At 45.2% G+C, this 71,194-nt stretch overlaps 2 protein-coding genes across 2 annotated transcripts; both read left to right on the top strand.

The window, feature by feature from the left end:
* The first annotated feature begins 10,794 nt into the window (after positions 1 to 10,794).
* Mtarc2 (mitochondrial amidoxime reducing component 2) lies at positions 10,795 to 24,420 on the top strand. The gene is made up of 7 exons (XM_090341165.1): positions 10,795 to 11,094; positions 15,281 to 15,454; positions 17,428 to 17,587; positions 18,495 to 18,635; positions 22,206 to 22,267; positions 22,357 to 22,428; positions 23,156 to 24,420. The coding sequence occupies exons 1-7, from the start codon at positions 10,817 to 10,819 to the stop codon at positions 23,280 to 23,282; spliced, it is 1,014 nt and encodes a 337-aa protein (XP_090197291.1). The 5' UTR covers positions 10,795 to 10,816; the 3' UTR covers positions 23,283 to 24,420.
* A 2,594-nt stretch (positions 24,421 to 27,014) lies between these two features.
* Positions 27,015 to 51,096, top strand: Mtarc1 (mitochondrial amidoxime reducing component 1). Its single transcript, XM_090341164.1, has 7 exons — positions 27,015 to 27,259; positions 33,626 to 33,799; positions 37,958 to 38,120; positions 39,411 to 39,551; positions 45,491 to 45,552; positions 45,644 to 45,715; positions 49,748 to 51,096. The coding sequence occupies exons 1-7, from the start codon at positions 27,015 to 27,017 to the stop codon at positions 49,872 to 49,874; spliced, it is 984 nt and encodes a 327-aa protein (XP_090197290.1). The 3' UTR covers positions 49,875 to 51,096.
* The last annotated feature ends 20,098 nt before the right edge of the window (positions 51,097 to 71,194 follow it).

Raw genomic sequence — 71,194 nt, 5'->3', positions numbered from 1 at the left:
ATACTGAGATAATGACTGACAGACATCACCAAGATTGTTTAACTAGGGCTGGGACTGTGGCCTAGTAGTTCAATGCCAGCCCAGGCAGGAAAGTCTGTGAGATGCTTATCTCCAATAAGCTACCGACTCAGAAAAAGCTGGAAGTGACGAGATGGCTCAGAGTCTTAGGTTCCTAGCCTTGAGCAAATGAAGTTCAGGGACAGCGTCCAGGCCCAAAGTTCAAAACCCACAAGACTGACAAAAAAAAAAAAATGCCAGAATGAAGAAGGAAAGCAAGAAAGCAAGAAAGCAAGCAAGCAAGAAAGCAAGCAAGAAAGAAAAAAAGAAAGAAAGAAAGAAAGAAAGAAAGAAAGAAAGAAAGAAAGAAAGAGGGAGGAGGGGGGAGAGAGGGAGGAAGGAAAAGTCAAACATTTGAATGTCTAGATAGATGGGAGAATGGATCTTGTGATCATCCACCGATGAGAAGCTACTTAGAGGAGTTAAATGAGGGGAGGAGGGGAGGACGGAGGAAGATGGCAGCAGGCCTTTACTTTATAGGGACTATGTGTGGAAAGGACAGCCTCAAGTGAAGATTCTCTTCCTTTCTCACATAACTACATGGACTCCTTTCCTTACTCTACACAGATGAAAACCACATCTCCCTGTTGGAGCCAAAGAAAACAGAGAGGGGGGGGGGAGGGGGAGAGCGCTTCTGGACTGGTGCGGAAGCAGAGTTCACACCCTGGCTCATAACATTCTCAGAACCAAAGCTGCAAAGCCCATGGTTGCAGAGGCTGCTGAAGGAGTCTTGGACAGTGGGGATAGGTTGGCCAGAGGTGAGAAGGCCCCCCCCCCCGCCTCTATGTTATCTGCCCAAGTGCACACTGCTTTGTGCCCAGCATGCCAGGGACACCAGTGCCCTTTCCACATACAAACAAACTCCTTGGATTCTTTTCATTTCATTTTATTGTTTTGCTATCCCTGGGGTTTGAACACTGGACCTAGGTGCTCAAGGCTAACTAACACTCTACCACTAGAGCCCCAACTCCACTTCTAGCCTTTTGTAGTCATTGGAGATAAGAGTCTTGTGAACTTTTCTGCCCCAGGTATCTCCAAACCCTGATCCTCAAATCTTAGCTAAGATAACAGGCAGGAAATACTGGGTTGTTTGTTTATTGAACACAAACTATGGACTGGTGAAGGTATGGTCTCAGACAATGGCAGGATAGCTAACAGTAAGGAAGTTCACCTTTCTAACTTCCTGGCACCTGGTCCTTTGTCTCTCTTCCTCTTCTTGCCTAGAAAGGGAAATTAGGAGAAAGTGGAGAAGGTGCCTCTCTTTGGCCGGATAAGTGCTCTTAGACACCTCAAGGAGCCCTGAGGACCTGGGCTGGTGCAGACACACAACTGTATCCTGCTTCTAACCCAGGATGGCTGTGACAACTAAATAACACCCTGTCTTTGCATTCCCTCTGCCTCTTTCAAAACACTTGGTCTGTAAGTGGCTCGTGGTCTGACTCTTCACTGAGTGAATTTGCTCCTTAGCATTGGGAGGCAGGAAGGAAAGGAGGGTTTCCTCCACTTCCCTGCAGAGCCCTGCCTCTCCACACTGCCTGATCACAGCCCGGTCTTAGCGCACCCTGGTGGAAACACCAAGCAACTGTCTGGGAAGTGTCTTGCCAGGGAAAGCACAGACCCAGAGCCCAGGTGGAGGGGAGAGGGAGGAACATGGACCCCATAGAGGGTGAAGGGGCTCTGACTAAAGAGGAAGCTGCAGTCATCTGATTGTTGACCTTCAGAATGTAGACCTTGGATTACCAGGTGTCTTTTATTTCTCAAGACAGGCTACAAACTTAGCATTTAAAATAACTACATGGGCCAAAACAATACATGCCATCAACCAGAGTGTGGGCTTGTTTTTTTATGGAGAAAAGAAATTACATGTCATTGAAGAACAACTTTGGTAACAGAAAGTGCCCCAAAACTCACCACAGTGGATGGATTTGGCAGGGAGAGGAAAAGGACATGCCTATTCACTAAAATCCATGTCTTCCTATAAGTGGTTCTTTGCTATATATTGAATTTTTCTTACTGTTTAACTGGCACAAATCAGGGTCAGTTAAAAAAGAAAAGCCTGGGAGGGAATTTGTGAGTCACATCTGTAATCCTAGCTATTCCAGGGCTGAGATCAGAGATAATCGAGGTTTGAAGCTAGCTCCAGCAGCAAAGTCCTTTTGACTCTCATCTCCCATTAACCACCAAAAAACTGGAGGTGGAGCTGTAGGGCAAGTGGTAGGGCACCAGTCTTGAGCAAAAAAGCTGAGTGGTAGTGCCTAAGCCCCAAGTTCAGGCCTCAGTGTGTGTGTGTGTGTGTGTGTGTGTGTGTGTGTGTGTAAAAACTAAATAGAAAACACAATTTTGATGGGCACTGGTGGCTCACATCTGTAATCCTAGCTACCCAGGAGGTTGAGATCTGAGGATGGCAGTTCGAAGCCAGGTTGGGCAGGAAATTCCATGAGATTCTTAACTCCAATAAACTTCTCAGAAAAAGCTAGAAGTGGCACTATGCCTCATGTGGTAGAATGCCAGGCTGGATCGCAAAGAACCTCAGCACCCAAACACAAAACACAACACACACAATTTCTAATAATTTTTCCTGTGATTTTTGAAAAAAAATATCAATTTCCCTAAAAGGAAGGCAAACTGAAACATTTTAGCCATCGGTATGCACACCTGACAACAGCATGGAAAGCCTGCATAGCTTGCTTGTGTTTAGACTTTAGTCTTTCCTGTGCTATTGGTTGTGAGGCCCCTGGCCATAAGACCAAACTCTTCTTCAAAACATCTCAGGCCTTTTCGCAAAGTGGTGATTTTCTTTAATGAGTGGCTGTGTTACAAGACCAACCATCAATGCTCAAAAAGGAGTTATTATTTTTTTTAATGTTTGGTTCCCAGGACAAGTCTTTTTAAAAAAAAAATGTTGCAGCTTACTGAGGGAATGTAACATTTTAAGCAAAGAAAACTGTGTCTGTGTGCTTTTAATCAAGCTATTCAGTAATACAGAATTTATCTCTGAATCCCTGGCTAGTCTCATGCCTCATTTTCCCTCATCTTTCCTGTCCCCCATCTTCTCATTTTCATTTTTGATGCCCTTATGCATTTCTCAAACATTTATATGTTCCCTTCCACCATCCTTTAGGCAAAGTAAGCTACTCAGCCCTCTTCAAAGCTCGAAATCCAGATTGCTAGTAAAACAGTGATCATATTGTTATGCTATAATTCTTTACACATCTGCTGACATTGGGAATCTACCCAAAGTTACTGGCCATGGATTTTTGAAAACATCTGATGGAGTAGAAGGTGGAAAGAAATATATTTGTTATCTGCTCACTCAGGGTCTAGTGACTACCAGATTCGTGGTAGATGGATACTTTTAAAAATTTTTATTTCCGAAGTTCTAGAATGACTTTCATGATTCGAAGTGCAAAAGACATAGATGTATAAACGGAGAAGTGGAAAGTCCTCACCCTTCTACATTTCTAGCCACCCAGATTCTCTTCTTCTAGGATTACAGGCATGAGCCACCAGCACCTGGCTTCTCATGAGCAAATAATGTTCCTGGTGTTTTCACCTCCTCTGGATGAAGTCCACATTCCTGTGCATGATGTAATTGTTTCTGCCCCTCCTTGTTTACCTTCCCAGTCCTCTCCTTTCTCCAGTTTTCCCTCTGCTTTCTAGCCAGTAGTGAACTAAACCCCCACCGTGCAGTCTTTGTCTAGAGAGAGGGTCTATGGCTCTCTGATCCTCCTCTCCAGCCCTCCAGCTGCTACAGTATTTACAACTTGGTACCCTTGCCATTCACTGGTTTCTTGGGATGGGGTCTTCCTGCATTACCATCAGGAAATCAGCAAGAGCACCAGCATATCCAGTGGCCCCGGGAGCTCTCTCACTTCCAAGCTGTTTGGGCCCCAAATCCCGCTTCCATAATCTCACAGTGCACTTCTTCCTCACAGCCAGGAGGGGGCCCCCCACCATCATACAAGTGAGCCCCTTGAGCTGGCTGGTCTCCCATTTCAAATCCTCAAGGGGAAGAAGAGGAAGCACTGCCCAGGCTGCCAACTGGCAGAGCTGCCTCTAGCTATGGCTTGGGTGCTTTGCTCATCTATGTCTGTGAAGCTCGTTAGCAAAGGTTAGCCTGCCAGGGCCCAGTGTCCTGCTGACTGCACGTTTAGACTAGCTGCCTTCAGAGGCTGTAAGGTAGACTGCAGATAGCGGTGAATTTGCCTGACTAACCCTCACCCCTCTCCCACAGAGTGTCTCCTAACTTCCATTCCTACTGCAGGGAATGACCAGGTGCTTTCTGTTGTAAAGACCTATAAAATACAGGGTATCATGATTATAACCATTATCAGAGCTACTTTTGTTTATGCTATTTCGATTAGCGTTTATTAGTTGCAACATTTCCAGACACACACAGAACATAAACCAATCAGCTTCATCTCCTCTATTTCTCTTCCCTACCCCAAAACAATTTCAACAGGTATACATACATACATATATACATACATACATACATACATACATACATACATACATATGTTTAGGTTCAGCTTCCACATATGAGGAAAAACTTAAAATATTTGGCATGTTAGGTTTGGTTTATCTCAACCAACACAACACTGTTTGTATATCTGTGTAATGTTTTATAGCATATGGGTATCGTATCTTCTTTATCCATTTGTCTGTTGTAGGGTACCTTGGTTGTTTCCACCATTTGGCTAGAATCACAGGTATGTATCACCACATCTGGCTTATGGGACAAGTTTGGCATTTGGAACCAAACTCAGCAAAAAAGAGATGAAAAACTTGACTCTGGGAAAGAAAAAAATGTTACTTCAGCTGGATGCCAGTGGCTCACATGTTTAATCTTAGCGACTCAGGAGGCTGAGATCTGAGGATGGTGGTTTGAAGCTAACCTGGACAGGAAAGCCGTGAGACTCTTATCTCCAATTAACTGCCAGAAAACCATGGATACATTTAAATTTCAAAGTGTAGAATGCTCACCCCCACCCCAGGCTCCCAGCTTGGGTGGTGGGATCTTCTCTCCCTCACTATCAATATTCCCTAGCTGCTACCTCTTGTCAGTTTTGTCTCCTGTCTCATCTATCCATACATCCATCTTTACCCTCTTGTTACTTAGGATCTCTTCTAATATCTTAGCTGTTCATTTTTCCAAGAGCAATGAGGGTTACACAGCTATCTGTGGTCCCCAGGCTTCTTCTCTTAGGTAGAGCCAAGATATACATTTTTGCTCCCTGCCCACCAGTGCCTCCTCAGCCACCACATCTACACCTTGATTACTGTGGGAATCTCTGGAAACGGAACTGTGAATTCTGATAGGGAAAGAGAATCAGAACACCATTCTCTAACAAGACTCTCAGAATGCTAGGGGTTGTCCTGGAAAGATCAAAGAGTCCTGGCTTCACAGAGAACCAAAAGGGGAAGGACTATTGTTCCAGTAATAATTAACTCCCCTGACCATCTTACAGGAATCCCTTAAATAAACTAAAAGGGGAAATAGATGTAGGTCACTGGACACCCCCCCCCTCAAAGAACAGATAGCAATGGCATTCTATAATTTTCTACCCACTACTTCAGCAGCAGATAAACATTGGAAGGATCTGGAAATAATCACTGTGCTCATGTCAACCGGTGCAGTGGAAGGATGATACTGATAATAACTGGAAACCTGGAACTGTCAAGGCACAAGGAACTGTGGTTATGCTTGTGTGTCCACAGGTTCTGTAGACGTCTGGCTGCCAATCTAGAAACAAACCCAGAGATGAAGAGAAAAATCATCCAACATCAAGGAACCTCTGGAGGAAAATCCTTCACAAAGAGGAGCATAAGGCTTAAAGAAAATGAGATGAACCAGAACAGCGGCCATTTCTACCTGGAGACAGACGAAGAAGCTTTCTCAAGAAGCATTGAGATGCTTAAAGGACCGTGGACAGGAAATGATGCAGTGTCTTTTGATGATAATGGTGCTATTCATACTGGTAAAGCCTCTAGCTCTGTGCTCCGCTTGGGGGTTTCTATGCTGGGTAAACCATTGTACGGTGATAGGTAATAACTTAGAAATGGGACCTGTCCTTTGGTTCAAAGATGGAGTTGGAACGTTTAGTCAGAGAAAGTTTAAGGGCCCTGGATAAACATAATCAGCCTTTCTAAGAGATATTATCCAGTTTGTTATAAACTTGACTATAAACGTATGGCCTCTCTTGAGGATGAAGACAAGTAATAATTGTTCCAAAATACAGAAAGGCTACCCACCAGACAGTGTTCTTACAGGAAATAAATATCACTGTACATTTGGCTCCTGAGTCAGAATTTACCAGTTCTTCAAACCTAAGGCTTCAATTGGCTGGTTCATACCATGAATAAAACTTCCTTTTGTATCAAGGAAGGCCCTTATGTGCAAACTACCCTATCACAGAATTTAGTTGGACTTGCTATCGGTTCAGAAGGGCACAAAAGTATAACTCCGGGTGAAATTAGTCAGCAGAAAGATGAGATATTAGAGAATGAATTAACTTTGGACCTTGACTTTATAGTCCAGCACAAGTGCTTATGTTACAGCTATGTAGATGATCTTAGTAACTGTTCTTCTGTACCAAGACTAAATTTGTCTAAAGGAAAAAGACTAGGCCTTGGCTGGTCATTCTTCTGTGCTGGAAAGGCGTATTGTGCTCTAAGGAAAAATTACTCAGGACTCTGTTATGTTGGTAGAATGGTGCCTCTCTTATTTAGTAATTTGACCCTTCAAAATAAGGGATGTATGACACGTGATCCATCTCCCCCCAAACCTTGCGTTGTTAAATATTGCTGACATGGCAGTGGCTGTGGCTTTTTTTCCTGCCCATCCTTGGCTTTGAAGTGCGTGTCCAGAAAGAACTTAATAGGCTAGCTTGTATTTTCAATAAAGTGACAAATGTTATGGCTATCATTTTGGAAGAAATAAGTCAGGAAATGGAGTTTTGTTTTTTTTTGTGTGGGTCATGGGGCTTGAACTTGGCCTGGGTGCTGTCCCTGAGCCCTTCAACTCAAAGCTACCTCCCTACCCCTTTAGCCAGAGTACTACTTCTGGATTTCTAGTAGTTAATTGGAGACAAAAGTCTCAAGGTCTTTAGGGTCTTTAGTGCCTGGGATGGCTTTGAACTGTGATCCTTAGATCTCAGCCTCTTGAGTAGGTAGGATTACAGGCGTGAGCCCATGGCCCAGTTTGAGCCTTTCTATCATCTGTATACCAAATGGTATCGCATGGTGGTGTTTGTAACTTCAAAGACATTGATCCCTTACTTTCTGCAGTACTCCCCTGTACTAAACTCAGTCAAGAACCTTGTTCATGGGACGCTGAGTATCTGAAGCTGGCAGAATGCTTCGGATCCCCTGGTCTTCCCAAGCTACAGCTCTGCGGCTGGTCTCCCGCCATTGTACTGTCCTTCCAATGGGATTTAGAACCAGCTCAAAAAGGAATGGAGCAAGATGAAAACCAATAATAGCTGGGGGCCCCCAGGATGCTTTTCCTGGCTATTGGACCATGCTGCCTCTCTCTGTGATGCTGTCACTTGGCCTGCAAGAGAGGCCTGTGTTGTGGGAGCTCTGTGAACGCCTTCCTCTAAACTTCAAGTTCTAGGGCCAATCTGAGGCATGGTCCATATGTACGCAGGGGATGGAACAGGTGATGTAAGTAAGAGCTAGGGGCTTGAGGTCGCTCATGTCCGGGGAGAGCCACAGCTCCAACAGCCGGGGTGTGAGCAGACAGTGCTTTGTCCTTCCTCAAGTTTGGAGGGGAGGAGAAAATCTTGTCCAAGTGTACACACACACACACACACACACACACACACACACACGTCATTGGTAATAACATTTTGAACAAACCAATCCATGCAGATCCTTGGAAGGTGGGCTATGGGAGAGTTGTAGTTGAGTCCAGTCTGGAGAAAAGTGAATGACGTCATGCCTTCAAATCCTAGCCAGCACAGTGGTAGCAGGTCTGTAATTCCCAGTGCCAAGGGGGGTATGGATCAGAAGGATTCCTGTCTGAGGCCAGCCTGGGTAAACTCTTGAAAAGCAAACTAAAAACAAAAGTGTGTGGGGAGGCATGGATCAAGTGGTAGAATGCAAGGCCCAGAGTTCAAACCTCACTACTAAAGCAGAACACAGAAATAAACTCAGAAGTCTTGGCTGCCAGGCCAGATAAGAACACGTGTGGGCTGCAAACGCCAATTCCGCTGGAGTGCCAGCTCTTTCTGCAGTGGAAAGGGGGCTCAGATACTATTTTATTGTTCAAATCTTACTTTCCCCAATAGTAAACAATATATAGCAACATGGCTTTTCTAGTTCCTTTTCAACCTCCAAGACTCCTCACAGGAGCAGGAAGGAAGGCTCCAGAGGGTGGCCATGCTGGACTTGGAAGGGACCTATAGGCTAGCCTCCTGAAGATGTGCTAGAAAAATATAACGGGGTTGGGGAGCATGGCCTAGTGGTAGAGTGCTTGCCTAGCATGCAGGAAGCCCTGGATTTGATTCCTCAGTACCACATACATAGAAAAAGCTGGAAGTGGTGCTGTGGCTCAAGCTGTAGAGCACTAGCCTTGAGAAAGCTCAAGGACAGTGCCCAGGCCCTGAGTTCAAGGCCCAATACCAGCACAAAGCAAAACAAACACACATAAATGTACAAGGCATAACTCCAACAGAGTAAACAAGCCAAGCTGGTGAGAGCTTGACTTCAAATTCCAGTAACTGGCAAAATAAATCTATAAATGAGTAAGCAAGTAATCTCAAACGTTAATTTATCTGAGAAAGTCATCCTTCACTAGCCTAAGCTTGCCCAAGCTTTGAAAGATAAAGCCAGACACTGGAGCATCTGGAAATGATTTTTATTTCTTAACTAGTAAGATCAGGAGCTTGTAGTTCATCTGGATTTGGGCAGAGTCCCCTGGGCTTTTTTTGGGGGGGGGAACGGGGAAGGAGAGCCTGGAAGAGGCAAAACAAGCAGGAGCTCTGGTAACACTTAGGAAGGAGGTCGTTATCAATGTCCTGTAGCCCTAGCTGCTTCTGCTAGCTTGAGATCCCAGTGGGTGAGTCTGTACTGTGCAGACTAAGAAAAGCAAGAAGATCTTTGCATTTGATCGTTACCTATTATTATTCTTATTTTTATATTATTATTTTGGTCGGTCATGGGGCTTGAACTCTGGGCCTGGGCCCTGTCCTTGAGCTCTTCAGCTCAAGGCTACAGCTCTATCATTTGAGCCTCAGCTCCACTACTAGTTTTCTAGTGGTTAATTGGAGATAAGAATTCCATAGACTTTGGTGCCTGGATGGCTTTGAAACTTGTTCCTCAGATCTCAGCCTCCTGAGTAGGTAGGATTACAGGAGTGAGCCACCAGTCCCCAGCCTTACACTTTATTTTTAAATCCACATTTAAAACAACATAATAGAGAGTGGCTTTGGAGAGAGACTTGTGAATGGCTTCCTTTGGATAAAAAGAATTTGGGAAGTAAGAATTGTCCCGAATATTTGTTTCAAAGTGAAGAAAGGGGAACATTAAACCTACCAAAGTTCTCTTAAGTATTTGTGTATGACAAGGTCTTTCAAATGGGCACTTTTAAACACCGAATGCTATTTTTCCCTGACTGTCGTGTTTCCTAAGTATATAAGCAGCCATGGATAAGGCGCTGACAAGGGTTCAATCTTAATTAGTATTTTAAAGTGTTATGTTCAATTAAAAATTAAATCATTTAATCAGTTACTGTTTCACAACTGAATAGTAGATACTTCACAACTTGGGGAGAGGTATAATGGGGAGGAAAGGTGAGAGGGGGTAACAACGTTGGACAAGAAATGCACTCATTCCCTTACTTATGTCACTCTAACCCCTCTGTACATCACCTTTACAAAAAAATAATGTTAATAATTCACATCAGTCGTACTTGAGGGTTTCACTGGAAGTATCTACACATGCATACAATGCCCCTTGAGCAGCTCCTCACTTATCTCTCACTGTATTTATTGTTAGTTTTTATTTTTGTCTCTTCTGGGCCTGATGCTCGAGGCCTGGGCACTGTATATATATTTAAAAAGGGTTTTTTTTTTTGGCTTAAGGCTACCATTTGAGGCAGAGCTGCTGTGACCCGTGGTGGTTCACGGGAGATGGGAGCCTCCAGGAATTTTCCGCCCCCTTCCTGAGCGGTGGGGAGTGGAGGCGTGAGCCGCCAGCGTGGTGGGGAATCGTTACCATATAAGGACGTGCGTCCCGCCTGGCAGTCCCGAGCCTGCCCTGGAAATGCTTCCACGTCCACGCTCCGAGGGAAGGGAGGGCCGGGGCCTACCGCCCGGACCGCCCGGGGAAACTTGTTCCCCAAACGTTCCGGGCTTTCCATCCAGCACCGAGTTTTGCAGCGCGCTCAGCCGGGCTGGGGCGTGGCCGGCAGCGGTCACGTGACAGCCCCGGGGCGGGGCTAACGGCGGTCACGTGGCACGCGCCACGCTTCCGTAGGGGAGACAAAGAAAAAGTGACCGTGGGCGCCAGGGATAAGGAGAGGGTGTGTGGGGGGGCGCTGCGGCCCCGGGAGGCGCGCGCGGGGGGCGGCTCGCTCGGCCCGCCCCACCCGGGGGCCCCGCGCCGCCCCGCTCCCGCGCCCCGCGCTTCACCCGGGCCCACGTGGGCCGCTCACGGGCTGGAGGACCAATGGCTGCGCCCCCTTGGGCTCCTCCCTCCCAGCCCGATCCTTCGCTGCCCCTCCTCGCGCCCGGGCTCTGCAGTCCTGTCCGCCATGGGCGCCGCCAGCTCCTCGACCGCGGCCGCCTTGGGCCTCCCCGCGTCCCGGCTCTCCACGCGCCTCGGCGTGGCCGCGCTGGCCCTGGCCGCGGTGGCGCTGGGGGCTGTGGCCTGGCATCGGGCGCGGCCTCGGCGCCGGCGGCGGCTGCGCCGGCAGCAGGTGGGCACGGTGGCCCAGGTCTGCATCTACCCGGTCAAGTCCTGTATGGGGGTGCAGGTGGACATGGCCGAGTGCACGACCTGGGGGCTGCGCAGCGGCAGCCTGCGGGACAGGTACGCCCAGCCCGGCGGGGGTGGGGCGGGGGTGGGTGGGGTGGGATGGGGTTTGGCCCGTTAGATTAGCGAGTAGGAGGGGGTGGGAAAGAGAGGGAGGGAGCGATAGGAAATCTTTATCAAGCCCGGCACTGTGGTTTACGCCTGTAATCAATCCTAGCTACTCTGGAGGCTGAGATCTGAGGATCGCGGTTCAAAGCCAAGCCCGGGCAGGAAAGTCCGGGAGTCTCTGATCTCCATCGAACTACTCAGAAAAGGCCAGAAGTGGCACTGTGGTTCAAGTGAGCACAAAGAGGCTCAGGGGCAGCGCTCGGGCCTACAGTTCAACCCCTAGGACTGGCGTCCCCTCTCCCACCCCCAAAGATGCCTTCTGTGGCTGGCGTGGTTTCGCTGTGTTCCTGTAATCTAAACAGAGGTGATTATTAGGTCCATCATTCAAGGAACCTTCGAGCAGAAGTCACCCAGCATTGGGTCTTCGTAACACGTGTGCATTCTCTGAAGATGGCTGCCTCACCCTTCAGCCCCCCCCTCCCCAGAAAGGGGGGGGATGGGGCTTCCGCTGCCCTGGAAAACTTATGTAGGCAGACTAAGTGCTCGTTGGGGATTTTTTCATCCCCCATCTCACCCAAGATTTCTGTTTCTGCAGCGTCTTTGTTTTAAAGAAATCATGGTTGCCTGAGATTTCAACCCCAGTCCAAATGCACAAGAATGACCAAGAATGGGGCCAGCCTTGTGCAGGTCTTTTAGTGCCCTCAGAGAGTCCCACTGCTGTAGTGGAAAGGTTTTCTTGGAGACCAGTCTGCTAAGAGCTTATTCAAGTAGGAGGTCTGGGAGAAGTCTGATTTGTGCTGGAAACATTTCAGGCTCAGGGAAGGAAGCAGAGGGTCAAAACACACATGGGAAGTGGACCTGTGGGCTTCCTTCATGCCTGAGGGTGTTCACAGGTGTCTCTGTTTGCTCTGATCACGAGAATAACTTGCCTTTCTATCCCTGGTCATCACTGCCTAGCTGGACGATTGCTACCTTTGCTTTTCTGTTGTCCTTGAGCATTATCGAATAGATAGAACTGCAGCCAGGCGAGTTCAGGCCTATAATCCCAGCTACTCAGAAGGCCTAGAGCTGCCTGTTGAGGTTTGGAGCTAGGCGGGGCAGGAAAGTTTGTGAGACTCCTATCCCATAAACGCCAGAAAAAGTTGGTACTGAGGCTCAGGCAGTAGAGTGCTAGCCTTGTGCTCAAAGAGGCTCAGGGACAGTGCTTAGGCCTTTGCTTCAAGTCCCAGGACTGGCAAGATAATACAAAAGTAATAAAGCTGTATCACTTTTGTTTTGCATAATACATTCTTGCAATGAGACTAGATGAGGTGGGACAGGATAGAAGAAAAGGCCATCAAATGAACTTTTATTCAGTGCTCACTGTACAGAGACATGGAATTAAAAAATCCTGTCCTGCAGACTTGCTGATCAAGCACCAGGAGCCTGTGGACAAGACCATCTAACCTCACTGAGCCTTGGTTTTGTCAGAGAGTGGAACCTACTGGTCTCTAAGGCCTAGTCTCACCTAGACTTTATTTACAAGGGTTAACAGATTTAGAAGCAAGCCGTGCAGGAAGAATTGAGCTCAATGAGTTTTCTGAGCTCAGGAGCACCGTAAGATGACTACAAGCATTGCCAGGAGGCAGGGAAAGGACTCTGAAATAATTACATTCTGAACCCATGCCTTTGGAACTGCTTGAAGATGAGCTGAGATTTTCCTCTCTTATATGCTCCTTGCCCTTCTTGCTTGTGGCATTTTTGTGCAAAGCCTCAGCATATTTTTGCTTGGGTTTGGCTAGGGACTTTGCCACTCAGCCTGTTGTTGGCACAGATCGATGCAGAGGCAGGACAGGCCTTCCCTGCCCTGTAAACCTCCTCCAGCAGCCATTTTCTCTGTGCATATCCTTTCTGAAGCCAGCCCTGCATTTCTTCTGCATAGACAGCAATCCCCTGGTGAAGAGTCTCCATATTTATTACAGAGGCCTGGTCCAAGCTCTCCTGATCTTCCTTGCAGCTCTTACACCTGCACAGCACACACACTCCGTGTTCACTTAGATCTGAGTTCAAATCCTACCTATACATCTTGGTTTTGTGATCCTGGGTGAGAAACTCAGCATGTCATTTCTCACCCTGTTCCTCTTTGCCTTTTCCCTTTCTCTTGCTGTGGTGGAGTTCCTGCCTCCCCTCCACTTCCAGGCTCAGTCCCTTCTGCTCAGGCCAATTTAACAAGCAAAGGAGGTTCGCTCATGGCCTCTGCCTCAGTCTCCCCATGGCCAGTGTTCCCTAAGGGCATGGTGGCCCTTTGGGGGTGGATCTGAGCTCCATCCCGATTCTGTTTCCACATGCTCATGTTTCATGTGTAAAATCACCATGCTCACCTGCTAGATCTTGAGAAACTCACCTGCCAGATTCACCCTTTCTTTCACATCTGCTAGAAGAGTTCTTTGTTCTTCCAGAGGGCGTTATCTGGGCACAGGGAAAGGGAAGTATCTTTGTAGAGTTGACAAGATAAGCAGGTAGCTGGCATATGTTACAGAGGACGGCCATTTATTTATCTCTTAGGGCTTGTGGTTTTTGTGTTGTCCCGGGTTGGAGCTCCCTGCCATTCTGGCCTTTGTCAGCCTCAGCACATGGTCGCTGAAGGCTGGGGCTTCCAGCCACTGGCAGGGATTACTGCTGGAGTAGTGAGAGTTGAGAACACACCGAGGTCACAGATCAGGTACAAAGTCACTGTTCTCTGTCACCTTTGTGGTTGAGCACGGATGGAAGGAGTGGCACTGGGAGGGAAGGAAAGAGCATGTCAGAAGTGAACAGTGTGGCCTTGGGTGAGATCAACCAAAGTCTTTTTGCTATACAGTAGCAGAAATCTCTGTGATCAGGCAAATTAATAATTAAACAGGGTGTTTATTTAGCCCAGGGTTGTAAAAGATGGAAAGTCCCAGAACATGCTACTGGTCTGGTCTGGTTGTTGCATCATAGCATGGCATAGGGTACCCCGTGCATGCCAGGGAGAAAGCTGGCTTTTAAGGTGAAGCCGCTGGCTAGAGTAACACGTGGAGTCATGGCTGGATTAATCCATTCATGAGGGCAATCCCTCCTCAAAGGTCTCCAAATGCCATTCTATCAACTTGGCGTTTCCACATGTGAACACAGACGGAGATTCAGCTAGGGCTCCAGGATGAGGCTGGAAGCTGGGCATGGCCCCAGCCCTGTGGCCAGGACTTGAAGCAATGAGGAATTCCCCGCCTTGCCCACTCTAGGCCAGGGGTGAGCAGATCAGAGAATCCTGGAAATCAAAAAGTCCTACAAAGAAAAAGGCAGCTTCCCTTGAGGGGAGGCCTGTTGCCACCCACCCTTGCCAGCTTTGGGGAAGATAGAAACAAAAAGGAAGGAAAGGAAGAAGGGAGGGATAGGAAAGGAAAAGAAAGAAAGCAGGGAAGAAAGAATAACTTCATAAAAGTATTTCATCAGGGAAAAAAAAAAAGACAGGAAAGACGTTTTTAGTTTTAAAAGAAGCTGGCTGTTGCTGCCAGGCAGGGGAGGCTCAGCTCTGCAGTCCTGCCTGCTGAGGAGGGGAGGGTCATGAGGGTGAACGTGTGAGGCTAGCTGGGGCAAGAAAGCTCAAGAGATGCAATCTCAACTAATAGCTGAGCACAGTAATGCATGCCTATAGTAAGAAACATAAAAATGAGGATGGTAGTCTGGGCTCTCTAGGGAAAAAGTGACACTTTATCTTAAAAAAAAAAAACCCAAAACATACACACACACAATCAGCAAAAAGGGCCAGAGATATGACTCCAAAGGTAAGCGTGCCAGTGCCAGTGTTGCAAGCATAACACCTGAGTTTAAATAATATCATGGAAAGAAAGAAGGGAAAGGAGGGGCTGGGAGTTTGGCCTAGTGGTTAAAGTGCTTGCCTAGCATGCACAAAGACCCGGGTTTGATTCCTTGGTACCACATACATAGAAAAAAGCCGGAAGTGGTGCTGCGGCTCAAGTGGTAGAGCTCTAGCCTTGAGAAAGTCCAAGGACAGTGCTCAGGCCCTGAGCTCAAGCCCAGGACTGGCAAAAAAAAAAAAAAGGGAAAGGAGAGGGAAGCTCTTGAGAGGAAGGAGAGGGGTATTCTGAGTGTGTACTCGCGTGCTTCCCTGCAGGTTTTGGTTGGTGATTAAGGAGGATGGACATATGGTGACCGCCCGGCAGGAGCCTCGCCTGGTGCTGGTCTCCCTCACCTATGAGAATGACTGCCTGATCTTCAAGGCTCCAGACATGGAGCAGCTGGTTTTGCCTACCACGCCGTCTTCCTCCAGCAGGGTCCGTGACTGCAGGTGCTGTTCTGCAGGTGCCCCGGCATCCTCCCCACATGAGCCATGGTTTTGTACAGTATATGCTGAAATGGGCCAAGGAAATAAGGGACTCCAGTCTGGGTTTGGATTAGTCTCAGGTGCTGTAAAATGTTGCTTTAAGTGCACCTAGGACTATTTTTGTTGTTGCTGGTTCTGGGGTTTGAACTCGGGGCCTGGGTACTGTCCCTGAGCTTTTCTGCACAAGGCTAGCACTCTACCACTTTGGGCCACAGCTCCACTTCTGGTTTTTTTGGTGGTTAATTTGAGATAAGAGTCTTTTGGACTTTCCTGCCCAGCCTGGGGCTTTGAATCATGATCCTCAGATGTCAGCCTCCTGTGTAGCCAGTATTACAGACATGAGCCACTAGCACCCAGCTCCGGAATAGTTTTCATCAGGTATGGTAAGATTCACATAAGGACATTTCCTATAGAAAGAAATCAGTTCACGTACAGATCCTTTAGAAACAGCAGGTGCATCCACAGCCCGGAAACCGCTGCTGTGTGGGCTATGTTTCTGACTGGCGAGTTTTAAGTTGAGGTTCCCACAGTTCTCCTTGAATTTCATTCGTCTGCCCAAGTGGCCCACAAAAGGAAACTTAGGAAGACACAGGTACCAGTTTTATTTTGTTTGTTTGCTCCTTTGTGTTTTGTCAATTGTGGTGCCTGGATGCTGTGTCTGAGCTCTTCAGCTCAAGGCTACTGCCTTACTCCTTGAGCCACAGCGCCACTTCCAGTTTTCTGGTGATTAATTAGAGATAAGAGTCTCTGACTTTTTAGTGCCAGGGCTGGCTTTGAACAGCGATCCTCAGAACTCAGTCTCCTGAGTAGCTAGGATTATAGGTGTGAGTCATTGCGTTTGGCTACAGTGTTTTTGTTTGTTTTTTTTTTTTTTTTTTTTTTGTAAAGAACATTCCAAGACAAGTGCTTGGAATTGAAGTCCATGTCTGTAATCTGAAGGCAGTTGAGATCTGAAGATCTTGGTTCAAAGCCAGCCTAGGCAGAAAAAGCCTGAGACACTAAGCTACAATGAACTAGCAAAAGGCCAGAGGTGGAGATATGGCTGAATTTATGGAACACCAGCTTTGAGTGGAAGAAGCCAAGGGAGAGCATGAGGCCCTGAGTTCCAGCCCCAGTGCTCAACTCCAAAAGAAAGAATGTCTCCAAGGCTAGGGGTGAAGAGTCAGCTGGCAGGGGCGGGGAGCCAACCAAGACAGGGGCCAAGACTGGGAAGGGGGTGGAGCTCCCGTGGCCTGTACTGCTTGGAACCTTCCACACACTTCCCTGTTCCCAACAACCTAGATCCCAGTCCTTTGGGATTTTATGGACCCCTACCTAATGTTACCTGTCTCCCCCCTTTTGTAGTTGGTAGGTATTCTAAGATTATTTCCAATTTATACCCCAAAACTGAAAGTCAGAGTTGATGAATGACTTGCTGAAGGTTACAGAATTATTAGGGAGTGACTGAGTTCCAATTTGGACCAGGCCCTTGTTTTTCAAGCTCAGTGATCATCCCTCCCTCCAAAAGTCCAAGAAGCCCAGGCATCTGGAAGCTTGTTAAGAATGCCCAGCTGGGTGACACTGTCCAAAATAAATGGACTGGTGACCTGACTGTACATCACCCTTATAATAATAATGAATAACAAATTAAGACAAACAAACAATGAATGCCCATCCCCTGTCCCCAGGGCTGTAACTTAGGCCCGTAGATCAGGGTCTGCATTTGAACATAACTTCTCAGATGACCTGCGGCACCTTAGGGTTTGGGGAGCTCTTGTTCCCCTTACCAGTGTGTGTTCCACCCCCTGCTTCATCCACTGTCACCCAGCTTTGGCTCAAGGACCATGTGTTTTCCCTCTGGGATGGTCAGCTGCTGGTGATCTAAGCTGTTCCATTTTTTGACGCCATCATTCGGTGTGATGACGTCAGTAACCCGGTGCTGTCTTTATCTCCTGCAGGCTCTTCGGCCTTGACATTCAGGGTCGAGACTGTGGGGATGAGGTAGCCCAGTGGTTCACCAGGTTCTTGAAATCAGAAGCATACAGGTTAGTTCAGTTTGAAACCAAAATGAAGGGAAGATTATCAAAGAAGATTCTGCCTACAGTGGAGAACTACCAGGTGAGCTTACAGAGGGCCTGTACCTCTGAATCATCCGGGACCTCCTGTCTTCCTTTTGAGCATGCAGGAGATTCTCAGGGAACCCCAATTAGAAAAGCGTGGTCCTGGCTCAGGTGGGTGGTTCCATGGGCATGATCTGGGCAGACCCCAAGAATGGAGAGGAGGGTGGGGGGAGGGTTGTCTCAACATGGGCACCTCTCAGGGTTCTGAAGGATGGGTTTGGTTGATAGTGTAGGGGAAGGGGAGAGTAGCTGGAAAAGCCAAAATGAGAAGTCTGGGACTCAATCTTATTTCCTGATTTCTCTTCCTTCCTCACCTCAGTTTGGGTGGTGTTTTAATTTCAGGGGTTAGGAAGGCATTTCTTCCCAACAAAATTGTCTCCATGGCCCAAAGACAGCAGCCTTTGTTTCTTCTATGACCCAGAGTTCAAAATGCAAGGATTTTAGGAAGAGTCTCTCCCCCCATAACCCCTGAAGTAGAAGCTCCTTGAAGGCAGAGGTTCTTATGTGCTGTTTCTTACCTGGAATAGTACCTGGTGCCTGTAGATTATCAGTAAATAGTTGATGAATGAATTTGGAGGGGGGGGTTGTTGGACCAAATTCTTACTAGGGGTAGCTGGCTGGCAGCAGAGCCTTTTTCTCTTTGTGACAAGGAAATAGAGGGCTGTTGCTACGGGCAGGAATGAGGAGCAAGTGTGTGTGTTGGTGGGGCGGGGAAAGGTGAGCGGGCAAGTAACATTAGGTAAGAGACTGTCTAGGCTGTGGTCCTGTGGACAGGGGCCATGTCCCAGCGTGGACATCTCTGTGTCTGGAACACTCCTCACCTCTGTGTACTTAGGTGGTGTTGTAGTCTGGCTCAGCCATTTCGGAGGGTTCTGAAGCTTGGCTGTGCTGTGTTCTCTGCGCAGGTGGCTTATCCAGACGCCAGCCCTGTTCACATCCTCTCCTATGCCTCCCTGGAAGATCTAAACACCAGGCTGCAGAAGAAAGCCAAAATGGAGCACTTCAGACCCAACATTGTAGTGACAGGCTGTGGGCCTTTTGAGGAGGTAAGAGGGGGACTGCCAAGCTGTGTGTTGTGGCCAGACCTCCTCTCAGTGGCACCCAAAGGCTGACAGCAACAAGCCAGCTCCTCTAATGCTGGCTGTGGGAGGACACCTCCTTGAAAGATTCATCTTCACTTGGGGTTGTTTCTGTTACTGCCGCCATCACCTCAATGGCCACACGGGGGCGCTGTTCACCCTTTCATGTTCTGGCCCTGAACCATAGCCAGTCTGAGACATGGAATGTATGTGTAATCATAGTTCAGGAATAACAACAGGGAAGACTTGGAATGTATGTGTGATCATAGTTCAGGAATAACAACAGGGAACATGAAGAAAAGAGACAGCCATTTCCCTCTTTCTTGCACCACCAAGGAGACTTGTTAAAAGTTGGAACCAGGCCCAAAGGTGGAATCTACCATGATAACAGAAAGTCAGTTGTGAACAGGGCCCTGAGTGCCATTCTTTGCTGTGACCTGAGTTTTCTCCATGATGTCCAGTGTGACTGACAGTAGGAAGTCTCATCCACTTCACCCTTGTGGCCTTAAAAGCCAATCTTGTCCTCTGCCTATGCCGCCCGGGTAGCTAAGTGTGTTTTGGTCATCAGAATTATCAGCGATGGTACTGAGCATTGGGGGAAAGGCGGGGGAACTCTCTGATTCCAGGAGTAGCACCAGGTACCATTGGGGGCGAGGCTCTGATTTTAGGTTTTCTGATGAACCCCCCCCCCCACCTTTTGCCGTGATATAGATTATTGTCTTCTTATAAGGGGGCAGAGGCTGAGATCTGAGAAATGTGGTTCAAAGCCAGCCTGGGCAGTCACATTCAGGAAATGTCCTTATATCCAGTAGCCAGTAAAAAGCTTGAAGTGGAGGTGTGCCATCCTTGAGTGAAAAGCCAGGTAGGCGCTTGAGGCCCTGAGTTCAGGCCCCAGTACTGGTGGAAAAGAAGGCAGGCAGGCAGGCAAGCAGGTGGGTGACCTATACTAGGCATACGTTAAGTTTCATACATGCTTGCTAAGCCCCTGTAAGGATTCTGATGAAAGTCTTGCCGTCCATTATGTATGTTCTTCAGCACCTATGTGTCCCCTGCCTTCCCTCAGGCCCTTACTTCTTTTTCTGATTGTGATACTGGTTGTGCTCGAAAACCTCGTGTCCTCTTAGCATTTATAAGAAGTGTACAAATTGACAGAAGATAGGATGAATTCCAGAGTGGAGCCCAGTCATTTCCTTCTCCTTTTCTTTTCTTCCATCTCAAAAACTTCACAGAAGACAGTCTTCATGGTGCATTGTGCCTGTGGCCACAGTGCCCTCGTGTGGTCAGAGGCCGCCAGTGATTTATATTATTTATTGTTTGGCCTCTGATCTAAGGCATCTGATCAGCCTTCGTTTCCCTGGTCTGGAAGTTCACAGTCACCAGGAAGTTTGCGCCACAGGCTGCAGTTTGAGCAGTGATTGTCCTTGTTCTTGGGATATAGAGATTCCATTTGTCACGGGCCATGCTGTGGGACATTTACAAAGCCAACATAGTTCTTCAGCCAACTGGCTCTTGAGTGCGAAATTTGTTCCACCCCCAGTTTCCTGTTGGGAATTGAGAGACCTCTGTATCTTACTCTCTAGCTGTAGTCCTACTGTATGAGAGGTTCTTGAGTTTGGAAGACCCAGTGGGTACTGTGGTGCTTTTTTTTTTTTGCCAGTCCTGGGTCTTGAACTCAGGGCCTGAGCACTGTTCATGGGCTTTCTCCAAGCTAGAACTCTAGAGATTTACAATAGAGCAAAACCTAGATACATACGGCCATATAGTATGACACTAAATGAAAGGACCTCCAGGATATAGAAACAAAAGCCATATAATGAGTGATTGTTGTCCTTAATGTACTGTTGTTATCTCTCATCTCTTTTGTTGTCCCTTGGTTATCTCATATTGTTACAGCATTTTACCTGGTTATCTGAGATATATATATATATATATATATATATATATATATATATATATATTTTTTTTTTTTTTTTTTTTTTTTTTTTTTTTTTTGCCAGTCCTTGGCTTGAGCTCAGGGCCTGAGCACTGTCCTTGGACTTTCTCAAGGCTAGAACTCTACCACTTGAGCCTCAGCACCACTTCTGGCTTTTTCTATATATGTGGTACCAAGGAATCGAACCCGGGTCTTCGTGCATGCTAGGCAAGCACTTTAACCACTAGGCCAAACTCCCGGCCCAATATCTGATATATTTTATATATGCGTATTTGGTTATTTAAAGACGGATAGGGAAGGGAGGAAAACAAGGTGAGGGGCAGGGGTGGGGGGAGGGAAATGGGGACCAAGATATGAGAAAGGCTATCAATGTATGTGAAGTGATGCATCTTCTATCTGGTGAATATAATGTAACCCTTCTATTAATTACAATAAAAAATATATGGGGAAAAAAAAAGCTAGAGCTCTACTACTTGAGCCACAGCACCATTTCTGGCTTTTTCTATGTCTGTGGTACTGAGGAATGGAACTCCGGTCTTCATGCCTGCTTGCTAGGCAAGCACTCTGGCCAAACTCCCAGATCTTGTAGTGCTTTTTGTGTGGTGTTAAATATCCCTTCTAGGCCCTGTAGGTTTTGATATCTGAAGTAGGTCTTGGAAGCAATCCCCCTTGGATACTGAGAGACAACCACATATACATGAGTGTGTACTTATCCAAGTAAATCATGTCATGTGTGCATATGTGCCATAACCAGAATGTTTCATCTGTTGTGGGTATATGTTTATGCATATCTGTGCATACGTGCTTGTATACAGGTATGTAAATACGTGTTTGTGCCTACATTTATGCATGTGTGTGTGTTTATAGGTATCTGTGTTTTCATGTATGTGCACGAGTGTGTGTCTGTGCATGTTTGTGTGGGTATGTGCACATCTTTTGGTGGAGTAAAAGCTGGTTGGTTCAGAGTCTTGCATTTAGCATCAGGAAGATTTTGCCATCCTTTGAGTGTGTTTCCTGGGGTGGGATGGAGGTCAGAGTAGTAGCATTCAAGTTATAAGGATGAACTGTGGTCAGGGTTCGGGGCGGGGGGGTAGGTCCCAGTCTGTGCCCATAGAATGCCAGGCTGCCCCTGTGGGGATGGCTCTGCCAGTGTGCACATCCCCAGTCCCCCTGGGTGAAGTGTTACTCATCGAAGAACCTTCAGGTTTTATTTAGTCATTTTTGCCAATCCCGGGGCTTGAACTCAGGGCCTAGGTGCTGTCCCCGAGCCTCTTTGTGCTCAGGGTTAGCACTCTACCACTTGAGCCACAGCACCACTTCTGGTTTTTGAGCAGCTCATTGGAGACAAGAGTCTTGCAGGGGATTTTTCTGCCCAGGTTGATTTCGAATCACACTCTTCAGATCTCAGCCTTCTGAGTAGCTAGGATTACAGGTGTGAGCCACGTACCCAGCTTGAGCCTTCAGATTTTTAAGTTGGCCTAAGGAGAGTGGCTTGTCTCTTACTGTCTGATGATGGATCTTCTAGTTTATAGTGAAGCTCGTCGCACTCTGTGATGAACCAACCAAAGCTGGCTTCTGAAAGGTCCTGTTCCTTTTTCTCCTAGGATACCTGGGAAGAGCTGGTGATTGGTGAGGTGGAGCTGAAGAAGGTTCTGTGTTGCTCTAGGTAAGGATGGCAGTGCCAGCCGGCCTGGCTGTGTGGGGTGCCTGCGGGCACGGCGCCAGCCTTTCTGATCCTGGGTTGTTGTGTGACAGGTGCATCATGACCACAGTGGACCCTGATACTGGAGTCATAGACCGGAAGGAACCTCTGGACACCCTGAAAAGGTAGAACAGCCCTGTGCCTGCCTTTGCTCGTGTCCTCCTCATCCATTCCATTTTCACAGTGTGCTACTTCATGGGAATACTCATAGCTCTCTTCCTGCTCCCCATGGGGGGAGCTGTTGATAATTGTTGTTGTTGTGATATTGGGGAGCTTGTTTAGATTCTTAGGTTCCATCTAGAAAATCCAGAATTGCTTGCAATTTGATTATTTACAGAGTTCTCTGGCAAACTTTTTTCTTAAGAATTTATTAACATTGATTTTTATATTATATTTCAAATGATGTGTTTAACAAACAAGTATTCAAGAAGGGAATTTCTATATACAATCACTGGCACTTAGTTTTTAGAGCATAATCAAATTAGGCTAAGGGTTTGTATATCATAGATACATATTAATCAATGTAATAAAACATTATGTCTATGGAGTCATAAGTTTTTATGTCTATGTAGTTGTGTTTATATTTCCAGTACCATGTCCATAGCATTGGGTCTGCAAATATTGAGTCCTTGCTCTTATACTGTTTGGATCTAATAGCCACATATTAAGGATACCATGTGCCTTTTGTTCCTTTGTTCTTGACTTATCTCATTCAACATGATTTACTCTAGATCTGACAAACGTTTTTAGAGATGTTTGCTGTTGATTGATCACCAAGCTGGGAAAGAAACTAAGTTCTGTGGCCTTCAGTTGTTATTTTGAGTCTGATGATGAATTTGTTCCTGCTTTCAGCTATCGCCTGTGCGATCCTTCCGAGAAGCACCTGTACAAGTCCTCCCCTCTTTTTGGGGTCTATTATTCTGTGACAAAAGTTGGAAACCTGCGAGTTGGCGACCCCGTGTATCGGCTGGTGGAGTGAGGGAGCCAGCAGGTTGCCTGGTAAAAGCTCAGCTTTGTGTCTACATCTCCGTGTCTCAAAGCCATCTCTTCATTTGCTTGTGTTAAGATGGTTTTTACATTATGCTACTTTGCTTCTTTGGAAAATGAACCGCTGGTAAAGTGGAAAATGCCCTTGTATTCTGATCCCTTCAGTAATCTGTGTGCTTTTACCCAGCCTTCTCCTGTCCTCTTTCCTATTTGAATATATAATGTGCTGCTGGAGTCTAGCAGAGAGCTGTATGTGTGTGTCTTGAAGTTAAGACATGAGTGCTGTCCCTGAGCTTTTGTGCTCAAGGCTAGTGCTCTACCACTTGAGTCATAGTTTTACTTCTAGCTTTTTGGTGGTTAATTGGAGATATGAGTCTCATGGACATTCCTGTCCAGGCTGGCTTTGAACTGGGATCCTTAGTTCTTAGCCTTTTGAGTAGCTAGGATTACAGGTGTGATCCACCAGCACCTGGTTCATTGTTTTCTATTTCTTCTTTTTTCCTCCAGTCTGAGGCTTCAACTTGGGGCCTGGGTGCTGTCTCTGAGCTCTTCAGCTCAAGGCTACCACCCTACCCTTGGGCCTGGGTGTTGTCCCTGAGCTCTTCAGCTCAAGGCTACTGCCTTACTCCTTGAGCCACAGTGCCACTTCCAGTTTTCTAGTAATTAATTGGAGATAAGAGTCTCTTGGACTTTAGTGCCTGGACTGGCTTTGAACCATGATCTTCAGATCTCACCCTCCTGAGTAGCTAGGATTACAGGCGTGAGACACCGCACCCTGCTTTCATTGATTGCTTTTAACCTCAAAAAAAATAACTGTTCTGTGAGTGTTTGGATTGTGATCCATGGCCTAAATGGCTAACTGACAAGAAATGTTTATTCAGCTTTTAGCCACCAGGAATATTCTGGTTTGTTTTTTTTTTAAACCAGGAACACCAACAATATTTTAGCAAATCTCTCCCCATCCAGCCTTAGCCTATCTTTCCCTGAAAACCAACCTCTAATTTTGATTTCCCCAGGGCTCTGGATGCCCCCAAATGAATGCAAGAAACATGATCAAAAATGGTTTGGCAAAATGAGGGTGTATTAATTTTAGGTAATGAAAGCTTTTTAAATAAACAACTTTGTATGATGATTTTGGATGTTACCACAGTGGTTTCTTTTTGGTCCCTCCCTTTAATATGGATGAACAGAGATGGTGTCAAGGGTGAAAAGAATTTTACTACCTATCATTCTTTGTGTTAGGAGAAAAGGGAAAGAATGGCCTGAAGGACAGTCTCACTTATATTTGATGATGACTTTATTAAGTCCTAAGAAATTCATTTCTTTGTAACGAGAGCACCTTCAAATGCAATTCCAAGTAAAATGAAGGGAGAGTGGAATTGAAAACAGAATCTTGAGAAGTAGGAATGGGAGAAAGCATAAACACATTTAAAGTACATAGCTTTTTGATAACAGAGACATGAATGAGTTTGATATCCATCATTATAGAAATGCTTAAAAATTTAGGGGTTTCTTTATTGCTAATAAATGAACATCTCTCAATCCTACTTTGTCTTTGGTGTTTCTGATGAGTCTGCTTTTGGCTGTTCCTCATTTTATAGGAGAACGTCAGTCAGTCACTGTCCTTTATTCGGTGCCTTTCCTGATTGATTCCAGAGACAGTCAGATTCACAAACATTTCTCTTGTCCCAGAGACAGAAGGCATGAAGCATGGCAGCTAGACTAAGAAAGAGACTTCCTAGCCCTCAAGAGGGAACACCTGTTTCTTCTTTGTTTTCTTTCACTGGTTCTGGGACTAGATTTCATTTTGTTGACTTTTCTTCCAGGCTTGGGCACTGTCCCTGAACTTTTGTGCTCCAGGTCAGCACTCTCACCTGAGCCTCAGCTCCATTTCCAGCTTTTTGGTGGCTCATTGGTGGAAACAAGAGTCTCATGGACTTTCTTGCTCAGGCTGGCTTTAAACCACAACCCGCATGTCTCATCCTCTTGAGTAGCTAGGATTAGAGGTGTAAGGCACAAACATCTGGCTTTATTGTTTAGTTCATTTATTTTGGCATACTGGGGTTTGAACTCAGGGCCTACACTTGCCAGGCAGCCCCATACCACTTGAGCCATATTCCCAGCCTCCTGGGACAGAATTGAACCCCAAACCCACCACCTTCTGAGGTAAAAAGTGTTAAATGTTCTGTATTCCCAAGTATATTTTGGAAATATACATGGGATAATACCATGCTAGTTAAAGCCAACCATTATATAGAGAGGTTATTTTTTTCTTTTCAATTTCCAAAGAGGATAAACAAAAGCAAGCCATGTTGGTGCCTCTGTGATGGGTCATGCATTACCAGCAGTCCCTCTTCCTCCCACAGTGACCTCTGCCCTCCCAACACAGCTTCCCCAATTTCTTAGGAGTGGGGTGAGGAAGAGGGGACAGAAAAGACAGGATCTCCCCAGATCTACACATGTATTTTGAAGCACAGCATTTTAGAAAGACAGATCGCAAGTGCTGAAGGGTCCAGGCAGACTCAGTCCCCTGTGAGGACTGTCCTTCCTCTATTCCAAGACATCCGGGATAGCTCTTAACCTCAGAGACTCAGGAAGACCAAATCCACAGGATAGAGTCCAATTGTGGGCAGGATCCTTCCAAGTCAATTCAAAGAACTCCCTCAGGTGTTGGCCCTGGGGGGTTTGCTCTACTTGATCATGGCCCGCCCGCCTTGTAAATTACTGTCACTAACCCCTCACCCCTGGGAGCAGTCATGAGCTCCCCAGCCCCGTTCTCTTTTGCTCAAGGCTAGCACTCTACTACTTGAGCCACAGCTCTCCTTGGTTCTACTGGCCTCTGAGTGGTTAAATGGAGAAAAGACTTTCCTGTTTTGGCTGACTTTACAATCTCTGGATCCCAGCCTCCTAAGTAGCTAGGATTACAGGCGGGCCACCAGCTGGCACACAGCAAGCAAACCAGCAAGCCTAAGCTTCCAAACGGCTTTGCTCGCAGTGGCTCTTGTCTGCTTTGGTAAGATACATTTTAATAAAAAAATTAATTTTACCATACAAAACGTTAAGTGAAAAGAAAACATCTTAGCCGTGGAGAAAGTACCCTAGGGAAGAAACGGAGAAATTACCAGGAGGAGGAGGAGTGGGGAGAGGGGTGGCCTTGCTGCTCCGGAGATGACACCATCCCGGAAGGGACAGGCCCGGCCCGCTCTCCCCCGAGGAGGCCTCAGCAGCCCGGACCCCAGGGCCTCCAGCCGGGGAAGCGGGGTCGGCGGGCCCCGGGGCGGGGGCACCCCTTCAACTCAGGTCTTAGGCCCGCCCTCGCTGCGGGCTCCCGGGCTCTGAGCTGGCCCATGGGAGGAGGGCCGAGGACAGCTGGGCTCTCCAAGTGACCTCCGGGGGAGTCCCGCCAGCGAGGGGGGCGGGGGAAGGAGACGGCGGGCGGGCCCGTCCCTCCCCGGCTCCTCCAGTGTCCCGCCCGCCCACCCGGTCCGAGCGCCCCGCCCCTGAAGTTCCGCCCCTCGTGCTCCAGCCCCACCCCCCGTGCTCAGGCTCCGCCCCCAGGCCCTCCTCCACATTCAAGCCGCTCAGCCACTTCGGCCCCGCCCCCGGGCGCTCCTCCCGCCTCTCGCTCCAGCCCCGCCTCTAGAAGCTCCGCCCCGCACACTCCAGCCCCGCCCCCAAGCGCTCCTGCAGGCGCGCTCGCTGCTTCAGTCCCCCGGAGCTGACCATGGGCCCCGGCCGCTTCTCGGTCGCCTCCCGCCTCAGCCTCCTAGCCTCGTGGCTCCCCGCGCTGGCCCTGGCCGCGGTGGCGCTGGGGGCTGTGGCCTGGCATTGGGCGCGGCCCCGGCGCCGGCAGCAGGTGGGCACCGTGGCCCAGCTCTGCATCTACCCGGTCAAGTCCGGCATGGGGGTGCAGGTGGACGCGGCGGAGTGCACGGCCATGGGGCTGCGGCGAGGCAGCCTGCGGGACAGGTACGCGCAGCCCCGCGGGGCGGGGGCGGGGGCTGGGGGGGGAGAGGGAGGCGAGGGGGAGGGAGCGAGGAACAGTGCTCAGGCCTGTAATCCTACTCAGGAGTCTGAGAGCGCAGGATGCGGGTTTGTAGCCACCCCGGGCAGGAAAGCAGACCATGGCACTCTTCGTTTCCAGCTAATCAGCAAAAAAGAAAACAAGCTGGAAGTGGAAGTGTGGCTCCAACCTTGAGTGGACAAAGCCTAGAGCCCAGGACCTGAGTTCAAGCCGCACACACTTGAAATGTTTGCAGCAAGCAAGGGAATGGTGACTCTGTACACAAAGAAAGCGAGGGACTTTTTCTGAAAGGAAACATTTGCTTTAGGGAGGTCTCCTAATCTGCAGAAGGGAGCCTATTTGTGAGCGTGCTCCAGTACAAGTCATACTTGGTGCTGAAGAGTGGAGGTGGGGTGGCCCTCTGGGCAGATTGTTTACAATATTACAAGCCAGGTTTATTCGAGACCAGTTGCCAAGCCTGTGTGAAGGTGACCTGGTTTCACCTGCCTACACTTAGGTACACAGGCTGCTCCTACAGGTGCGTGCCCAGAGGTACATTAGGAGAGCAGAGGGTTGCCACCTGCCTTCTCTGAGTTGCGGGGCCTTAGTTTGATCTTTTAGTGGATGTCTGAAGTTTGGGGAAGGCGACCAGGGACCAGCCTCTACCTCTCTGGATGAGCATTTATTCTCTTTGGAGCACGGTCTGGTTATCACCAAGCCTTCTCCTACCTGCCATGCTTGTGATGGTGGAATGGTATCAGAAAAATAATATTTAGTCTACGCTGCAGAGGAGCAGAGCCGCCCATTTCTCCAGTTCTGGGGGCCATGCTTGGCCCTTTTAATGAGCAGTGGCCCAAGTAGAGTCTTTTGCTGGGAAGAGGAGGTAAGCAGGCAGTTTCTGTGGCTGATACATAACCATAATTGAGTTTAGGTTTATTTAGCAATAATGAGGCACTATATCCAGGGACCTGCACATGCTAGACTCTCCAAAATAGTTTTATTTTGATGCAGAATAGCTTTGCAAATTGACCACACAAGGTCAGCAAGACGGCCCAGAGTTTTTTGGGGTGTTTTTTTTTTTTTGGCTAATGTATAGAGGGGTTATAGTTACATTCATCAAGGAGCATTACTTCTCCCACACTGATAATCCCTTCTCATGTTTTTTGTCCCTTTACCCCCCACCCCCGCACCCCTCCCAATCATCTTGTTTTCCCCACTTCCCTATTTCAAATAAACAAACAAATATATATGCAATATATGAGGTAACAAAGTCAGCTACAGTAACAACATGAGATTAACCATAAGTGCAAAAAAGGAGAGAAATAACATAGTACATTAAGAACAACAATCCTTGTTTCCTTATCAGTTTTGCAAAGGAAAGTGGGTTTTCTTTTCAGCAAGCCCAGGTGTGAATTTGTGAAGCTCATTGCAGTTCAAAACAGGTCACTTGAACATTTCTTAGACCGTTTCCACAACTTGTTAGACACTGAAAAATTGTTTTCCCTGGCAGAACCTGTTTTCATCATGATGTTGCATAGCTTTCTTCTGCCCTCAACTCTCTGAGGCTTTCCTGTGACCTTCCATTCCACAGCCATGTTGATTTTAATGTCATCAAAGGGATAATATTGTGTGACCTCCCAGAGGATTGGGTCCTCAGTGGAGAAGTTTGGGTTTCCACCTCCTTCAGTGCTGGTACACAGCAATTTCATTCTGAGGATTAGATGCCTTCTGTGGCCTAGTGCTTGTGGCTCAGGCCTATAATCCTAGATGCTCAGGAGGCTCACATCTGAAGATCACAGTTCGAAGCCAGCCAGGACAGGAAAGTCCATGAGACTCTTTTCTCCAGTAAACTACTCAGCAAAAGCACCGTGGCTTAAGTGGTACAGTCCTAGTTTTGAGCACAACGAGGCTCAGAGACAATGCTCAGGCCTTTGGTTCAACTCCCAGGACCAGAAAAATAAGTAATAGAATAAAATGATCAGTTTTGTTTTGCATAATAAATTCTTGCAGTGAGTGAGACTAGATGAGGTGGAACAGGGTATAAGAGAAGGACATCAACTGAACTTTTATTCAGTGCTGTCCTGTACATTTGCTGATCAAGCTCCATAACCATCTCATGGGCTAGAATTAACTCCATCTTGCTAATGGGGAGATGGTGTCAGATGACATGAATATCTTAGCTCGGATCACAAACCAATGTGTGCTGGAGGGATTTGAACTGAGGTATGGATGACCACAGCACTCCCTCCTGCTCCTTCTGCTAAGGCAGTGGGTGGTGTATGAGTGGAAGAGTTTCCTGGAGGACCAGGAGCCTGTGGGCAAGGTCATCTAACCTCATTGAGCCTTGGTTTTGTCAGAGTAGAACCTACTGGTCTCTAAGGCTTAGTCTCACCTAGACTTTATTTAGTCAAGGGTAACAGATTTAGAAGCAAGCAGGGCAGGAAGAATTGAACTCAATGAGTTTTCTGAGCTCAGGAGCACAGTAAGATGACTGCAAGCATTGCCAGGAGGCAGGGAAAGGACTCTCTGGAATAATTACATTCTGAACCTGTAGAATTGTTTGAAGAAGCTGAGATTTTTCCTTTCAACATGCTCCTTGCCCTCTGTTACTTGTGACATTTTTTTTCTGAAAATTTGTTTATTCGGTCTAAAGACAAAATTATTTTTACTTAAGCATAATTCCTATCTAAGTGGTTCTTTATCACAGAGAGTAGAATCAAGAAGAGTGATATATTTTCATGATATCTCTAACAAATTAATACAGCTTTCTCATTGTGTTCCTCAGCAATGCATTGAAATGCTGCTAATAGTGCAAAAGAAGAGGAGAGATTCATTTTCAAAGTTGTGAGTCATAGATGCTGTGCCTTTCAGGTTTTCTATCCTCAGCCGTATTTTCAGTTTTTAGTTGCTGTTAATATCATCACATGGTTTCTGGATAGGATCGACAATAATCTCTGTAATCTCAGTGAGTGGCTGTGCTGGTATCCAGATGAATTTGGTAGGATCATGTGTCTGCTTTGTTCTTCCACATCCTAGCACCTCTCCACTTTCATATGTCCTCACTCATTTCTACTTCTTCATCTTCTTTCCTATGTTTGAACTTTTCTCATTAAAATAGAAATGTCAAATACCATGTCCATAGCATTGGGTATGCAGTTATTGGGTCCTCACTCTTGTACTCTTTGGATTTAATAGCCACATATTAAGGATACCATGCGTCTTTTGTTCCTTAGGTCTTGACTTGTCTCACTCAACATGATTCGCTCTAGATTCATCCACTTCCCTGCGAATACCATTATTTTATCTTGTCTGTTGGCTATGTAGAACTCCATTGTGTATATATACCACATTTTCTGTATCCATTCATCTGCAGTAGGGCATCTGGATTGTTTCCATTGCCTGGCTATTGTGAATAGTGCAGAGATGATCAGTGGAACACAGTAGAAGACCCAGAAATAGAACCACATACCTATAGGCAACTTGTATTTGACAAGGGAGCTAAAGATATACAGTGGAACAAACACTCATAGGCACAGGCAAAAGAATCCTGAACAGAATCCCAGGGTCACAACAGATTGGAGAGACTCGATAAATGGGACTACTTAAAAATAAAAAGTTTCCATACAGATAAAAACATAGTCTCAAAAGTAGAGAGACAGCCAGCCAACTGGGAAAAGATATTCACCAACAATGCATCTGACAAATGCTTAATATCCAGTATCTACAGGGAACTCAAGAAACTAATCCTCCCCAAACCCAATAAACCATTCACTAAATGGGCAAGGGAACTAAAGAGAGACTTATCAGAAGAAGAGATTAAAATGGCAGAAAAGCATATGAGAAAATGTTCATCATCTATGGTCATAAAGGAAATGCAAATAAAAACAACCCTAAGATACCACCTTACCCCAACAAGAATGGCCAAGATTTTGAACTCAGACAATGACAGTTGCTGGCGGGGTTGTGGAGAAAAAGAAACCCTAGTACACAGCTGGTGGGAATGTAAACTAGTTCAGCCACTCTGGAAAGCAGTGTGGATGTTTCTTAAAGAACTGAAAATAGACCTTCCCTACGATCCCACCATACCACTTCTGGGCATCTATCCTGAACATCATGACCCCAAGATATTATAAGGACACCTGCTCAGCTATGTTCATCTCTACTTGTGGCATTTTTGTGCAAAGCCTCAGCATATTTGTGCTTGGGTTTAGCTAGGGACTCTGAACCTGGGGGCGTGGAAAAAACATGCTAAGTTAAATACACAGGTTGCAGAAGGCCAACTATTTCATGATCCACTTGTTTGAAATCTCTGGAATAGACAAATAGAGATAGCAAATGAATTAGAGGTTATGGGGGAGAGGAACTGATGCAAGGGGAAATTTTATTTTATTTATTTATTTATTGCCAGTCCTGGGCTTGAGCTCAGGGCCTGAGCAATGTCCTTGGACTTTCTCAAGGCTAGAGCTCTACCACTTGAGCCTCAGCACCACTTCCGGCTTTTTTCTATGTATGTGGTACCAAGGAATCGAACCCGGGTCTTCATGCATGCTAGGCAAGCACTTTAACCAGTAGGCCAAACTCCTGGCCCCGGGGAATTTTTGCTTAGAAGAATGACAAAGTTCTGGAAACAGACTGGTTAAAAATAATACCCAGTCTGTCAGTGGATGTGATGCTTGGGTTGTTTGCACATTGTACATTATGAATAATGCTGAATGGCCATCACAGAGAAAGTGTCTAAGTATCTAAGGCATTTAAATATATATGATATATACTATATATCTACAATTAAAATATATATATATATATATATATATATATTTAAAACACTGGCTGTGTGAAATTGTGGAGAGGTAGAAATGTCTGGGAAGCAGCCAGATTATAAAAGCCTTTGAAATCCACTTAGAATTTTGAGCCAGGAACTGGTGGCTTACACCTATGTTCTAGCCACTCAGAAGGCTGACACCTGAGGATTGAGGTTTAAAGTCAGTCTGGTAGGAAGTCTGTGAGACTCATCTCTAATTCAGCAAAAAAAAGCCAGACGTGTAGATGTAGTAGCTCAACTGATACAGTGCCAGCCTTGAATGAAAAAGCCAATGGAAATCATGAGGCCACACACACACAGTTGGGATTTTACCCTGGAAACAGGAATCGTGGGAGGAGTTTTGAATGAGGGGGATACCAAGGTCAAATTTGCATTTTAGAAACATCAAATGATGGCTATTACTGAGAATTATTAGAAAGAATACTCATGCTGCTATCAAGGATTTGAGGGTGGGGGAGCACTGACAGGACAGTTAGGCAAAGGACTTAGATTAACTGTATTTCCTAGTGTAGCTGGGTAACTCCTCCACCATGATAATTTTCTGGGGACACGGCAAGAAATAGCTATTACATTTTGGCTGGGTGAGGGCTCAAGTGGTAGAGTGCTTGCTTAGCAAGCAGGAGGCACTGAGTTTAAATCCAAGTACCACCAAAATCCCCAAACTGTCTGTCCCTTCTACTGTATGCCAAGCATTTATTTCCTTGTGCCTTTACAGTCTTTCTGTGAAATGAATTCTTATCTCCTTGAAGAATGTTTAATGAAAGAGGACAGGCTTTCTACAACCTGAAATGAAAATATAATTGGCATTGTTAATTCTGTGCTCTCAGGGAACTGAGGTGTATTGCTTGCCATATCCCAGCTACTTGAGTGGTTATTCATCACTTTGAAATTAATCAACAGGCTGGGTGCTGGGGCTTTATATCTGTAATCCTCTGTAATCCTACCTCCTCAGCCAAGGCAGATTTTGTTTTTTGTTTTTTTGTTTTTAAATTTTGCTCGTCCTGGGCCTTACACACAGGGCCTGAGCAATGTACGTGGCCTTTTCCCCCCCTCGAGGCTAGTAGCCTGCCATTTGAGCCACAGCACCACTTCCCACTTTTTTCTAAGTATGAGGAATCGAACCCAGGTCTTCCTGCATGCTGGGTGAGCACTCTACGACTAGGCCAAACTCCCAGCCCCTGAAGGCTGATTCTTATTTCCAATTAACTAATTAAAACAACCAGAAGTAGAGATGTGGTTCAACTGATAAGGTGCTAGCCTTGAGTGAAAAAGTTAAATGAGGCCCAAAGACCCTGAGTTTAAGCTCCAGTATCAGTATATACACACATGCAAAATAGTCAACAGCCTCTGTCTTGTTTGTTGTTAAGTTTATGTTTAGGACAGACAGACAGACAGACAGACACACACACACACACGTACATGTACACGTACATGTACACGTGCGTTCGTGCGTGCACAGGGGCTGCCTTCCATAATGGTTCACATCCGCCCTGTGTTTTGAAACTGTCAGGTTTTGGCTTGTGATCAATGAAGAAGGCAACATGGTCACTGCTCGCCAGGAGCCACGCCTGGTCCTGATTTCCCCCACCTGTGATGGAGACACCCTGACTCTCAGAGCTGAACACATGGAGGACCTGCTGCTGCCCATTAGAACACCTGCCACAAATGCACTGCGAGAGTGCAGGTGAGGAAGGGGCGGGTGGAGCCTGGGAGAAGTATTGCTGAGATTGTGAAAACCTGGGGGCGAAGGAGGCCTGGCCCATGAATGTCCAGAGCACTATTGATCCAGAGACCCCTCGGCAGGGCCACGTTCCCCTCTTGGTGGATCTGACGGGAGAAGCCAGGAAGCAGCTGCCTGGTTCTGACATTCCCGTCCTATGCAGAGAACAATGACCACGACAAAAGCATTTTGACATGTCATTATGAGAAAGATCACATTGCCAAAGGGTCAAGGATAGTATTTGAGGTGGTAGCCGTGGGGGAAAGGGGGCTGAATAGGGAAGGTTAAATGGAGGCATTATTGCAAGACATTCCCCGCTTTGCCTGGAAAGACTGGATACCCTACAAATGGGAGTCCCGAGTAGCTGTGGGAACATGATAACTATAACGGTGCTAGGTTGCTTGGTTGATTATGCAAGGGACATCTTAAACCTGAGGACTTGCCCAGTGCCAGAGGAAGGGGGCACAGCTCAGCAGCACACTGTCCAGGGATCCTTTCATTACACTAGGGAGACTGCAAGAGGGACATTTTTCTATGTCTCTAGGAAACTATATCTATGGATGCTTTTTCATCCCAGGATGAGAAAATCAGGCTTGTTTGTTTTAATATGGTGGTTTCCTGATTATAACAGTAATGTGTATTTTGTTATGGAAAAGTTGGAAAACCTCCCTCTTCACAAAGGCAACAAACAAAGGCATTTGGAATAATCATAATTACTACTTTGTCATATCTTTTTTTTTATTTTTTATTTTTTTGCCAGGGCCTGAGCCTTGAGTTCTTAGGCTCCTTCCTCAAGGCTAGTGCTCTGCCACTTGAGCCACAGCACCACTTCCAGCTTTTGTATGCATGTGGTACCGAGGAATTGAACCCAGACCTTTGTGCATGCTAGACAAGCACTGTACTACTAGACCAAACTTCCGGCCCCTGCATATCTTCTTATTGGATGCTATGGTGACTAATTTTAAAACCAAATTGAATGACTGGGCTTGGTGGGCATGGCTGTAAACTCAGTAATTTGGAGGAGAAGGATCATGAATGGGAGACCAGGCTGGGCTGCATTACAGCAGATCATATCTCAAAAAAGAAAAGAAAGAAGAAAAAGAGGAGCTAAGTAAGGCAAGGGAGGAAGAAAGGAAGGAATGGGGAAAGAAAGATCCAAATTAGAATAATAATAGAAATAAAAATGCCAAAGACTTGAATATGGTTTGTATGGAATTGATATGGTGTTTTTGATATTTAAAAAAAATCTTCAAAAATGCCATTTTTTAAATTCTGTAATTAAAGCTTTGTATTGTTTTCAGGGTTTTTCCAGGTGTGAAGAAAAATGTAATGAATGTCTTGACACAAGTAGTTTCCTATCTCTTATTTCCTCTGGCTGAGGATGCTAACACCAGTTTTGTTTCTTACAAGTATAGGTCACATAGAGTTTAGTTGCTAATGGATTTATAGAATTTTTTTGCCACCCTACTCAGCTATAAGTTTATGAGCATATCTAATTGCACTCTGACCATCATGTTCAAAACTGTTATGCTATATTTACTAGCAAAGAGGTAACTTCCTGCTAATTTGCCATTTTGATTGTCAAAGATAAACTTCTGAGCGATGTCAGAATTTGCATCTTCCGTTCCTCCCTATCTGACTTGCTTGTCATGATTAGGTATTTACCTACACTTTCCCCTAAATAAGTATTTGGGGGTGGTGGGGATGTGGCTCGGTGGTAGCATGTTTGCCTTGAGTGTACAAGGCCTTGGATTTGATCCTCAAGCACTGTAAACACATATGTATACAACACTCTTTTCCATTTTATTTAAATTGCTTTGGAGTTGCAGGAAATTTTTTCCACAGGTCTGCAGAGGCCTTGTCAAGGCCTCTTGCCACAACTTACAAAACTTGGGCAGACTTAGTGAGCACCGCTAGAACAAAGATCTCAAGAACCACTGAGCTCTGGTTAGCTTGGGTCACTCTTGTGTGACAGAGTTGGAATCCCAGCCCATTTCTCAAAGATTCCTAATGAGCTTTTGGGGCCTTGGGTTCACTTAGCACTGTCCTCATACCATGCCTGCATACTCTGTCAGAGGTCAGGCGAGCATTCAGATTGTTTGGTTTTTGATTAAACTCTTTGGAACAATGTTCAAGTAAAAATACTGGACCCAACAACCAGTAAAAAGGCTGTCTCTATACTTACTTACTTATTTATTTCTTGCTAGTCCTGTGGCTTGAACATAGGGTCTGGGCACTGTCCTTGGACTCTTTTCTGCTCAAGGCTAGAGCTCTGCCACTTGAGCCATAGCGTCATTTCTGGCCTTTTCTGTATATGTGGTACTGAGGAATCTATCCTAGGGCTTCGTGCATGCTAGGCAAGCACTCTACCACTAGGCTATGCTCCCGACCATAAACATATTTTAATAATAGTGGCATTGTTCAAGATGCTTTTGAAATTCACTCTCTAGTCATTAAATGAGAGAGAGTGAGAGATGATGGGAAAGAAGGGGAGGGAGGCAGAAGAGGGAGGGGGAAGATAGAGAGAAAAGGAAAAGGAGGAGAGCAAAGAGAGGGAGGGGGAGAAGGAGAGGAAGGTAGAGGAGGGAGGAGGGAAAGGGGAAATCTTCCCCTCTTTTTTTTTTTTTTTTGCCAGTCCTGGGCTTGAGCTCAGGGCCTGAGCACTGTCCTTGGACTTTCTCAAGGCTAGAGCTCTGCCACTTGAGCCTCAGCACCACTTCTGGCTTTTTTCTATGTATGTGGTACCGAGGAATCGAACCCGGGTCTTCATGCATGCTAGGCAAGCAGTTTAACCACTAGGCCAAACTCCCGGCCCAAATCTTCCCCTCTTAATGGCTAATTTGGTTTTTCTCAAAAAAGCAAGTCCTGCAGAGTTAAGTTATATAGCTATAGATGTGATAAACCTATGTAGGATCATTGTTTTGATTTAAAAGATGAAATTAGATTTGGAAGTAATTTTTTAAGTTAGAATTTTATTGCTACTGGGTCCAGGAGCATGGCCTAGTGGTAGAGTGCTTGTCTAGCATGCATGAAGCCCTGGGTTCGATTTTTCCTGTACATATACGCAGAGAAAGCCAGAAGTGGTGCTGTGTCTTTTAAATGATTGAGCCCTAACCTTGAGAAAACCCAAGGACAGTACTCAGGCTTTGAGTTCAAACCCCACGACTGGCAAAAAAAAAAAAAAGAGAATTTTTACTGCTACTTCCTAAGATGATCTCTTTGAAAGGTGTATGAGTTTTCATGTGTTTGTTTTTTTTTGTTTGTTTGTTTGTTTTGCCAGTCCTGGGCTTGAGCTCAGGCCCTGAGCACTGTCCTTGGACTTTCTCAAGGCTAGAGCTCTACCACTTGAGCCTCAGCACCACTTCCGGCTTTTTTCTATGTATGTGGTACCAAGGAATCGTACCCGGGCCTTCGTGCATGCTAGGCAAGCACTTTAACCACTAGGCCAAACTCCCGGCCCATGTGTTTGTTTTATATTGGTATTTTTTCTTCATCTTGATCCAGGAAGACAAAGACTCCTGGTTGTTTGGTGATGAGATTTTATCATTATTCTCTAGACATGGCCATGTTAAGTTCAAACCACAAACTCTCTGTACTTCTCCTTAATGCTTTTCTTAGTATTGATTCCACTTTTTCCAAGTATGCTTCAATCAGAGCTAGTGTTTGAAATAACAAGCAGGTGCTGTACTGCTTGGTCCATACCACACCAAGCCCTCTTGTCCTCTATTTTTGAGGTAGCATCTCTTATTTTTGTTCAGGATCTGCAGTCCTGTTACTTGCTTGGAACCACTAGCCTGTGACCCTACACTTGGTGTATTGATTGATGTGGGGGGGGTCCTAACTACTTTTTTCCCCTAGCTGCTCCCAAGCCCCACCTGCAGAGTGGTTGGGATTTGAGGTGAGCCTTCATGCTCAGTCACACTGTACGTGACGTTCAGTCACACTGTACGATGGCAGCCGTACTGCTTAAAGCTGGCTTTCCTTTCATTTGAATTTAAACAGGCGGGATGAATATTATTATAGCTAAGATGTCAGTGCTTTTCTGAATCATCTGGAGCATGTGGGATGAGGGTGCAGAGTCCTCAAAGCTGTGCTTGACCTTTGCCCTGCCACCTCCCACAGGGTACATGGCCTGGATATACAGGGCAGAGACTGTGGAGAGGCGGCTGCAAGGTGGATAACGAGCTTCTTAAAGACTAAGCCCTACCGCCTGGTGCACTTTGAGCCCCATATGAGACCACGAAGTTCTCATCGAATGAGGGATTTGTTCCGGCCCACAGACCAGGTGAGAGGTGTGGCTTGCTGGGGTGGGGGTGGGGAGAGAGGAAGGGCAGTCTCTCTCAGCAATTCAGACATAAGCAGTATCTCCTGAGCTCAGAGCTGTGGATTTTCCCTGGTCACGGAGACCAAGGACAGGCAAGAAGAAACCCTTATGCGTGTGCAGTATTGGTGCTGCTTTCCTGGGAGACCCTGGCATTTTTACTCTGTGATGCATGTAAGCACTCATTCTGATGGCCCTGGAGGTTAAACGGCGTTTTACATCAGTATGTAAAACAGATTCATTTCAGTGGATTACAGAATTACAATAGATTCTGTAACTGTGCAGGGGGCCCAGAGTTTTTCATTTGTTTCCACCACATGTCAGATCACAGCTGTGCAAGCTGGAGTGGGTGTGGGGAGGACCAGAGACCTCAAGAGGTTACGCAGGTCTTCAAAGAATTCAGGTTTAGTTAAGATGTACTTTGGTGGCAAAATGTTTGCGTAGCAAGTGCAATGCCCTGGGTTCAATACCCCCTGCCCCGCCCCAGATAACACAAAGAAAATATAGTTAAAACAAGCAACAAACAAATAAGAACCAGGCTTTGCCAGGTACCGATGGCTCATACTAGTAATCCTAACTACTCAGGAGGCTGAGATCTGAGAATCATGGTTTAAAGCCAGCCTGGGTAGAAAAGTTGGTGAGACTCTTATCTCCAGTTAACCACTAAAAAGTTGGAAGTGGAGCTGGTAGAAGTTCAACTGGTAGAGCACCAGCCTTGAGTGAGAAAGCCATGAGACAGTGCTCAAGCACACAACATGTTAACACACACACACCTTTTCTTCAACTACAGGGGCACTGTACCACTTGTACTATTACGAAACTTAGAGGATCATCTAAAGTACTGCATCATAACTTTCAGGGTCCATCAAAGATCTATTCCCGTATAGTGAATGAATATTTTAATCCAGTATAATGAGGCCATCGTACTTGGCCACTTTATTAAACACTGGAGAAAATGGAGGCTTAGAAAGGTGAAGTGATGTCCCAAGACCCATGCCCAGGAACAGCTAAAGCACTCCAAGGCCATGTTCCTTTCATGCGGTAGTGCAGTTCTGAGAGGCTGCGAATGCAGGCTTTGAGCTGTAACTTTCCTATGGACAGAAGCATGTGTGTGTGTGTCTGTCTGTCTGTCGGGGGGTGGAGTGGGTGGGGGAAGGTGGAGAGAAGGAGAGAGAGAGAGAGTGTGTGTGTAGGGAGAGTGGTTTCCAGCAATGAGGCCCATGGACCCTGTACGAGGTATTTGTGTTTTCTTAGGTTGCCTACTCAGATGCCAGCCCCTTCTTGGTACTCTCTGAGGCATCACTGGCAGATCTCAACTCCAGATTGGAGAAGAAAGTGAAGGCGTCTAACTTCCGGCCCAATATTGTAATTACGGGGTGTGATGTGTTTGCAGAGGTAATGCTGTACCTTCTTTGCTTCTTTTCCTTTTTCGTTTTTTTTTTTTTTTTTTTTTTTTTTTTAGCATGCAAGAGTCTTGGATGTCAGATTAAATTCTTTCCAAGGGTGGCATGCATATTGACTGTGCTGTGTGATGATTAACTTGTAAAATCATCACGAGGAGGCAGATTCATCTTGGAGCCAAATTCTCTCGGTCTGCTGTTCATCATCTGAGTCACCCGTGGAACCAAGCGCGTGTGTACTGGGTCTTGTTAAACATAGGCTTCCTGTTTAGTTGTTGCTCTTTTGAGGAAGAGGAGCATGGTGGAACATGGCTGCTGTGTGTGGAGGGGTGAAGGGATGTCTGGAGGTATTGATGCTCCCTTAGCTTCGTGGGCCTATCCTAAAACATTCCCAGTGCTTCCTTCCATCAGCCCCCATGAGATTCTGCTTGAATCCCAGAAGAACCAGGTATCTAGCGGTCATTGTGATCTGGCCACAGGCTTACCATTGCAATGTTCTTGATATGATCTGTCTTTAATCTGAAGGCAGCAGTTGGCCAGCTGGGGGTGCAGTGTGGAGGGGTGCTGGGAACACTCAGCAGTGACTTGGTGCTCAGAGAGGAACAGAGGAGCCCTGAGTTTGTATATGGAGCAGGAGAGACAGACTACAAATCCATCCTTATACTTCTGCTCCCATTTCCTTGGGGCCCAGGAAAATACAGAATACAGATTTTTTTTTTTTGTGGGTCGTGGGGCTTAAATTCTTGGCCTGGGTGCTGTCCCTGAGCTCTTCAGCTCAAGGCTACTGCTCTACTCCTGAGCCACAGCCCCACTTCTTGGAAAACACTGAATTCTTATAGTGAAGGAATGAATTTCCCCCTCTCAGCTTGGCTGTGGTGCTAGGGATACAATCTGAGAATTTGATCCTTACAGTGAAACTGGGCAACTCAGAGTCCACGTTCCACTCCTCACTGACGTTTGCCTTCCTCCTGTACCTCACCTTGCCTGAGAATGGGGGTGATCGTGTCTGCCTAAGATTACTGTATGAAGGGCTAAAGTGGTCAAGCACTAGTCTTGAGCAGAAAAGCTCAAGGACATAGTCTAAGGTCAGAGTTCAAGCTCCAGAACCAGCACCACCAAAACCTGCCCAAACAAGCAAAAACCTCTCCCAGCTTTTCAACCATATCGTTTCTTCTAGGGAGGTCAGAGAAGTTTCTGATGTGAAGTGTATAATTGCATTAGCAACCCGAGACCTAGGGTCAAGCGATGCCTTGGGGTTTCTCTGTGAACAAGGATGATGTCTGTCCTTGCTCATCTCTGCCCTGGGTCAGCACTGCTTAGGCAGATGAAAGGATGAGCAACTTGTTGAGATTCCTCTTGCATGGCTGTCACTAGGAGACCTGTTCCTTCTGAGGCTTTTCTGGTCCAGGAAAAAGAGAAAAGAGTTGGCAAGGGTCTCCTGGAGGCTTGTGTTCCTCACAGTAGCTCCACAGGCTGAAAGGAAGTTTTCCTATTGAGCAGGCGCAGTAGGAGGCATATGGGAAGGTCAGATGCCTTGGTAGGGGCATCGCACCACAGGGAGAAATGAATGAGCTGGCTTCTGAACCTTGGTTATACAGTAGGCCAGTGAAACCCTGAGGAGCCGAAGGCCTACATGAAGTCAGGGCACCTAGACCTTCACCTACCTGTTTCAGGAAGTGGATATCCAACCAGACCTGCAAAAGTTCTGGGAGGGAACAGTGCCTGTCAGGTGGAGAGCAGTTTAGGAACAGCTCCAAGACATAAAGTAGACTATAGAGGTCAGCCATGGTATCAGTGCAGCCCTGTAATCCGAGTAAGGTGCTTGGCTCAGACCACAGCTTTCCTCCAGGCCACAGCCATTCACCGCAAGCATTCTTAACCCGCTCTGGTCCTACCCAGGGGATGGCATGCTTTCCATTCAGGCAGCAGGGTCATGTTGAAGTATTTTTTTTTTTTTGCCAGTCCTGGGTTTGAGCTCAGGGTCTGAGCACTGTCCTTGGACTTTCTCAAGGCTAGAGCTCTATCACTTGAGCCTCAGCACCACTTCTGGCTTTTTTTTCTATATATGTGGTACCAAGGAATTGAACCCGGGTCTTTGTGCATGCTAGGCAAGCACTCTACCACTAGGCCAAACTCCCGGCCCATGTTGAGAGGGGTGCAGAGGCAAGGGCTCAGTATGGCTTTTGATCTAGATTTTTTTGGGTTGGACCTAATTCTGTAGCCCCCTGTATCTTTCTGTATCTGTGTGTTTCCTAATTGAGAATACCTTCTCTCTGACTGTGGCTGCTGATACCACACCATGGCTGAGCTGGCCTGATTCGTGTTAATACCCCCTTCACCTAGTGGTTTACAGCCTCTCTGTTCCAGACACTGGGAATTGTGTACAGGACACACACACACACACACACACACACACACACACACACACACACACACACACACACACACACACACACACACACACACACACACACACACACACACACACACACACACACACACACACACACACACACACACACACACACACACACACACACACACACACACACACACACACACACACACACACACACACACACACACACACACACACACACACACACACACACACACACACACACACACACACACACACACACCCCCACTGCTGTTTCCACAGTAGCTAATGTCCAATTCCATGAGTCTTAGGTGGAGGTGAAAAGCCATCCATTCACTATTCTTAATTGCATCAGGGCCGAGGGAGTGAGCTCTAGGCTGAGCCAAATGCCCCAGCACCTCTGTCTACATGCCTGCTTCTGGTCTATGGTTTCCCAAAACCTTTGCACCAAGGACCTCTAACTCTCTGTCTTCTCTGTGTCTCCTCTTGGATGTCCAGAATTGAGGGTGGAATCTCCGTTGCAGCACATGACAGTGTAAATTTCCAGGTGCTCAAGCTGAGACCTCTAAACCAGCCTCCTTTCCCCAGGGTCCAATGTGCCTGCCATAATTCCCTTCCACTTCACCACCATTGTGGCAGTGGCTTCTTCCTTCCCTCTGTTTCTACCCTCAGCCCGGTTCTACTTTATCTCTTGCGGGCACTGCCTGTCCTAGCTCATTGTTCAAGGCAGGGGCTCCCCAAAATTCTGTGGACCTCTTCCCTTTCTACCTTTCCTGTATCACATTGACTCCTGCAGTGTCACTGGAGGAGTCCCTCTGGAGACCTGGGCTCTGTTGAGGAAGCCATGCCCTCTCCAGGATACCCAGACTCCTCCATTTCATTTTACAAAGTCCACCAAGGACACTTCATTTTTTAAGCCAGCCCGGCTTAGCGCTTGAGAGCTGCCTTTGGTTCCCCTCTCTGCCCTGTCCCTCCCAGGCCATAGCTGCTGCTCTCTCTGCTCTTGGCCACCCACCGAGAGTACAAGTGGAAGCGCTTCCATTCAGCACTGTGACTCACAAGTCTTCAGTGGCTCCCCGTCTCCCAGAAAGTCTGAACTTACAATTGTTCAACTTCCTCTATACCTTGCTACTTTGTCAGTCTTTATTTTCTTTTTTTTTTTTCTATGTATGTGTTATCGAGGAGTCGAACCCAGATCTTCATGCATACTAGGCAAGCACTTTAACCTCTAGGCCAAACTCCCGGCCCTCAGTCTTTATTTTCAATAAAAAGTCCAAGCTCCAACAGAGCTTTGGACCAAAAATACAATTTCTCCTGCTCCCTGGCCACCTGAATTCATCTCTATCCCCTTCAAAGCCTCTGGCCTTCTTTCAGAGTCTAGCCTGAAAGCCTCCTCCCATGAGATTTGGCTGGTGGGCAGAGTCAAGCCGCTCAGTACTCTGCCCACACCTACCCCCCACCCCCTCACCCCCGCCCCAACCATACGGTCAAATCCCTTTTCAATCCACCTCCTCCAGTCTGAGTCCTAGCAGGAATTCCATAGGTGTGACATGACCCCTTTCTTCCCCTTCTCCATGGGATTTTTACCCCAATTTTCTATGACTTATTTGCCAATAGTTTTTAATTTTCTATAAAAGGGTCTCTAATTCATAAAAAAAAAAAAATTCCCTAAGAGAAACTTTCATGACTCTACTTTTGTACTTTTTATGACCACAGTGCCCCCTGGTGAAGAAATGTTCATAGAACAGTCTGGCTGCTCTGACCTGTTCTGGATTTAAAAAAAATAGTTAAGCAACTGATACCCTAGCAAAGGGAAGAAAGTGTACATAACACCCAATCTGGAGGAAATGGTTTTATTGTAAATGTTCAAAGAGTTAAACCTTTAATTCTATATAAGACTAGAGGTTGTATATTTTAACATAATTTTGTAGACTAGAACGGTGATGCTTAGTATTATAAAAGTAAAAAAGTGACTGTGGGAAATGGCGCTGTGACTCCCGGAGTAGTGTGGTAGCCTTGAGCTGAAGAGCTCAGGGACAGCGCCCAGACCCAGAGTTCAAGCCCCACACAACCGACCGAAAAAAACAGTGATCATGATGTTAGTTAAGTATAACTATGCCACAGTACTGTAAACATATCTGTAACTACTTAAATTTAATAAAAAATACACAGTTAAGGGACCCAATTTGTGTTTTAAATAAAAACAAAGCCTAAATCTCTCTCTATATATACATCATTATGATTTTTAGCTCATGATATATATCTATATCTATATCGATATATATCATGAGTAGCATGCATTGTAGGGACCAAAATCCTGCGACTGCAGCTGTCTCTAAGCCTATGGTGTACAAAAGACAGGGCAGTTCTGTGTCACCCTCTAGGGCTTTGCTTTTAGCCTTCAGGAGATTGTGCTTCTCCCTGACGGGTGACAGAGTCCTTAAGGGTCCATCCAAGCTGTAGTGATATGTCCTTTATTTCTTCAGTGTCCATCCTTCCATTTTTCTCTGGCACTGGGGTTGACATTCTGAGCTTATAGTTTTCTAGTGAGCCAGGCCTCTGCCTTGCCCTTGTGCTCACTTCTGCCTTCCCTAGCTGGACTCTTCACTTCCAATCTCTCTTTATCCATAAAACTCCTTTCCCTAGAGACCAGTCTGCATGGGTTCCTCTGAATTCCCACAGTAATTATTGCCTGCAGTTAATCCCCACCTTCCCAACACACCACACTGCCTTCTGATGCCTTTTCTCATGTTTTCTAGAATTCATAGAATATTTCGTACTAGCCTATTAATTCATGAGTTTATAAAGAATGGGTTTCTCATGACATTTTCATACATCAATATAACATTTGATTATATTTAGGCCCCTTCTATCCTCTCTCTAGCTTCCTGGATGAGTTTTCACACATTAATATCTTGAATCTTAAGTTCGGTCTAAGCAATTGAATGCACTGACTTGATTTGTAAACTCATAGACAAGTGTTTGGAGAGAGACTTTATGTGGAGTGATAGAAGCCCCTGTAAATATTTTACTCACTGAAAAATCAATTTCTTTTCTTGGTTTGTTCTTATCTGGCCAGTGGATTTTATCGGGGCGTTTCTTTATAGGCCAGGCTGACTTCAAACTCAAGGTCCTCCTGCCTTAGCTTTCTGAGTGCTAAGATTATAGATAGATATGTGCCATCATGCCTGGCTGATGTAAGATTCTTAAGCTACATAACTTCAGGCTTGCACTAAAGTTGCGATGCACTCTAGAATGATCAGCAATCCCCTCATTGGGGTCCATAGCCCCCCTTTTAGCTCCCCAGGGATGTGCTTCGTTGCCTCTTGAGATGTGTTTCCATGCTAGTTGTGCAAGTGGTGTAGAGACATTGCATCCCGGGTGGCATGACATGAGGGAATGTGGGCATCCATTGACCTCTAGGGACTGAGCTGGGCCTCCCCATCTTTGACATGTGTGATAGCCTTACGTGTGACTCTTGAGAAGTCCCTTGCACAAGCGCATTATGGCTAGGGCCCAGAGGTGTTCATGCGGATTTGTGCTTTTGCTCTCAGGATTCTTGGAACGAGGTTCTGATTGGGGACGTGGAGTTGAAGAGGGTGATGGCTTGCACCAGGTAAGGTTGTGCCCTGCCCCTGCTGAGGTGGGGGAGGGCAGGAAAGCCCCAAGGCCGTGTCCACTCTGTGATGCTCTGCGTGTGTGTCCAGGTGCATTCTCACCACGGTGGACCCAGACACGGGTGTCATGACCAGCAAGGAGCCCCTGGAGACCTTGAGGAGGTAAAACTGCATGCTGGGGGCTTCTCACAGCTGCGTGTACTGCTTGGGACAGCAGTGGTATTTATTGCTCATTATTTATAAGTAGAAACAGTGAATGAGTGATGCTTCTTATGCTGCATATAGAGTGTCACATCTCGTCTTTACAGACTCTAAGACCTTCAGGCTTTGGGCCTGACTTGGCATCTGTGGGTGTCAGTTGTTGTGGGAAGCATGGGGCACGCAGGGTTTACTCTGAGCAAGGCCTAACAGCTCCTTAGCAGAGGACATTTCCTGGAATATGGGTCCTCCTGTCTCCTCTTCCTCCCTGCACCCAACTCACTGCTGCCTCTCACAGGCCAACAGTTTAATTTCCTCTGGTCAGTACTCCTCCCCCTTTGCTCATTCTTTGCATAAGCTACTATCTGGCCCTTGCCCTGGACAAGCTGAAGCTCTGGCTCAAGTGCTACCACCCTGGCGGGCATGTCACCCCTGAGCTTGAGGGCTGGGCCTAGCCTCTCTGGCCAGCACCTGTCGTCCATATGATGTGTCCTGAGGGGAGGGCTCAGTGACAGCCAGGTAAGCCAATGGCCACTGGACTCAAGCTAACTGGCTCAGAAAGGGAAGGCAGAGTGGACTTAGACAAGGCAGTATGCAGGGAGTTAAGTCTAAAGGCAGGGATAGGGATGAGGAATTATTGAGCTAAATATTAGACAGCTGCTTTTACCTGATTGATTGTCCTAGCATTAGCCACAAGTTCATAGGGACCTTGAAAGGAGGGCATATGAATCAACCTAAGGAACCACATTGTTGGCTTTCCCCCTCCTTGTGGTGTAAGGCCCTGGATTTGATCCTCAGCATCCCCCAACAAATAAGTCATTAAATAAAGTTCGGTACTTGCACCAGTTCCACATGTCCACTGAGGATCTTGGGGCTGGGAATGGAGGGCCACTGTGAAACACAGGGGCACTGCCTGGCAGGTTGTTGTAAGAGGGGACGGGTTGTGAGAAACATCGATGCCACACTATAGGTATTGCTAGAGATGTACTCTCTCAGTGTCAGGCCAAACCAGAATCCCAGCTTCCTGGCTTCCATGGTAACAGAAGAGGTCTAGGGAGGACCAAGTTGGGCAGCGAGTGAAAGGAACTCTGATGTATGATATTGCAGGGATATTGCAGCCATCCTCAAATCCCCTTCAGTTAAGTTCTGTATAGGGCAAGGTAGACAAGGTAGAGCTCAATGGTCGTGTGTGCAGATCAAAAGTGCTTTGGAGAACTGGTGGCCATTCCTGTTTATCATGTTCTCCCCTCCTCCAACACCATCTCAGACTCAGAAATCATCTCCTGGTGGATTTAGAAAGTTTATATCCTTCCAGGACATACCACCCCACTCTCTGAGTTTTTAGCGCTCTCTCTTCCACTAGGATGCTGTGTTTATAGAAGGAGAGGAACTGACCCCAAACACAGAGCCAGGGCAGAGAGGTGGGGCGGGGGGTGGGGGGGGAAGAGGGTCACACCGTGCCCCGCACCCCTGAGAGCTTCTGCAGGCTTTATGCAGCTCAACAGTCCCAGCCTTAATTGCTTGTAATACCCAAGGAGACAGCACAGCCGGCTTAGGTGTCTTCTATCTCTTACCAAGATTTAAATTGCCATGGGCACAGTAATTTATGCTCCTCCCAGGACAGGTGGTCATAAATTGGGGAGAGAAAGGTCCCACTGTGTCACATAAATCACAGGAAGGGAGCACACAGTGGCACTCACACGGCCTCTCAGCCTCACTGTCCGTACCATGGCGTCCAGGAGCTGGTGCTGTAAGTGTCGGTGGGCTCCTGCCCAGCTCCCTCCTTGCCAAGGATGTCAGTCAGAGCCTGGCTTTGTGCGTGCTGGGCAAGTGTTGTAACTCTGAGCTGCAGGCTGGCCCTTGGAGACTTCTAGACATGTTTTAGGTTTCCTGTTCTGTTTTGGGGGAAGTGGGGAGGAGCAAGACTGGGATTTAAACTCTTCATCTGATTGATACTTTCTTTCTGGCTCATGCTCTATCACCTGACCCATGCCTCCAACCCTAAAAACATTGCATGATCTCATTTATTTGTGTGTGTTGTGTGTACATGTGTGTGTTTGTATGTTCCTGTCCTGGAGCTTAAACTCCTATTCTGGGTGCTGTCCCTGAGCTTTGTGCACAGGGCAAACACTTGACCACTTTGAGCCACAGTGTCATTTCTGGCTTTTGGGTGGTTAACCGGAAATAAGTGTCTCATGGACTTTTCCTGCTCGGGCTGGAATCATGATCCTCAGATCTCAGCCTCCTGGCAAGCCTGGATGGGTATAGGCATGAGCCACCAGTGCCTGGCTCTTCCTGCCCTGTTAGGGTAATTATATGTCTTTATATTAATTGAAAGAATACACAAAGAAGATTCTCTTAAGTGATTTTATAATTTGCTAATTCCAACAGAAACATGATATGCATGCAGTTTTTTAGACATACAAGATGCATGTATGAGAAAGTACTATGATTCCAACTTGTTGAAAAAAAAATCTAGATAGAATTGCTTGCAATACTTAAAATATCCCACAAGAGGCCGATAGCACCCACGTTTGTTTTTCTTGCACCTTGGCAGAGCACTTTAGCTGATGGCTGCCCAAGGTGAGAGAGGGAAAACTCTGTGGCCCCTACTTTCCACGTGGGGGTGGGGAGGGCATGTCCTCATGCTCAGATGTGGCTTAGCCTGTGGGTAGCGGAGGCCTGTGGGGTGGGTGTTCAGGAGGAATGTGTGTGGCCAAGGGCTATACCCTGTGGAAGGCTCTTGCCCTAGCCTGGCTTTTTAGATCTGGGATCTTAAGTAAGGAATTACAAGGGTAACCCCCTTGGAAACATTCAAACCTATTGCTTTTCTTGAAGTTTAAACTTAGATTTACCCAATTGCCTTTTTGTTTCAAGTATAAATTTATCCATTGTTTTATACAGCATGCTGACAATTTAACCTTGAACACGTTCACTCACTCATTCACACACATTCATACTCAAAGATCTTAAAGCGCGCAAAATTAATATCAGCCGTTCATTTTCCGGAGGTTTGTGTCAAGAGAGCTTTGCCAATTTTACTCTTGCAGGTGAGAACCAGGTTCAAAACAAAACTTTTCACAAGGCAACTTAGCTGGAATTTATTTTTCCAGGGCTTGTTACAACTGTAGGCATGCGGGAGTGGCCATACCAGGCCCAGAAATGTTCAAATAAATAACAAAGATATACACACACACAAAAATCACAAGGATCCATATTTAAGACTGGTACCAATTTTGAAAACAAAACCAGACAAGATAAAATACACCAGACAAGATAAAATACACCTAACAAGACAGAAGCAGAGACCTTTAAGTACCCCAAATTAGTCTATGCAGGCAGGCTGCAGACCATAACATGGGGTTACAGGCATGAGCCACTGGCATTGGGTTGAACTGTGATTCTTTAGGTACCACTATTCTTTAGGGTGCCATGAAGGTTTCAGAATCTAGGAAGGACAAGATTGGAACAAAATACACAACCATATAGTGTACTGTCAATGACTAATGGAAATAGGAGTGGAGTGGTTGGCTAGAAGCTGTTACATTTCCTCTAAAGTAGGCTGAGTATGACCAGAAACCAAGAAAAAGCCATAAAGATAGCATTGTTCTGGGAGAATCTCAGGACTGAGCAGTTATAGACAGGAGGAGAAGGATGAAGGATGGACTTCAGGGCAGCATCCCCGAGGGTGTGGCCGGACCATCATTCAGGTGACAGGTGTGGAGGAATAGGGAGGGGGGTGCCAAAACACATCTAGACATGCTGTGTCTAATCTCTTAATGCAGAAAAGGAGACCTAGTGTGGGGAAAAGCTGTGGGTTGTGGCCACTACCCTCCTGTAGCTGGGCCTGGGGCAGGATGACTGCTGGCCTAATGCAGGGCACTGTTCTGTTAGGATAGGAATGGAGTCTGTGTGGGGAGGGCACTTGCCTTAGCTCAGACTAGCCAGGAGCTTCCTGCTTGGCTGTCACTCATTGCCTTCTCTCTTGTGTTACAGTTACCGCCAGTGTGACCCTTCGCAAGTAAAGTTATATGGAAAGTTGCCTCTCTTTGGACAGTATTATGTTCTAGAGAAGCCAGGGACAATCAAAGTGGGAGACCCCGTGTTCCTGCTGGGCTCGTAGGGAGCCATTCTGGAGTTCAGATGCCTTTCACAGTTATCCTCTAAAATGGCATACGAAGCATGGTGTTTCTGAACTGACTGCATCATATTTTCTGCAGATCTATGATGCAAGTTTTTCATCTTCTGGATTTGGATTTGAATCAACACTTCCTGGGTCCCACGGATCAAATGAGTCTTGTTAATTTCAAGTAGGATTCTATTAAGTTAGTTAAATGAAAAACACCCCGTTTAATTGTAATTATGGAATTCTTCCTCCTGGGAAGAGCAATAGAACATCATTCTCATTTTTTCTACTCATCTTTCAGAAAAACAATAAGAGCAGGTGAGCCAGGAGTTTGAGCAGGTTTTGTGATTGTGTGCATGAGATGTAATGAAAATTAGATTTCTTCCCAAATTAGGCTGGAGTATCAATTCACATTTCTCTTCACTTCTGGATTAGCTTTTTGTAAAGCCCTAAAACAAGACAAAAGTAGTTTTGCTTGCTTTTACTGTTTTCTTTTTCCTACCATGAGACAAAATGTCAAATACTTCCTACTAATGACTTAAAAACACTTTCCACCATGAACAAGTGAACAGTGGCACAAGAGACAGAAGGATCTTGCTTAAGGAAGGATGGTGCATTTTTTTTTTTTTTTGTCAGTCATGGAACTTGAACTCAGGGTCTGGGTGCTGTTCCAGAGCTCTTTTGCCCAATGCTAGGCTAGCACTCTATCACTTTCAGCCGTGACTCCTCTCCTGTTTTGAGTGGTTAATTGGAGATAAGAGTCTCATGGGAACTTTTCTGCCTCAGCTGGCTTTGAACTGCAATTCTCAGATCTCCTGAATAGGTAGGATTATGCTGGCAATGGTGCCTTCTTAATGAACAAAATGAAATAGACCAAAAAGAACACAGTGCCATCTAGTGGTGATAAATGGCAGCTCAGCTCACTTTGTGGAAGTATTAAAATAACCATCTTTATAGTTTTGTAGAAAAACTCTCTAAAGGGAGAAGGTAGACCCCAGCCATTTCTTTACACCTTTGCTGTAGGAGATTTATTCCCTAAGCCGCACTGGCTCTGTGGCTCCAGAAGCCTTTTCTACCTTTGCGCATGAGTAAGTGCTCCTTTTAAATTGAAGGTGGAAAAAATGCTGATGTCTTCGAAGGGAAAGAAAAGTGGCCTTTTGTTGAAGCCCAGTTTTTCTACTGATCTAATTTTTCAATTCTATACATCTTATAGGGTATAGTTTTCCTCTCTCTCTCTCTCTCCGTCTTCGTCTCCGTGTCTCTCTCTCTCTCTCTCTCTCTCTCTCTCTCCCTCCCTCCCTCCCTCCCTCCCTCCCTCCCTCCCTCCCCCCCCCCTCCCTCCCTCCCTCCCTCCCCCCCCCCCCTCTCTCTCTCTCTCTCTCTCTCTCTCTCTCTCTCTCTCTCTCTCTCTCTCTCTCTCTCTCTCTCTTTTCCAGTCCTGGGATATGAACTCAGGACCTGAACACTGTCCTGGGGCTTTCCTCAAGCTAGTACTCTACCACTTGAGTTGTAGGGTATATTTTTTGATGTCCTTTAGTCTTTTCCTTGCAGTAAAGAAGTTGACTAAATCATGAAAAATGTCCCCCAAACTATAAATAAATGGAAACTTCCCGACTGAAGTCTGATCTTACTCGTTTCTTGCTCTGAAATTGGGCTGTGGAAGCAGGTTGAGGGCTGGGGACATGGTTCAAGTAGTAGAGTTCTACCTCGCAAGCAAGGAACCCTAAGTTCAAACTCCAATATCACCAAAACAAATAAATAAACAACACAACAAAATCCCATGGGCGTCAGCAAAGCCAACACCTGTAACACACGTTATAAAATCTGAGTCCCCTCCAGGAAGACTGAATTCACACTTAGCCCCTAGGCACATGCCTGTGCCTGAGGGGTGGTTGAGCCAACCTGAGTTTTACCAATAGCTCTGCTGTTGAGTTTTGTGGAAGTGCTCAGTAATTGCTGTGTCTAGCTGAACTCTGGGGTGAAGTTATAAGTTAAGAGATATATGCCTTTTTTTTTTTTTCAAATTGGAACATGGTTGCTTTGGTTTTTTGCACGCTTGAAGTAAAAATTAAAACAACTGTCCAAAGAATCTGGACCAACACTGCTCACAGCAAACCTTCTTTCTGCTGAAACTAAGGTAAGTTGGGAGAAAAGAGACCAGAAAGTAGTATAACTAATGGGCCCCGGAGAATGTAATGTTGGCATACTGCACACAGGATTCTGAAACTGAGTAAAAGCTGAACCCACCTTGTGTTTAGTACTCTACCATTGGAACTACACTCTTAGCCCTTTTGGTTTTACTTTGTTTTTGAAACTGGGTCTCACACTATAACTGCTCAAACTGGCCTCAACCTTGATCCTCCTGCCTCTTCCCTAGTAGCTGGGAATACAAGCGTTCCTGACTCTTTACAGCTTAAATGTTGGCTTCCTGTTGGTCAGTAGGCTAGGGACCATTTCATATCTGAAGTCTAGTGGTTGTTGATAGATACTTATATTCAGTTGCAAATGGAACACTTCAGACCTGAGCTCTAACAGCTTGTTAAGCTCTAACAGTGGAGCATGCCTTTCCACATGCCTGAAGGCTCCAGGAAGACAGACCCTGTTGTCTCTGGATAGGGCTCTGTGTAGGGTAGTTGGCACTTCAGAAAAACCCTCAAATGGAGGAGGGTACTTGAACATCTGTCTTACTTTGTGAGAGTTTCCTTTTGCCCCTTGAAGGAAAACAGTTTAAAGAGAAGCTCCCGAAGTCCCCAGAAGCTCAGTGAAACCGAAAAATCCATTTACTTGGCTTTATTTGATATTAATGCCAAATGCAAAACTGATGTCCTATTTATTTTGGATTTGGCACATTATCACACAAAGCCTCAGGGAGGACTTAGGACCGTGGGCAAGGAACACTTAGGCCCACCCTCTGTGGACGTGTCATGGTAACTTCATGGGGCGATCCCAGGAGAGTTTCACACTCATGGCTTGGGAGCTTATACAGGCCTATGTGGGAGATACAGGGTGGGCAGCCGTGAAGGCTTGTGCTTGTGGTAACAGCATTAGCAGAGACTACAAACAAGGGGAGAGAGGAATCACAGGGGCCCAAAGGAAATCCAGCCATTTACTGATATGTGGGAAACCTTTCCCTCCTTCAGCTCTTCCTGAATATGCAGCCTGCGGAGTGCATGCCAGGAAGGCTGCCACTGTGACACAAGTGTGGATGCAGGTGAGGGAACCACACTGTCTGGATTATGGCTTTGGTGAACCATTTGTGAGGTGGTCAATGGCAGTGGTGGCAGGGTGGAGTGTCACACAGGTGTCCCCCCCCAAACCATGAGAAGATGAAAGCCACCTGTGATAGCATACGGTGATGTATCTCAACTTACGATGGAACTCTGGACAAACCCATTGTAACTCAAACGTGTGGAATACACACATGGTACCTTGTGGAGTGCTATGTTGCCCCTCGAAGCACAGCAAGGAGGAAAGCAGGGTGGGGGGTCACCAGGTTCCATGCTCTGTATCCTACTTCCGAGACGTACCTTATTCCCATCATTAGTCTTGTGGGACAGCTTGTGGGTTTAATAAAGAGGTTGAGAAGTAACTTCCTATTTAACTTCTCCCTTGTTGGATGGACACTCTTGGCTCTTGACCAATCTTACTCATTTAGTTTTGCTGGTCCTCTAGTCATCTTCTTTACCTTCAGTGAACATTCTAGACTGCTCTTTTTCTTATCTCTCTCAAGGAACTCACAACCCTGGCCTCTTTCCGTTCATTCTTTTCTTTGTACTCTTTTTTTTTCAGAGCCTGACCTGAGGGTTCAATAGTTCTGTCCTTAGTGGAGGAGAATGTAGTCACATCTAACCTTTCTCCATCTCCTTAGGGCGTTTGTGAGAATACTGTTCATAAAGTCCTGTCAGGATTGTTTCTAATGAATATTTTTGCACCTAATGAAATCTCAGAGAGGATGAGTTTCCCTGGGTTAGGGAGGGGGGACCTTCCAGAGGACTTGTCCAGGCAATTAGAGCAGCTTGTTCTTTAGCTGAAGGCCCAGGGTGGCGGAGGACAGCTGGAGGGGTCTTCTTTGCAAGCAGCTCTGGTTCACATCAACCAGGAAAGCTCTTTGTAAACACATGAATAATTGATTGTCCAGAGCTCACATAGCTACCGAGGATCTGAGCCCATGTGACTCATTTGCGAGCCATTCCTGTCGTCCGGACGCCATAACATTGGACGAATGATGAGCCTTTCTTGGAGGTTTTTCTGTGGCTGGAGTTGCCAAGACAAGACTGTAATGGTTTGTTATGATGACCTTTGTTATTCCATTAGGCTCAATTGCTTTAAAAAATGATGTGTGCATACTTGAGGAACGTTTTTACCCTTTACGTTGACCTGACATCATAGTTTATATTACCAAATGTATTAATGACAGTGGAGTGTTTTCATGTCCCAAGGACAAGTTTTAACAACTATAATCTGCCCTGAGTCATCATAAATATAAATGTATTGGTCAAACAGATCTCGTTAATGTGGCCAAGATAAATGTGAGTCTATATTTTAAGGCGGTTGAAGCCTTAGAAAATATATTTGGAGCTTTTGGTGCAGTAAAAAGATCTTGTATACGTGCTATCAAAAGACTGGGAGAACGAATGTGCCCCCCTCTGGGTTTGCTGTGGACAGATATAAATGTCTTGAGGATGTTGAGTGAGATTGTGCGCATAGTTTCTGGACACCATTAATGCCTGCTGGGGTGAATCTTAGTTCTTAAAGCTGTATTCTACTCATTATGTGCCTGGGGCTTTTGGAAAGAAAAGAAAAGGAAAGGAAAAAAAGCTTTCAGGTCTTTACAATGTTTTTTTTTTTTTTTTTCTAGCCAACATGTTTCTATATTATACCATGTCTTGAGAGATTAGTTATAATATATCCTCTCTGCTCCTTCATCACTGTGGAACCAGTTCCTTCCCCAGGGAAGTGTGGGTGGTATTGTCACTGGAAAGGTGCATGGCAGCCTGCAGTGCTCTGGGCACAGTTTATAGGGCAGATGAACAGTTTGCCTCTTTGCTAAGAAGCTACCCTCAGAAGTGTTGGGGTTTGTTAGTGGTGTCTACATTTTAAGCTTCTTAGGCAGAAAATAAATAGTGTGTGTGTGTACACACTAGGGCTTAAACTCACACTTTCCACTCAAGGATACCGTTCTACCACTTGAGTCACTGCTCCACTTCTGGTTTTTGGTGATAAATGGAAGATAAGAGTCTCACTTTTCTGCCTAGGCTGTCTTCCAGTCTCCGTCTTCAGATCTCAGCCTTCTGAGTTGCTAGAGTTATAGGTGTGAGTCTCTGTTCGAGTAGGACTCTTCCATTCAGAGATATAGTTCACTGGGCACAGGATCCTGGTTTTGGCAGGATAAGTTCTGTGGGAGAGGACACTGGAATCCTGTATTGGTTGGCATTGTCTTGTTGTGATACCTTTATGATTCCATTTCATTTGACCGGATAACTTGTAATAAGTCGCACTGGTACTGTGGCAGGAAATAATTTGAGATGGAAAGCAGAAGATGTTCTGCATTTTCCATCTTGACTGTCTGAAGACCTCAAGGAACACAGTGTACTGAGCTGTCTTAGAACGTCAGGGGCCAGGCCCCTCTGCCTGCCAAGCTACTTCAGAGCAACCACTGGTGTTGGGCTGGGAATTGACTCCTGCCCTGAGAGCGCTTGCCCTCCTTTGGGTGGACCATACACATAAAGGCTAGATGTCCTGAATTTTTAAAATGGAGTAATTTTGGAGGAGAGATGATAAAGTCTCGGAAGTCCTTCCATCTGAGTGTGGGGGTGGGCTGGAGGAGGTGGGGTGCTGTATTTTAGAGCTCTGTGCTATGCTTCACTATCACAATCCTACTTGATCCCGATGTGTCCGAATGAAGAGGCATTACTTAATCTTGGTCCCTCTTCTTGGGGAAGAATGGGGAAAGGGATGACACCGGTCAAGATGCATTGTGGTCACAAACAGGTATGTTGGATTGAAACCCCTTTGAACAACTACTTAAAGATAATGATATAATAAGAATAATGTAAAAATCAGTGATAGTTTTTAATGAATCGACAAATAAGAAGGTTCCAAATACAGTACTGGCAATTAAAAAAGCATAGCCAATGGCAGGGTCTTTTTTTCCCCCACTTTGTTTCTTTTTCTCAAAGAGAAGGCAAAGCTTAAGAATGCCAAGGAACGATTGTCACATCCCCTCGCACTCAGGGAGGGCGCGAATGTCACCTGGTTTTCCTCTCTCTGCCTCCCAGCCAAGCTTGGGGGCTTCTCATGTGAACTGGAAAAGATGAATTTCAAGCTTCACGGAGAGATTTAAAACCTTAAATCCTTCCTGAAAATAACCTGCCTCTCAGGAATCTGAGGTCCCAAAGTATTATAAAGCTTTTCCTTGGGCTGAGGAATGGCTACATTATTAACTGTGATTACTTAAGTCTCCGAGCAGAAGGATGTAATAAATCTGAAAGTATTTGTTCTGGTTTGTGACTAAGCAAAACTATTATATTAAATCAGATGTTGTTATAAACATATGAAATGACACATCGTCCCCTCCCCTCCCCCAACTTAGGGAGGGCATTGTTGCATGGAGATTGTTGAAGTGTTTTTACATTCTTGGATTCTAATGTGGCTTCTGCAAGCTTTTCTTTCTTCTGAGCATAAACATTAAATAAAAGGGCTTCTGTTCTATGTTTTCCCAGAGGGGTAGGAAAGCTGAGTATGGGAGTTGTAAGCCAGTGCACACTCTTCTGTGGGAGTGGAACAGGAGATGTAGGTCGTGTGTGTGTGTGTGTGTGTGTGTGTTTCTGTCTGTCTGTCTGTCTCTCTGTCTGTGTCTGTGTCTGCGTGTGTCTGCATAAAGGAGGGATGAATGAATGGCATTCTGGCACCATGGAATGTTTGAGTTGGGAAAGATCTTAGACACAGGGTAGTTAACCAACCTGATGACCGAGGCAGTGTTTTTGTTTTGACTCCATTGTGTCGTCTTCTACAGTTAGGGTCGTGAATGTCCTCAAAGGCCCATGTGTTAAAGGTTTGGCCTTAGCACCTGGTGCTTTGGGAAGATGTTGGAACTTCTAGCAGGTGGGGCTTAGCAGAAGGAAGGTCGTTGCAGAGTGTCCTTGAGGAGGAAGTTGACTGGATACTTCCTTTTCTCTTTCTCCGTGCTTGTGGGGGCCCTGCAGAAGCAGTTTCCTACACATGCGCTCCCATTTCAATATGTTTCCTTATTATATTCCCCCCAGTGAAGTATGAAGTAAATCTTGCAAAACTATGAGCCAAATCCTAGCTATTCAGTAGGCTGAGATCTGGAAGATTGTGGTTCAATGCCAAGCCAAGGCAGAAATGTTCACTAGACGCCATTTCCAAAATAGCCAGGAAAAAAACAAGTAGGACTGGAGATGTCTATGAAATGCACTAGCCTAAGAAGAGTGAGAATCCCAGTAGAGGTGAACAGAAACATTACAAACAAACAAACAAACAGTCTTGCAAGCCAAGACAAACCTTTCTTCTTTATAAGGTTATTTCTGGCAGGTGTTTTTGTCACAGTGATGGCAAGCTGACAAATACAGATCTTGAGACTGGGGAAAGGTATGAAAAAATAAATTCATTCCATGGCTTCTTTTCCTCTCTAAGTCCTGAAGGCAAATGGACACTTCCTTTTCTTTACAAGACTCTCAGAGAAAAGAGCTTCTGTGGACACCTGCCATGAGCACCCCAGGAGCAGAAGGGAAAATATGCTTCTCTTCGTCCACAGAAGAGGAATGACAGTGCAAAGGAGCAATGCTTGACCCATCTGGGTTCATCGTCTGCAGGCACTGGTTCCATGGGCCACAAAGAAAGCACTGAAGATCTCTAAAGCTGCAAGAACTGTCTCCTATCATTCCAAACAGTAACCCCACATAGACCAAGTCCAAGTCTCTGCGACTTCCTACTTGGAAAGAAAATTGCGGATAGGACAGGAAAGATGTCAGATTATATCACAAACCTGCAACTGTCTTTAGTGATCTCCTTTCCATGGCTGTGTGTGTGTGTGTGTGTGTGTGTGTGTGTGTGCGTGCTGTCTTTAGTGATCTCCTTTCCATGGCTGTGTGTGTGTGTGTGTGTGTGTGTGAGAGAGAGAGAGAGAGAGACAGAGAGAGAGAGAGAGAGAGAGAGAGAGAGAGAGAGAGAGAGAGAGAGAGAGAGAGAGAGAGAGGATTATAGGCATCGACACATAATTATGACCATTTAGAAAACTTGTGTTTACAGTGGTTAGTGGCCCCAAACACATGGTAGAACCACTCGATGATGTACACAAAGGACAAAGAAAGAAACCCTGAGAAAGTTGAAACACACGCCAATACTAAAAAGAATTATGGGTTTCTTATGCTGGGGTTCAGGCAGAATTTTTATGTCTGTTGTTTCCAAATATATCTTGTAATTAAAAAATACATGTACTCTAAAATAAATGATAGCCTTAAAAATCATTCTACAGGATGATTTTAGGACACTGATGGTCCCTTAGGGTCACTCAGTCAACCTCACGGCCCTTTGTCAGGATGGAGTGCTTGAAGTGTGGCTGGTATCCATTACTATCTGATGGAGGTGTAAAATCCACAGGAGATTTCAGAGTAGTAGTAGTAAGAATGAAAGAGTATACGGTATCTTGGTTGCCATGTTAAATAATTACCATTTAAGAGATAGTAATTTCATCAGGCTCTGATGGCTTACATCTGTAATCCTGGAGACTCAGGAGGCTGATATTTGAAGAATCATGGTTGGAAGCTATCCCCAAGCAGACAAGTTTGCTAGATTCTGTCTCCAGCAAAAAGCCAGACTAGAGGCATGGCTTAAGTGGTAGAGTGCCAGCTTGGCAAGCACAAGCGCCTGTGTTCAAACCCTTCTGCTGCCAAAAAAGGTAATCATTTAGATATGCTGGATTAAATGAACTATTAAAATTAATTCTATTTGATTATCATCATCCACTTCTATTTTTTCTAATAATGTGGTCATTATTAGGAAAAAGTTAAGCTATGTGAATGAGTGTTGAGATCTTAGCTAGCCCTTCTTGAAATAGGGTGGAAGAAGCCCCTAGTCTTGTATGAAGCATCTGTAGGCAAGGCTGTGCCATCTCATCTAATCTTGGGTTTGGAAACGGAAGAATTGGAACTGTTTTGAACCTAGGTAGTAGCTGATGTTGGTTCCACAATACTATGAATGTACAAATGACCACTAGTCGTGAATGAAATCCATGTTGTGGGTATTTTTGCCATAATAAAAGAAATACGTCTGTGTCTCCTCATATTTTGCTTTGGTCATGCAAAGCTTGTTAATGTGAAGAGATTGAGGGTGTGATTTGCCTTAAAATGACAGGAGGTTGGGGTTGAAAAGAGAAAAGGCTGGTCTGAAGACTGCTGGAAATGGAGCTCTTTCTGTCTTTCCTTTTAGAAAACGTATTACCCTGTGTTTGAGTTTCCCGCCATCTTTGCCATCAATTCTGGAGGTTCCAGACTCTGAGGTCTTTGCTTCTTCCTTGGTCCTTGCTCCCTTCTGTTTATCTCACTTCACTTTCCCTCTCTCTTACCATTCTTCCCACTGCTATGGTTTTATTTTTTTTCCACTCAGATAATTGTCTCCTCAAAATTCCCCTTGTGATGTTAGGGAGTTAGTGATCTTGGTAGTTGGAAAAAAAAACCCCAACAAACAAACTTAAGGCACCTCAGTGAAGCAACTACCCTCCCCTACTGTTGCTTGAGAAAAAGTTCTTTCTGTGAAAATCTGGAATCTAAATTCTTACCTGCAAACCCCATGAGCTAGGAGTTGAAGCCAATTATTGCCCCAGGGAAGGGCAGAGGTGGGGAGTACCAGGCTGGGGTAGAAGAGGTCTTCTGTGAGTTACTAGGTGCTGGCTTAGCTGAGAGTTTCCCCTTGAGCTTGTGAGCTCTGTTCTTTCCTGAATGTATGTTACATACCAGTACCAAGTTTTTTTTTAAATCAGTCATGAAGAATCCCTTGCCCTGTGAGTTCTTTTTTGTTTTTGGAATGAAGAACCCCAGAGTAAATCAATATGGTGGGATGGGTACATGTTGTATGAGAACGGCCATTAGGGGGCGCGGGAGCTCCTTCTTATGGGGCTGTGGGTTGACAAGGGCTGTCCAGGAGTCCTAAATGCCAGCATGGCAGATAGCGATCCCTTCCCAAAATACTCAGGCAAGAAAGTTGTGCACAGTAATTTGGACATTTCACCTCAATACCTCTTATATTTCCATCCGAGGAGCTAGAGAAGGAGAGGACAGACCACATTTTTACTTTAAAATTTACTTCACTAGTGGCTCATACCTGTAACTCCAGCTACTCAAGAAGTTGAGATCTAAGGATCATGAATTGAAGCCAGCCTGGGCAGAAAGATGTTTCTGTGAGGTTCTTATCTCCAATAAACTACTCAGAAAAAGCTGGAAGTGGCGCTGTGGCATAAGTGGTAGAGCAAAAAGATGCTCAGGGACAGCACCCAGGCCTCGAGTTCAAGCCCCAGGTCTGACCAGACAACAACAAAGATTCCCTCTGAGAATAAATCAGTATACAAGAAGGATACCTGCATGCCTATGCTTACTGCAGCTATGTTCACCACAGCTAAGCAATGGAATCAGCACAGGTGCTCAACAACCACTGGATGAACAAACGTGGTACCTACATCCATGGAATATTACTCAGCTATAAAGAAAAATGAAAATTTGCCATGTACAGGAAAATGAGTGGGACAGAAGGTCATCATGTAAAGCAAGAGAAGCCAAGCTCAAAAGCAACATAGCTCATGTTTTCACTCATCTGTGAGGTTCTAGGCCTAAAAAAAAAAAAAGTATATCCACATATATCTATGTAGTCTACACATAATCCATGTGTGCACATATACATATATATCACACACCCATAACAGCATTGTAACTTGAGGGATGGAGAGGGGGAGTACTGACTGTTATACATTATATGGATGCATGGAAATATCACCACGTACCTGTGTACAGCCACTATATGCTAATCACAGGTGTTGCTTTAAAAAAGAAAATGAACGGTGAGGTCTCCATCCTCAATTGTTCAGGGATAGGACAAGGATGAGCAAGTGAAGCTGCCATGGCTGCTGGGTGGAGGAATGACACTTCAGGAATGCCGTGATCCTGGAAGAGATATAAAGGGACCCTCCCCACCCCCAGCAGGAGAGGAGAGGAGGGATGGCTTGTTACCACCTGCGGAAATCCTCTGTGGTGGTAAATACAGCCCCCAACAGCTGAGCCTGGAGAAGAGATTACTGGGAACAGAGTGGAGCTGAGAATGCTAATGGAGGAGGTTGTTGGCCAGATAGTGGCCAGGAAACCAGAAACCAGGGGGAGCAGGGTTGAAGGAGCATAGAGGAAATGGGAGAGGAAAAGTAAATAAATGAGATAAGCAACTTCATTGGCTTCCTCCCTGATTATCCTTTTGTTTTGTGTCCAGGACTCTCATTTCCCCTGAGATCTCCTCTTCTGGGGACCACAGCCTGCAAGGCTGACTTCAAAGTCAGCCTTCAAAGTCAACCAAGTGTGGGCTCCCACCTCCCACCTGGGGCTGCATCCCAGGTCAGTGGACTTCCAAAATCTAGCTCCAGGTAGGCTTCCCACAAGCCCTGTTCCCACCTCTTCTAGTGCAAAGACTCAGAGGCTTCCAGCCTGGCCGCCCCCTGTAAGTGCATACTCATCACAGGCACTGGATGTTGGCTCACTGCGGGGGAAGTTAGTCAAACATTCTTAATAACCATCTGCTTGGAGGACTGGGATTGCACAATCTTAGCGGAAGGCTAGGGTTGTAGTCAGAAGTAAAGGGAACATGGAGCAGGCTTTAGGCAGGGATTCCATCCTTAGCACTAAAAAATAACAATCAACAGGGGCCAGGAGTTTGGCCTAGTGGTAGAGTGCTTGCCTACCATGCACGAAGACCCGGGTTTGATTCCTCGGTACCACATACATAGAAAAAAATCTGGAAATGGTGCTGAGGCTCAAGGGTAGAGCTCTAGCCTTGAGAAAGTCCAAGGATAGGGCACAGGCCCTGAGCTCAAACCCAGGACTGGCAAAAAAAAATAACAATAAACAACAGTAATAAAAATAACACTGGTAAGTGGAGAGTTTATCCTCTTCTTGGATCACAGCAGGACAGGGTAATATGGCTCCCTCTGCTGTGTTGATGCCCAGGCTGGCCTGAGCCAAAGGCAATGCCCCAGGCTCCGGCATCCACAGACTGGAAAATCTTTGGGTCTTATGAAACAGGCAAGAGAGACTGACAGGTGGCAGAGAGAGGTGTCCTGGCTGGAACTGAAATCCATGAATGACTTCATGGATTTTATTTTTGGCAGTACTAGGGATTGAATTCAGCACTTCCTGCTTGCTAGGATGGTGCTGTACCATTTGAACCATGCCCCCAGCCCTCTGGAAATCTTAAAATTGGATGACAATACCTACCTATGTTGTCATGGCACCTAAGAACATAAGTTAAGCACTTTAGAGTGCCTAAGTATTAGTCATTTAGCCAGGTTGTGCTTTGAGTAAGATGTTACCATGAACTCAAAACACACATATTTGCAAATACCTTACTTTGAGACTTTTTTAGGAAGAACTGTTACCCTAATTAGATCAGTGAACCCCTGCATTGTCTGGATCCCATGCTATAGAGTTATCTAATCGGGAAAATAATGCAAGGAAAAAGAAGCAATACAGTTTGGAGCACCTGTCTTTGTGGTGTCATGGTAAGGCTCCACTCTGAAATCTCTGGACCACTCATGTGCCATTTCTATCCTGCTTGTCCATGTGTTTACACCAGTGCCCTGGACTCGTGTCTTCCAAGCAGTGCTTTGGGAAGAAGAGTCTAGACAGCTTGCTTACACCCAGGCTTGAATCTCCTTTCTGGTAGACCAGTCTCTTCGACACAATTCTCAGTAGGAAGATTTAGTCTTCCAAGGTAGTATGTGCAGGGTGAAAAAGCCAGAAGTAGTTTTGTTGGAAGCCTCTTGACTTTCTCTGCCCTGTGACCAGTCTCCACAAAGACTGTGGGGTATTAGACATAGAGATGATACCTGTAAGCCAGGCACTATGCACTGACCATCTCCTATGCTCCAGACCCTGTGGTGGGAATACACAAAGCCGACACAGGCAGTACTGTCATGAATGGGGCCTGCCATGCAGGAGGGATGCTCGTGCTAAGCAATACATTACACAGAGCACGAATTACCAGTGTGATCATGTACAAGGTGCTAAGGGAGCATTTTATCAGAGCCCCGCAGAAGAGATGCCTTAGCCTGGCCAGGTGTGGTGGTGATGAGGTTAAAGGCGAGGTAAAGTAGCTGGCTCTTGTGGTGCGTGCTTGTAACCCCTGTTACTTGGGAGTTAGAAGCAGGAAAATTAAGAGTTCCAGATCAGGACAAAGTAAGACCCTAGCTCAAAATGAAAAATAGGGGTATGTGGGGGGACAGGGGGACATGGCTCAAGTGCTAGAGTACTTGCCTAGCATCAGCAAGGCCTTAGATCCAATTTCTAATTCCACCAAAGAGAATGTGGAGCTCGCTGTTCCAAGGGAAAGGAGCATGATAGACATGCATGTACCCTGCCTGGGTAGCAGACACAGTGCCACCTGTAGTCTATTTACACACCCCCAATCCTGTCCCCCATCTGAACACCTTCTTCACTGGACCTATCTTCACTGGACTCACCGTCCAGAGGGAATCAGGCCATGCTTAATAACAAAGCCATCCCAATCCATACTCTTTATTATTGTACTTAGAAAACTTGATGTGTGCCTTGTGTGGTGGCTCACACCTGTAATCTTAGCTACTCAGGAGACTGAGATCTGAGGATTGTGAGTCAAAGCCAACCCAGGCACTGAAGACCAGGAGACTCTTATCTCTAATTAACCACTAGAAAACTGGAAGTGGCACTTGGCTCAAGGGGTAAGGTGGTAGCCTTAAGCTGAAAAACTCAGGGTCAACTCCCAGGCCCAGAGGTAGGGCGGTAGCCTTGAGCTGAAGAGCTCAGGGACAGTGCCCAGGCCCAGACTTCAAGCCCCACGACAGACAAAAAAAATACATTTTCCTCCTTAAAAGAAGAAACTTTCTGACTCAAAGTTTGGCTAATTCTAAAAGCAAAGCACTCATCTCATAGTCTCCCAGTGCCTCCCTGCACCGACCTCTTCTCTTTGGTCCTCTTTTCCTTTATTTCTTGGGTGAAGTCAGGCCAAATAGAGAATAAATTGGTTTTAGTCTTGCCTCTTGACCTGGCTGTGTGATCCTAGTGAAGACACTTCTCATCTCTCAGACTCAGTTTCTTCAGATGCAGCAGGAGAGATTGAATCAAAGGCAGGGGCTTCTCAGAGGCTCTAACTTGCATGGTTCTCATGAGTGAATCTCAAGGAAGTGATTATTTGGCCAGTAGTTTAAAGTTCCTTAAAAGAGGCCAGAGTCTTTCTCAGAAGAGAAAGTGGAGGCAAAGCCTTCCTCATCCTCAAAGACCACATTGACAGAGCCAATATAGATACCAAAGGTTGTCTTCTCTTCTGGGTTAGTGTTTCTGCTTTCCAGAAATATTTCACCCTGTCTGTACCTATATGTCACTTCTCTAGACCACCAGAGCTCCAGGAATTTTTCCCTGGCTTTCTCAGCTCTGCCTTCTCTTCTTAACAGAAGTATCTCCTGTAAATGCCTAGACCAAGGAGATTTTCTCTGGGAATCAGCTTAGCCAGTTTGGAGGCTGAGAAGGCCAAATAGTTGCTGTGTGCAAGCTGAAAAATTTGGGAAGCCAGTGGCTTTAAATCAGTCTGAGCGTGAAGGCTTGGGAAGCAAGATAAAGTGTGTGACAGGGGAAAATGGTTGTTCCAAGATCAAGAAAGAAAGGAACCACAGACCCAAAGCAAACAACAGGTACAAAATACAAAAAGGTCTATGGCTACCTGCGAGTCCAGGAAGTATTTGGTCCTTTGCACACTGTATTTACAAAACTGTCATGCTTAGCTTTGTGTTTATCTATTACTCATTATTCCTACTTTACCATGGCTTGGAATTGCTTTGGAAGTGGGGAAAATAAGTAAGACCTAACATATTTATATATATAAAAAAATGGCCATGTGACATAATGGATGCCTGCTGGACAAATGAAAGTATATTGGAAACACAAAGAGAGAATAAATTGAATTTGAGCCAAGTGGAGACACTGGATGTGAGAAATATTATATTGAAATAATCAGCTAGAAGTTTCTCATGATTTCTTTAAAATAAGTAATCATTTGAAGCAAAAATTGGAGTATTGTCTTTGGTACTTATAATGATATCTGTCACATATATATATATATATCACATATATAACAATAACACAAAGGCTGAAGTGGATAAATGAAACTATAGTGCTCTACTGTTCTTATGTTTCATGTAATATAAATCCAAGTGGATTCTAAACTATGCAATCCCTAGAATAGCTACTAAAATGCAAAGAAATGAAACCTAAAAGCTAGTAGAGAAGGTAAAATAGAATTTAAAAAAATTCAATGTGAAAGAAAAAAGAAAGAACAGGAGAAAAAGCAAATGAGAAAATAAAAGGCAAAGAGCAAATATTAACCAGGTTCCAGCAGAGTTACTGCTAATTGTATTAAATGTTAATAGATAAATAAATCAATAGGCCAAAGTAAACTATCTGACATTTTCTGATCTAAGAACACAAATAGAAAGTAAAGGATGGACAATTATGTAAAATGTAAGCAGCAACATAAGAAATCTATGTAAATTACCATTATTGTGCTAATATTTAGCAGAATACACTTCAAAGCAAGACATCATGCCAGAGAAAAAAGACTAACTTCAGTGAGCATTCAGTAGGAAATGAACAGCTCTACATGCTATGTGTATGATAACAGAATTCCCAAAATACATAAAACAAAATGGACAGACCTAGTGGGAAGAATAAATAATTCCACAATCATAACTGGAGTTATTTTTTAAACTCAGAAATGAGTAAAATGACTAGACAAAAACCAAAATTAAGTCATAAAAATATAGATGATCTGCTAAATGCTATTTGACAAACATTATATCGAACCTCTATAGATCAGACATTGCGTTTGGAATACTTACTAAGATAGACTATGCTGGAATTAAACTTTTTACTACAACATAGAATTAGATCAGATGTCATTAACAATAAATTTCATAGTGATATGAATACAGTTACACAAGGAGATAGCCAAAGGTATATATAATCTTAATGGGGAAAGAGCTAATAGAAAATCTAAATCTCTACTTTATGAAACCTGACAAAGAAGAGCAATTAAATTCATAGTAAGTATTAGGAGAGAAATAATAAAGATAAGGAGTCATCAATGACATAGAAAAGAAAAACAATAGAGGTGATTAACAAAACAATAAAAGGTTCATTTAATGAAAGGAAACATATGTGCACTCAAAGGCGTTTACAAGAATGTTTATAACAGCTTCACTCATAAAATACAAGTGGACACAAGTCAAATGTCTACAAACAGAAGAAAATCAATTGTGGTAGACTCATACAATGGTGTATTATCCAACAATCAAAAGGAAGGAACTGTTAATCCAGGCAACAACATGAACCATTCTTTCCAGCATGCTGGCAGGATAGCTCAATTAAAAAGGAGATAATGTAGGATTCAATTCATGTGAGACCAAAGACAGGCAAATTGATTTTAAAATCTATGGTGCAGAATATTTAAAACTTACACATAGCTGCCATCTGTAGGAAAGTAGTTGATGAGGGAACTCTCTGGGATGTTGGAGATGTTTCACATCTTGATATTATGTGAACTTCATGGTATGTTCACTAACCACAGCTCAGCACAGTGTACATTTGGGATCTGTGTGTTTCACTTCAGAAAGTTTTGAAAAAAATAAAAGAGAAAGGAAAAGAAAGAGCCAGAAATAGACATTAAACTAAGTTTGCTTTCTGAAGTGTTAAAGAGTACTGCATGAGTAAATATACTGAAGAAAATGAGAACCGAAGTTCTCACTGCTGGAGTTACAAATATACCAACAAAGAAGCAATAGAAGGAACGAGGAGTTTGGCCTAGTGGTAGAGTGCTTGCCTCACATGCACAAAGACCCAGGTTCGATTCCTCAGTACCACATACATAGAAAAAGCCAGAAGCGGTGCTGAGGCTTAAGTGGTAGAGCTATAGCTTTGAGAAATCCCATGGACAATGCTCAGGTCCTGCGCTCAAGCGCAGGACTGGTGAAAAAAAAAAAAAAAGAAAGCAATAGAATGGACCCTGTGTTGTTGAAGTGAGAATATCAACACCAACACCAGTGAGTGAGTGTGTGTGTGTATGTGGTCCTTGTCCTCCCAGATGACTTAGAAATTAGAAGCTATCAGTAGTAGTAGTTATAAATAATACCCAGATTTTACTTCTAAAAGTCATGTTCCATTACAGTGCATCAGGACTCTGATGGATGTGAGGGTGGCACAACCTGGGGAAGAAGTCCAGGGGAGCCCAGAACATCTTTTTATACCACAAACCCAGGAAATGCTCTACCAATAATAATGAGATTCTACCCATTATATTCCAGCTAGAAAGAAGCGGCCACCACTGGCCACATCTCTGATAAGTTTAAAATCAACTAGGAATAGAATTAGATGCAACTGATGAAATAAAACAAGGATCCAACAGCCCATATTGATATTAACAGGGGAATGAATAGCTCCACGTGGGTGGAAGGCACACTCTTCCTTCTGTTAGAAAGGACAATGGAAAACGGATGGCTGCTAAACCTGAAGAGGGACATTTTGGGTTGGTAACTGATTATTTAATAGGAATAACTGAAACAGTAAGGATTTAAAGGCAACCATGTATCCATTCCTAAGGGGATAGAAATAATGGAAATACAATGAAAAATATAATACACAGAATAATGGAATACAATGAAATAGTGAGAATTAAATTGCATATATTCAGGTACACATGCGGGTACCACAAACACACACAGTCACATGCCAATTAACAATGTTTTGGTTAACCAGAGACCACTTACATTGTGTGGTCACATAAGATGTCAGTAGGTCTGACAATTTTCTATAGCCTTGTGTTTCGATCGCACCTTTTTCTGTTCAGATGCATTCAGATAGGAGAATGCATGCCATCTCATTGCAATTGCCCAGTGTATTCAATACAGTAAATACAGTTTCTCAGTTCTTTTCCAATCACAAAATCAACCATGGTCCAGGCACGTTGTGAGGTGTTGATGGACAGTGTGAGTAGGAGAGGCATGCTGCATTCCTCCCTCACAGTCTGGTGTACACACGGCACTGGAGAAGTCTGTGGGTGAGGACTGACATGAAGAAAGCCCAGAACAATCCCTTCTGCTGCCTGTGCAATTGGTCCACTTATCACGTTCCCCTCCACGTATACATCACCGTCATTTGCAGGTGTCCCTCTCATTCTCAATTTTTATAGTGGTTTAACCAATATATCCAAATTAATTTGTTCTGATAGAATTACTCTATGGATCGCACAGACCACTCCTTAGGATCCAGAGGTCTTAGAACCACTCGTGGTACCATTTCCTTGGCTCTTCTTGTTGTGCTTTGCTGTGGCATTTGGGTTTTCCTATGCAAACGTGGGACCTCTCATTCCCTCTGCTTATTACAACACCCCACAGATACTAAGTTCTCTGTTCCATTAAATGAATAATTAAATAAAGATTGACTGAGATTAAAATCTGGGATAATGTTAATCTATGTTTTTTCTTGTTGTTTCCTGCTGGGAAGTCAAATTGTAGTCTTCTTAGAAGAATGAAGAATTTAAAGCATTTTTACAAAGCTTAGCATGAATCATTACCTCTTCATGTCTGTCGTCAGCAGTTCAGAATCCAAATAATGAGAAATATATTTTTCCTGGTCTGGGATGCAAACCACATTGTTCATACTTTTATTTAAAAAAAATAAAAGGAAAGGAAAGAAACAATAAAAAGCAAGACATGGTAAGAGCTTTGAAGTGCCTGGCTACAATGGGTGGGTTCCTTTGTTGAACAGCGGATTTTCCTAATGCTACTCAGGCAGATTCTTATCAACCATTTCTCAGCAGGAGACAATGAAAGGACCCAGTGTGAATAAAAGAAAAGATGAGAAATATGCTTCCATGAAGACAGAGAAGCAGGCAGGCAATGCAAATAGTAGAAGGGGGAGAGGGAGTCAAGCTTTATCTGCCATGTTCTTTTTATAACTATGATGGGAATTGTTTTCCCTTGAAAATGAATGGAGTGCCAGAGGAAGCTGTGTGGCCTTACTCTCTAGTCTTTTTTTTTTTCTGCTGCTGGGTGGGGTGCAGCCGTGTGGATGGGTTATTCTTCATAGTCAACATCATCAGTATCCTTACTTTCCAGTCAGAATGGCTGAGTGGTGACAGCAGTGGCTTTTAAAGATGGGCTGGTCGTGTGGCTGAGGTTGGCAAGCAGCTCCCCTGGGGAGTCTCCTGAGACCAGAGGAGGTGTGAATGGAAGTAAAGCAGAGATGAGGGTGGCATTAGAGCAAAAGGAATCTAGGAGGAGTGTTCCCTGGCTTACCATTAAAGTTCTCTGAGGGCAACCATCTGTCTTCTGCCTTTGGTTTGTGCCATCAAAGCAATGCATACGTTTTCTAGAAAATAAATTTTTGGTTGGATGATGGATAAATTGCAAGAACAATTCCTCATGTGGGGATAATTCAAATGTGGCTATGCAAACTGAGGTGCCCAGTGACTGATGAATGGATAAAAAATATTGTATGTGTTTATGCGTGGATATAAATATACACATACATGAATTGGGGTATCATACATGTACTCTATATGTATATACTATACACACACACACACACACTTCAATAAAGACAATGAAATAATCACATCTGCAGGATGATGGAAGGATTGGGAGCTCATCACACTGAGTGAGATAAGCCAACTCAAAGCCACATGTTTTTGCTGATCTATGGAATCTAGACCTAAAGTGATGCTGATGATGACAATGATAATAGTTTATGAAAGTATAAGGAAAATCGCATGGGGACCAGAGGGGAGACCACAACAGACCAAAAAAATAATTAACTTGAAAAAAATAACAATCCAAGACTAGAGACATATTGATTTGATTTGTGAAATAGAAAATAGCAAATAATCCTACTATGTCACTGCTGTGTCTCAGTTGCTGAGGTAGTGTCTATCTGATATTGACTCTCTTAACACCAGATTCAGTCACTTCAGTCTACTATGTTAAAAAAAAAAAAAGGATGAGGAAGGCCCTGGGTAGACTGCAGGAATTCACCAGCCATGGCCCCTGTCCTCCATGCAAATAATGGAATAAGAAGAAAGAAACACATACAAGGGAAAACCAGGAGAGAGCAAAGGAAGAGGTGACATTGACCCAAAAGAAATGTACTCATTGCCTGACTTATGAAACAGTAACCCCACTGTATATCACTTTCACAATACCAATAAAAAAGACAATAACAATTTTTAAAAAGAAATGCAAATGTGGTCTTGCCTCACAAGTATCTGAGATCATGAGTGATGCTATCTGAAAAATGTAATCAAAGTTCATGAGATCATGGAGGGGCAAAGTTTGGAGTCTGGGCAAAGACCTGGGATAATAGCCCACCCTTACATCATAATATGCCAGATGAATGGTTAAGTGCTTTACTTGAATTATTTCATTGAGTATATATAGCAGTCATATACTCATCTACTGTAAGTATTAATATTATTCCCATTAATGTGATATGGGTAATAGGGGTCTCAGGTAATAGGGAGTCTACCCAGCTCAGGGTAGGCATGCTGGGTAGGGACAAGATATACAGAGTGGCTACTTGCACTCATCTGACTCCACTTCCAAGCTCATTCAGTTGTTCGCAGACTTCAGGTCTTCACTTTTATCGACTGAAATTTTCAACTTTTAGATGCCACCTCTCTTCGTAGTCAGTGGACAACATGGCTATTTGTTTCTTCAAGGTTGACAGGAGAAGGAATGTTGGAAACTGAATGTGTCTTTCCTAAGCTCATAGGCTAAAATTCTAACTCTTGATTATAAGAGTGGAGCCCTCTAGAATGGAATTGATGCCCTTCTCACTGGGACCACAGAGGGCATTCTAGCTCTCTTTTGTGCTGAGTGAGGAAGGATATCAAGAAGCTAGCTATTTGAAAACCAGAAACAGAATCCTTGCTAGGACCCAACTATGCTATCCTGCCCTTGGCCTCCAAACTCTAGAACTATGAGAAATAAAGTTCAGTTGTTCATAACTCACTTGGTTCATGGTACT

This window comes from Megascapheus bottae, chromosome 10, assembly GCF_031878675.1.
Source record: "Megascapheus bottae isolate mThoBot1 chromosome 10, mThoBot2.hap1, whole genome shotgun sequence".
In the NCBI taxonomy this organism is placed as follows: Eukaryota; Metazoa; Chordata; class Mammalia; order Rodentia; family Geomyidae; genus Megascapheus; species Megascapheus bottae.
Note: the sequence above shows the minus strand (reverse complement) of the source record. Positions and strands in the feature narration are given on the sequence as shown.

Coding starts and splice junctions, on each gene's coding strand:
- Mtarc2 (XM_090341165.1), top strand. CDS start 10,817: ATGGGCGCCGCCAGCTCCTCGACCGCGGCCGCCTTGGGCCTCCCCGCG. Junction 15,455..17,427: donor AGCAGGGTCCGTGACTGCAG/GTGCTGTTCTGC, acceptor TATCTCCTGCAG/GCTCTTCGGCCTTGACATTC. Junction 17,588..18,494: donor CTACAGTGGAGAACTACCAG/GTGAGCTTACAG, acceptor TTCTCTGCGCAG/GTGGCTTATCCAGACGCCAG.
- Mtarc1 (XM_090341164.1), top strand. CDS start 27,015: ATGGGCCCCGGCCGCTTCTCGGTCGCCTCCCGCCTCAGCCTCCTAGCC. Junction 27,260..33,625: donor CGAGGCAGCCTGCGGGACAG/GTACGCGCAGCC, acceptor TGAAACTGTCAG/GTTTTGGCTTGTGATCAATG. Junction 45,716..49,747: donor CCCCTGGAGACCTTGAGGAG/GTAAAACTGCAT, acceptor CTTGTGTTACAG/TTACCGCCAGTGTGACCCTT.